General features: G+C 38.6%; 1 protein-coding gene across 1 annotated transcript; it reads left to right on the top strand.

The window, feature by feature from the left end:
- Positions 1 to 14,726: 14,726 nt before the first annotated feature.
- Positions 14,727 to 57,340, top strand: LOC110946928 (tumor necrosis factor receptor superfamily member 14-like). Its single transcript, XM_051949914.1, has 11 exons — positions 14,727 to 15,708; positions 20,295 to 20,381; positions 49,252 to 49,385; positions 52,113 to 52,206; positions 54,712 to 54,837; positions 55,235 to 55,390; positions 55,882 to 55,969; positions 56,076 to 56,256; positions 56,367 to 56,401; positions 56,488 to 56,548; positions 56,632 to 57,340. Exons 1-8 carry the CDS (start codon positions 15,588 to 15,590, stop codon positions 56,194 to 56,196), a joined length of 927 nt encoding a protein of 308 aa, XP_051805874.1. The 5' UTR covers positions 14,727 to 15,587; the 3' UTR covers positions 56,197 to 56,256; positions 56,367 to 56,401; positions 56,488 to 56,548; positions 56,632 to 57,340.
- Positions 57,341 to 72,089: the final 14,749 nt, after the last annotated feature.

Here is a 72,089-nt window from a genome sequence, read left to right as displayed (position 1 = left end):
AATCGGAGGACTGGGAGGGAGACTGAGTTGAGGGAGCCGATGGTGGAGATGTGACAAAGACGGAGGAAGCAGACAGGTAATCCACCTGAGGGACAGAGTCCGGGGAGCAGGGGGACAGACAGTGTAATCCAGAGAGAGAGCGGAAGAGTCCAGGCAACGGCGTGTGTGTGTAGCGCAGAGACCGGGCTGGTCAACGTTACTGCTGGCCGCTGCCTCTGGTCCATCTCCTGCCTGACTCTGTTCTTTGTTATGGAAATAATCATTAAAAAATCTGAAAATCAAAATTCTGAGATAGAATTAGAAAGAGAAGGAGTAAAAAACTGTTGTAAATTTATACCATAGTTAGCCTATTCTTTTCTCTCCTCCCTGACTCTCCTGTTTTAGGACCAAAAGACTTAAATACATGGAGAGCAATTGTGAGCACATCTTCTGCCCAGAAATGAAAGAGGACTGGGTTTATTCCAAGAATAAACTAATTAGCAGTAATGTAACAGAGGCAACCACATTTGAATTATTGTTAACTAGCTTAACATATTGATATATTGCCACGTTTTACCTTGTCATCATTTAGCTAACAAGTCTAACATTGTTTGCATCCAACAAGGTCACACAACTTACACGGTTTGTTTGGAAAAAAAACTGTGTAAAGTTTTTTGCTTCTTGCTGGCTCTGGTTGGTTTGCTAAACATTACTCCAGACGCACGTTCAGCACTGCTCAGCACAGCAGCACGTCTCCTGTGGAACACCTGCGTTAGCATGCGCTCATGGTGCATTCAAAGACGGCTCGGGAAAACACGTTACTGGATGCTAATAACGGGTTTAGCTGTTGTAATGGCTGAAAAAAAGTGCAGGGGGACAGAGGGGACAGATGTGGAAAGTGCGGGGGACATGTCCCACGCGTACCCCGCGTCCGTTACGCCCATGAAGACAGGGACAAAATGCGAATCACACACTTATTGTGGTGTGGCCCCTCTAGTGGATGTGGCTATAATCAATGGCATAGAGTGTTTATGCCAGCGGCCGGTCTTTTGGTCCCAAAAGAGAAGAGTCGGGGAGGAGAAAAAAGAATAGGCTATCTATGGTATAAATTTACAACTATTTTTTACTGCTTCTCTTTCAAATTCTATCTCAGAATTTTGATTTTCAGATTTTTTAATGATTATTTCCATAACAAAGAGCAGAGTCAGGCAGGAGATGGACCAGAGGCAGCGGCCAGCAGTAATGTTGACCATGCAGGGTCTGCAGAGGTGAAAAAAATATGTATCTATGGGTTAAAGTGATTTTGAGGTTAAATTCTACTGCAATTTTTACACTTCCTAATGCTATTTCAGAATTTTTCTTATCACATTTTTTTAATTTTATTGCCATAACAGAAAGAGCAGCGTCAGGGAGGAGATGGATCAGAGGCCAGCAGCAGGGACAAGGATGTAGGGTCTTTACAGGTAAGGAGAGATTATAACTTCCTGAAAATAAGATATCTATTGCAGGGAGAAACCAGGCAGTACTGATCATTTCATGTTCAGTGTTTGGCAGCTTTGGCTACTCGTCCAGTAGATGTTCAAGGGACATTGTTGTCCACTCAACTAGAGTTTGGCCACTAAAACTTTAGATTTTATAGTTTAAAGTTTTATACTTTATAGTTTAAAGAACTAGCCTAGTTGGTCCCCTGGCATTGTACTGTGGCTGTTAGGGATTATGTGGTTCTTTAGCCACTAAGGACGGTGCAATTAAATGTAAGAGAATGATAAATCGCTCTGAAAAATTTGTCCTCCTCACTTTTGAGGTGGTGGTTACGCCCATGCCTGTCTTTATTCCAATAAAACATAAATCATCATGGTAACATATCAATTTAAACTGGCTTATTAGAAAGGTAGTGTCTACAGATACGTACCCGTACCCGTAGCCCACAGGCTACGGATTCGGCACTTTCCATTTGCCAGACAGATACGGACCCGTACGCGAGTCTCGCGAGTCAAGAAGCTGCTAACCACTGCAAACTGTTGAAAGGTAAGCAAAGGTTAGGGTTAGGGTTAGTGTTAGGGTCAGGTTTAGGGTCCGTACCTGTAGTACCGATGCTACGGGTCCGTACCGCTAGCGTCTACTGGGAGTCACGTGACCAGATCTCGCGTATCTGATTGGCAAATGGAAAGTGCCGTATCCGTAGTCCACAGACTACGGGTACGGGTCCGTATCTCTAGCAACAACCTATTAGAAAACTATACGGGAAAAATACAGGAAAGAAAAAATAAACCAGCAGTCAGTTGGTGACTCCATGCTTCGTGCATAAGTTAGGCTACTGTGACACCACGGCACCGTTTCAAACTTGATCGATTACACTGGTCTGGAGAAGCCACAGATGGAAAAGCAGTAGCACTAGAGATGGCATCATGGCTTCAAAAAGGAAGTTCAGGAGTGGGCTGAATATATGCTGTTAATCATGTGCATGTGTGTTTTAACTCAATTACAAGCTGTGCACGTGATTTGGTAGTTGCCCTGTGCATGTTTTGGGGCCACAAAAAAAATCTTGCTTCGGGCCACCAAAGTCCTAGGGCCGGACCTGTATACAGCATTACAGTACAGTGCCTATTGTCAGATTACATACCTGTTCTCTTGATGAAAAGTCTGAATGATTGAAGACACAGTTGTTCTCCCAACATTTGGCTGCACCCTTCGACCAGCCTCGGCCATTGTTAGCCCATGATTGAGAGCGTGATCTACTAGTGTGGCTCTTATCTCATCAGGAACACACAGATGTCCTCATCCTCTTCTGCCTCTTCCTCTGTTTGGCCTCTCAACTCCTCCACCACACAGCCTCACTGCTCTTCCTCTTCTTCTTCTCTCTGGCTGCTGATCCTGTCCAATTCCTCGTCCTTCCATTGTCAGACAGTGTAACATTGTGTTGTGCTCCAGCTATATAGATACTTGCCAGGTGATGATTCATGAGATGTACCTTTGAGCAATTTCAGAAAACCCAAACCCTTCACACATTTTAGAGAAAGTCAAGATTCATCTGGGAGTAATTTACCAATTCAGGACAGATTTAGAAAAATTGTCTAGTCAAAATGTATAGAAACATCCTTGACATATTATGACAACTTGTTCAACCATTTTGCATGTAAAAATTTATGCGATGAATTAATGCCTAAATGTAGTAGAGGGTGAGACTATTCAACAGAGACCCATGATAATACATTTTGATCAACATTACAAAAGCAATTGATAATGTAGGAAACAGCAGAGAATTGTACAGAATCATTTGCAACTTGTTCAAAGAAATGAGAAACTGCCTTTTGATGTGCACAAGTGACACAGTGATGTGAAGATTGAACAAGTAGTTTGGAGAATTTCAGTTCTGATCTGAGAAACGTACCAAAGTGACTGAGTAAAACTAAAACAAAACTGAGTGTTTTGGTGACTGGATGCAACACTGAGTTCAGCCACTAGAGGTCAGTCTTGTACAGTTTTAAAATAAAGGCGACATTTACAGTAAAAGACCATTGTATTCATTTTTTAAAAAGTGTTGGTTTTCATCCCAAAAGACTCTTCTTTGCTACCTTTTACCATCTTTTGTAGACAGTAACATTTATTCTAATATATTTAAGATGCTGTTTAGAGGTATTTAATTTCTTACAGTTGGAATAATCCTATTGTATCCTCCGGCATTGTAGAATGGATTCTATTATATACTTTGGTTTTAGTTGGAAGAAATATTTAATCAAAAGAAAACAAAATTACAACAAGCACTTAAGTTCAGAGGTTTGTCAGTCTTTGTACGTCACTTCTCAGAGCTTTGCACAAAGCTTTGAAAACTAAAAAACATAGAAACTGAAAAAAGTAGAATTATTTTGATCCTGACTTGATCTACATGCTGATAAGATTCTGCAGCCACATCTATTTTTAACCAAGAATCAGAACGATGCATCAGATGACCTGCCTGCCACAAAACAAAACCCTGAGCCCAACCAAAGTGGTCTGGAAGAAATCGGAGCTCAGAGCGAAGAAACAGCAGACAAGTGGCTTTACAGGAAGTTTTTTGTCCTCATTTGTCCTCACCTGCAGTCTGAGTGTGAAGTTCTCTGTTTGGATGATATGATACAATAAGGTCTTTAAGATACGATGGAGCTTGGTCATTAAGAGTTTTTTTATATTAGAAGCAGGATTTAAAATTTTTATTTAAATTATAAATATCCTGGATTTTACAGGGAGCCAATATGAGAGAAATATGATCTGTGTTACTGGTTCCTGTCAGAAGTCTGGCTGCAGCATTTTGTATCAGCTCAAGATTTTTCATAAAGTTATTGGGACATCCTGATAATATGGAGTTACAATATAAGGTTTTGGTGATGTGCAGTACACAAAAGAAGGTTAAACATCAGCTACAGTTTCTATCTGTGATCTCAGTGAGAGTGAATGTTGTCTCTGTTGTTATATCAGTGAATGTGACTGGCTGGCTACTGTTTTCAGCTTTACATTATGACGTGTCAGTGATCCAGATTGTCCATCAGAGCTGCACAGTAAAATGGTGAAAACACCACTAGTGTATCAGCTGCTGCTTGACTATAATAACTTGGGGTTTTGCTTTGACTCCTATTAGCAGACATGCAGTTTTATCTGCTTTTTGATCCTCCAGTCCTCGTCCTGACAGCCAAGGATGTCTTTAACTCATTTATTAATTTATATATTATTTACCAAACACCGTCTATAGAATATGGGATGCACAGTGCAGTAGTGGTTAGCACTTTTGCCTTGCAGCAAGAAGATCCTCGGTTCAAATCCCGGCCTGGGCCTGGGATCTTTCTACATGGAGTTTGCATGTTCTCCCTGTGCATGCGTGGGTATTTTCCGGGTACTCCGGCTTCCTCCCACAATCCAAAAATATGCTGAGGTTAATTTTTATTTTTTTTTAAATTTTTTATTATGAAACCGTGTGACAAACAATAACAACAACAGTGATGTAGACAGTGAAGATACAATGAATGGAAATATTTAAAAAAAAAGAGAGAGAAGTAGACAAATTCAAACAAACAGATCCAGCACAGAAACAAACAAACAGACAAAACAAAACAAAACAAAAACAAAAAACCTGCATTTGTCGATAAGTGGCAATTGTGTTTCAGTGATTTGATGTAAGTTAAATGACCACGAGTAATAATGTAGACTGGCGGGGACTTGATATGTGAGGAGGGAGAAGGGAACAAGAAAAAGCTAAAACAAAAAATAATAATAATTTTTAAAAAATAGAAAAATTAAAAAAACAAATAAAGATAAAGAATAAAAATTGACGAACAGGCAGTGAGGAGTGAGGGGCGATGCACAACCTATAATATAATTTTAAAAATAATGCTATGATATAATACTAAGAAGAATAAAATAATAATAAGATATCAACCATAATAATAGTAATAATGATAACATCAACGGTGAATATAATACAATAAGGTCTAGTGAAGAGATAAACTGATAGTATATAATATAATTTATTTAAATATACTATTAATAATAATATATAACAATAATATATATGTTGTAATAAAAAAACAACGACCGAGCAATGAGTGGTGGGCGAGGGGGTAAATCAGGGAACCAGGGGGCGAGCAAATGACACCGCGCACCAGCCCGCGGTGGCACGCTCGGGCCCCTAACAAGAATAGGTGGGGCAGGGAGGCGAGTGAGAGCCCGCCCCCTCAACGTTTCCCCATTCTGCCAGTTTCACCTCCCTGGGGAGAAAGTTTGTTGTCTGAGAAAGGCTACAATTATTTATTTAATTTTATTATTATTATTATTATTATTATTATTATTATTAATATTTTTTTCAATTATTTATTTATTTATTTATTTATATTTTTTAATAATAACAATTATTATTATTATTTTTTTTTAAATAATTTCATTCCCTTTAGGGATGGGTGGGGGCGTGAGCCACCCCCCCGCCCCCCATCCAACCAGTCCCACCAAGGACACCGACATACCAACCGGGGGGGGGGGGGCCGGGCGCACTGCCACCGCCCGCGAAACCCCAGCCCCCCAGTCCACCCCCCACACACGTACCCCCATGCTCAGGTCATCGTCTCATCACCACAACACATAATCATATCTACTAGTTGTTCTCATAATATTATCATTTATAATAGAACAATAATAGTTAATAAAATAATAATAATCCAGTAAAGAAAATAATAATAATAATAACAAAAGGATGAACTCAAATAGATAGTAAATATTTATACATAAATAATCTATTTAGGTTAAAGAGAGAGTGATAGTGAAAATGGTAGTGGAAAAAAAAAAAAAAAAAAACCCACAAGAGTTCAATATAATAAACATCCCACTAAGAATATAAGCTATGAAGTAATTATAGCCTATAGTGGTATTACTAATCTTAAATTGAAAATAAATAAATGAATAAGTGAATAAACAAAAATAAACAGATACATGAATAATACGTAAATAAATACATAAATAGATACATAAATAAATAAATAACATACCTTATATATTTTACATATATGGTTTGTGATAATTATAACATATGGTAGTATTACCAATCTAAAATATATATATATATATATATATATATATATTAATATTATATCAAACAATGTAAATTATAGAAATTATATATATATACATAAACATACACCGACACACACAAGCATATATGCATACACATAGGAAATAGCAAATTAGTAGTAATAGTGTTAATAATAATAATAACATAAAGAATCCAATTTAAACCAACATAATTAAACACTAAGTGGATTAACTCATATAGTATATGTTATTTATGCATAATATATCCATTGTATATTAATTAAATTAGATGTAAAACATAAATAAAAATCCCTTTACGGTGCATCCCATTAAGAATATAAATTATAAAGTAATAATAACATAGAGTGGCCTTTCTAATTTTTAATGAATACTTGAATAAGTGGATGAGTAGAAGTAAATGAATAATTAAATAAATCGATAATATACCCTATATAGCCTATGTATGTGATAATAATACTAAGTTCATAATAATATTAAGGCAGAAGTGATGAAATGGATGTAAAAGCAACAAAATCAGAGGTTAGAAATGGGGTATGACATTTGGAGGATCAGGGGAATTGGCTCTCAGGTAATTGATATCATAATATTAAACATATGATAGTGAAAATGATGGTAATAGTAAATGATAAGAAAATTCAAGAGTGAAGGTGGTTGAGAAGAGGGGTCCAAACAGAGAGGGGTTCTACGGCTAAGGTATGGGTGTGTATGGGTGAATGTTCCAAGGTGGTGTGGTCTATGAGTAAGTTTTTCCAGTGTGTGGTGTTTGTTTTGCTTCTACTTTTCCAGTTATGCTGAGGTTAATTGATGACTCTAAATTGCCCGTAGGTGTGAATGTGATTGGTTGTCTATATATGTCTTGTTTTGTGGACCTAAACTACATTAAAATGAGTGACTGTTAGGTACTAACTCACAACTATTTATTTGGAAGACTACACATATCAGAAGGCCAACCAATCACAATGTCCCAGGGATGCTGCATTCAAGATCATTAGCACTGGTCGTTAATGTGCAAACTGAATCATCAGTGAATATTACATCCCCCTTTTTCTGAAAAATGCTACAACATCGAGTAAACAGAATCCAACAGTCTAAACCTTTATGTCCTGTAGCCCATTAGGTGGCTAAATACTGCAGCTTGTTAAACTCATCCCAACAGATGCTTTCAAGCTATGATTACGCTGTAGATGCACTTGAACATGACATTCTCAGAATATTCGGTAGCGAATATAACAACCAGGACATTGTAACATTTACCATTATAGTTTCTAAACATTGTTAACATTGCAGTTACAGGTCCATAACTGTTCGGGGTCTGACTTCCCGTCCTGAACGGGTTCTGTATGTGGTTGTATGAGGTCTGTTCTCTGTTGGACTGCCCAGTGTCTGAGTGTGTTGCTGAATGTCGGTGTGTATATTTTGTGTCCCTTCAGTGTCCATCAGGTGTTGTCTGTTGCGGCGATACTCGCAACCATCTTCTGTGCACACGTGGTATGACCTCTCTGTGTCAGCAGGTTTTATGACGACTGCAGGTTTCCAGCGGCCATATTCCTGTATTCTCACATTCTGTCCTGCACGTAGCTGCTTCAGTGGCTTGGATGTTCTGTCGTAGTATCTTTTTTGGGACTGCTGCTGTAGGACTCGGTGTTAGTGTATCATCTTGTGGTTGATAACTTCAGGCTGGAGTTGTTGGTGGGTGTTTGGGAGGATAGATCTTAATCTGCAACTCATTAGAAGCTGTGCTGGTGATCTGAAGCTGTCAACAGGTGTATTCCTGTACTCCAACAAAGACAAATAGAAGTCCTTTTGATCCTTCTTGCTCTTTTCCAGGAGCAGTTTTGCTATTTGCACGTATTTCTCAGCAAGACCATTGCTTCGTGGATAGTATGGGCTTGTAGTGGTGTGGGTGTAATCCCAGGTGCGTGCAAATGCTGAAAACTCTCCGGATGCATATTGAGGTCCATTATCTGAAACGAGAGTCTCTGGTATGCCGTGTCTGGGAAAGTTGCTTTCAGTTTCTGTTTGATGGCATGTGATGTTGTGCTACTGAGTTTGTCAATCTCGACATACCTGCTGTAGTAGTCAACTGTCACCATGTAGTCTTCATGGTTCCAAGTGAATAGATCTGATGCGATGACTTGCCATGGCCTGTCTGGAATAGTGTGGTTTATCATAGGCTCTCTCGTGTTAGCAGGTTGTTGTTCGAGGCAGGTGGAGCATCTGTTTACCATGTCCTTGATTTGTTTGTTCATCCTAGGCCAGAAAAGTATGTCGTGTGTTTGCATTTTTCCATGCTCATGTGTCCTGTATGAATGCGTGATAACATTTCTGTGCGTAGTGAAGCAGGAATGACGATCTTCTCACCTTTGAACACTATGCCATTTATCACAGACAGCTCGTCTCTGTGATTCCAGAAGTCTGTTATGTTGTGAGGACATTTTTTCCTCTCCTCAGGCCATCCGTCTCGTATCACCTGTTGTAATGCTAAAAGCTGTGCATCCTTTCCAGTTTCCTCTTTGATTTCTGTGAGCCTAGTGTCACTGACTGGCAGGCTGCTGTATACAGTATGTACCTGAATGTCCATTCCCTCACTGAGGCTGTTATCCTGGTCTGATAGTGACTTTCTTGATAGTGTGTCTGTGACGGGAACTTCCTTACCAGGTTTGTGGGTGATGGTGAAACTGTATCTTTGGAGTTGCAAGATCATTCATTGGAGCCTTGGGGGCGCTGCTGCAAGCAGTTTTCTTCGTGTCTGGTGCCCTTCCGTTGTGGAGTGACCTGGTGCAATTCCGTTGTGGATTGAATTTGCAGTGTTTTTCTCTTGCGGTTGTTCTGGGGCTTTGTGTATGTTTTTATATATTTGCAGCATTTTTCGTTTGCATCTGTTTTGTGATTTTGTAAGTCTTTGCTTCTGCATCATTTCTGTGATTGCAGCATGTTTCTCTTGCAGCATTTGTTTCTTGCATGTGTTTTATGTGTTTGTGAGTTTTTGGTTTTGGATCATTTCTGTGTTTGCAGCGCTTTTGCCGTTTGCAGCGCATTTGCACCTGTTGGCCAACGTACAGTTCAATGTGGGTGGCGGAACTCTGGTAATGTCCATGCTTTGTGTCGTGTTCGGCAAGGTCCGTTTATTCTGACACCATGTCTTGTTTTGTGGACCTAAACTACATTAAAATGAGTGACCATTAGGTACTAACTCACAACTATTTATTTGGAAGACTGCACATATCAGAAGGCCAACCAATCACAACGTCCCAGGGATGCTGCATTCAAGATCATTAGCACTGGTTGTTAATGTGCAAACTGAATCATCAGTGAATATCAGTCAGCTGGGATAGGCTCCAGCACCCCCCGTGACCCTAGTGAGGATAAAGTGGTGTATAGAGAATGGATGGATGGATGTCTATAAAATATTTTTCTTTTTAATTTTTGTTAAATAGAATTTTAAAACACAAATTCGTAATTGTATATTATATATCATGCCATACACTTTATGTACACTCATTTTGTATTTCATTTTCTAGTAATATAATTTTAATCCAGTTGTACATTATGTACCATAAATTGTCTGTATGATATTTTTAAAGTACTACTTTATAATCATGCATGTGTTCACTTTGTTAGGTATAATTGAATAAATATTATTTATAATGTTTATTAGGCCTTTTTTTAAGTGTACCACAGTAATAAAATATAAGATGCAGGCAAACAAATACAAAACTTGGACAACATTAACAATATAAAAAGCAACATTAGCAAAATAGTTACAAACACAAATGAACCAACTACAGCAGAGCAGCTGTTCCACTGTGAACGTCAGATATTACAGGAGATATTTACATGTTAGAGCAGCTGGACACAAATGAGACAACAAATGCAAATGTACATTAAAGCTAAAAATAAAGATCCTGTACAGGCTGCTTTACTTTCCCATGTCCAGATGTGGCATGACAGATAAGACACTCAGCTGAAGGACACACACAGCCTGAAGATCCACTCTCTAACTTGTAGTTTTCTCGTTTTACTACAGATAAAGTAAAAGGAATGTGAGCATGAACCAGCAAATTCTGAATATTACACTGAAAAATGGTGACTATCTGGATGATTAGATAAAAAGTCATTAACTAATACAGGATTTCTACTCTTTCCCTGAAGTCATTTTCCAAGACTTTTCCAGGACATTTTCAGCCGGTTTAGAGACACATTTTCATGTCATACACTAATACATTCCCGTCCCCCTCATTCTTTGGAAGTGTTCTTTACTACAGTTGTAACGTGCATTTACCCAGATTGTTTCTATATTTATTACTCAGACATTTGATGTGCAGTCTATGGCTGTAATTTATCTATGAAAAATAAATATGACAAATACATAATAGAATAATGCAAGCACACCCACAGATTACAGCGTAGCACTTCACTAGCATGACAAATTGGAGTTACAGGGTTCCATTGGGTAATTCCCAACTCAACTTTCTCTTGTCTCTTACTTTCTCTGGTGCAATTCATTTAAAATATTTGTATATTTTCAATGAATCACTGAAAAATTATTTCCTTTGTTACATGTCAGTTTACTGGACAAATCAGATTTTTTACATATCTGGTAGGCTACTTGCATTTCTTTTTTTTTTCCACAATATTTTGATTTTGATTTTCACAGCAATGGAAACAATTTTTACAATTGTATAAAATAGAATACAAACTGTTCTGCTGCTTTTTTACATGTATATATACAAACAAACCCCCCCAAAAAAATCAAAACAAAAAAACAAAACCAAAATAAAAAACTGAAACAAGATCATAACAGTCAAACACAAACAATCTGCTTCTCTCCTCTATAAACCTTAATGCAAGTCATCTCTTATATGAGAATGTACACACAATAAAAATATAGGTGTTGAAACTGCATGGTCCAATCATTCATCTGTCTGAGGGTCTGCTAAATCTTGGTCTTTGACATAGTTCACAAAGGGTCCCCAAATGTTCTCAAAGACCTGCTGTTTGCCTTTCATGATGTAAGTTATTCTTTCTACTGGGAGATTTGAGAGCATCTGTTTCAACCACTGGCCAATACTTGGTCTATTCATTGATTTCCACATTAATGCAATACACTTCTTGGCAGTGAGCAAACTGAGGTCTATAAAGCTCTTTCATGTTTTTTATACCTGGAATTTTTTGGATATAGTCCCAGGAGGAAAAATTTTGGGTTTATTGGAATTTGCTTTGAAATAATTTTTTCGATTGTCTTCGTCACCTCTTCCCAAAATTGACTTATTTTTCTACATTGCCAGATACAGTGGAAAAAAGATCCCTTCGAATCAGTGCATTTTGTGCAGTTGTCTGGAATGTTTTTGTTGTATTTGTTTAATTCAACTGGAGTGATGTAGTTCCTCATTAACCATTTGTAGTGGATTAATTTATAGCGTGAGTTTATGAGTTTTGTGTGTGCTTCAGCACAAGCTTGACTCCAGTCCTCCTCAGAAATTTCCAGTCGCAAGTTTTCTGACCAAGCCTTACGCTTATAATGTGAATTTTCAGATGATGAAGATGTTAACAAATTGTAAATTTCCGAAATGAGACCTTTTCTCTGACTGTTTATTAACATAATTTTTTCTAATGAAGTTTGTTGGGGTTTTCTATGTTCATTATTCTGACTAGTTCTAATAAAGTTTCTAATCTGGAGGTATTTGAAAAAGTGATTTTTGCTAAGGTTGTAAGTGGCAGTAAGCTCCTCAAAGGTCATCAAAATATCTGAGTCTGGTGGGTAAGTACGCCAGCCCGCGGGCGTTTTGATATCGGTATACGCTTTTTTTTTAAAAATAGAAGGACACTGCAAACACGATTATACAAACACTATACACACATAGAAAGCTGAGATTCTCATGAATCCGCCGGTATAAACCACTTTCAGATGTGATTACCACAGCGGGTAATATAAACACATTTGTCCAACAAACAACAAGTCACATAAACGTGCACAGCTCACCTGTCGACGCAGTTTGGACGCTCGTTTCTGGTCATAAAAGAAGATAATCCACAAAAACCGGCCAGAACCCAAGCTTAGCCATCCAGAGAAAACAATCCAGTATAATACTTTGGCCAAAACATGTCTCGAAATAAGTAAAAAATCCAGAAATCGATCGTCTCCGTGCGCGTGCACGCGGCGCGTGGTGGCGCTGTGCGTTTCATATTCAGTGCATTTTTGTATTATAAGTTTATCAAACATGCTCGTATTTCCTTTGTTCGGGATTCAAAATGGATACTGAAGACTTCTCTTTCGCTTCAAACCGAACTTCAACCAATCAAGTGACTCGGTTCCGCCTTCTACGGCGAAACAGCCAACCGTGGCCGAGTCTGACAGATATGGATTACATCACTTGATTGACTTATTTCTCAGCAAATCACGTCGGAGGAAACGTTAGATTGACAGGCCTGGTAGCCAATGAGCTTGCTGAATGGCTTGAATATAAATCCCGCCTCTGCCAGCGGCTTTATATGATATTTCATTCGTGAGCTCCGGGCTCCACCTGCTGTTTCTCTGTATTCCTCTCAATCTGTGTGTGTGATCGACACTGAAGCCTATCTGAAGTGATTTTTTGAGTTCTTTATGAGTTTTTGGAGTGAAAATAATGTGAAAATGATGTGACAATGAAGTAATACCATTGTGTAGAGGGTGTGTACAGGGTATACAGAGGCTGTCCAACATTGACAGGGGCGGAGCATATCAGTACAAATACATGTGTGAAACACTCATTTCTTGTAGTATTGCTCTGAAATTTTGACCTGAACTATGTAAGACCCCAGGCTTTTGCAATATTGTGTTTTCAAGCTCTTTCAGTGCTGCCACACTGATTTTCAGGTGTTTTATTAGGGAAAAAATGTAGGCGAGAAAAAAATTCATCCTAATTCAGTGTGTGCCAACATGAAATACTCTGTGCCAGTAGCACCTAGAGTAATTCTGACTGCACTGGGTGAAAATTCAGGTTGTCTGCTTTCAAATGAGACCCCAACCATGCATGTACTCCAAACAGTTCAAGAACAGCATTCAATTTACTTTCTGTACATCTCAGTAGAAATTTCGGGCGGAAATTGCCTGGACATTAAAGGGTTAATGCCCTGACAGCTCCATTGCTTGAATCCTGCGTCGGCTCTTCCAGGAGGAAAGAGCTGATTCCCCCATATGGGACTAAACTGAGTTAGTCTTTGTGTTTCTTTTAAATACTTTTTAACATCATACCAGACCTTTATCATATGTTTTAAAATGGGATTTTTGGTTTGTTTTCATAATCTTTTTGCTGTATCTGAATGAATATATAAGGGTAGAGGCAATTGCAGACCATAATTTTCCATTTCTATCCAATGAGGAGTAGTGTTAGTGGAAAAATAAAACATGATAGACCTCAGCTGTGCGGCCCAGTAATATAACATCATGTTTGGACATTTCAGGCCTCCGCGATCATACGGCAGGTACAGTAAAGACATTCGGAGTCTTGCCCTTCTATTATTCCATATAAATCCAATACATAATTTCTTCACTTTTGAAAATAGGTCCTGAGGCGGCGGCAGAGGAATATTTTGAAATAAATACAGTAATTTTGGAAGTACATTCATTTGTAAAATGTTTATTCTCCCAATCATAGAGGTTGGTAATGTCATCCATCTTCCCAGCGAGTCACTGATTTCTGTCATCAAGGGTTCATAATTAGCATCGACCACCTGATTCAATTTTGGCAAAATCTGTACTCCCAAATATCGAAATTGCTCTACTACATTAAAATGGACAACTTCAGGGCTACTTGCATTTCTCAAACATAATTAAAATCAAAATCACTGCCAAAATACTCAAGCAAATCTGTCCATTTTGTTGTTTAATCCACCTGTCAAGCCTGTTGAATTGCATTTGATTTGTTTAAAACTTACAAAATAAAGTCAAATTAACTGATTGATAGCTGTAATGTTAATTTAGCCATGTTAAATCACATTAATTTATGCTAACAACAGTGGAAATAAGAAATGCCAGTGGTCAGGGATGAATTTTAAAACTAAAGGTGTTCTAAGATACCACCCTGCCCACTGTCTGCTGCTGCTACTATTTCCCTATTTATGTATTTTTACTCCATTTGGACTGCATGAAATGCTTCTTTGGCCAAAAATGTGTATATATGTGTAAATTACATTAAGGTCATGTGTTTTTTTTCCTCAACCTCTTAAGCCCATATAGAGCCACTGCTGCAACATCATATGGAGGTGGACAGTCCACTACAGAGACTTTATGTATCTGTGTTGACCCGCGTCACCGACTGAAAGTTTGATTCCAGACATGAAGCGCTCAGTTGCATCTCAACTGCTGTGGGAAGATGTAGTTTATGTGGACGCCACCACATACTCTAGAACTCTCCTCTGCCTGTCACTCCACGGAAGACAGAGAAGAGCTTGCAGTCGCCCACGGGAGAGAAAAGCCTCACGCTCGTGGACCAACGCCTTCCAACTAACAGTCACTAGTTTTGTCTCTAGGTGATAAGTCCTTAACGGGGTCTGAAAAGTCGCTAAATGTAGCGACAAAGTCAATTGGAAGAACTGGGTTGCAGAACTGCTCGAAGAGGGAAAGCAAATTTGATTGGCTGGTAGCATCACGTGAGGCGCTGCGCTGGCTAAAAGCTGAGAAGCGCTGGTGCCAACACCAACAGACATGCATGTCCAATACTTTTAACCCGTTTGCATTGACAGGGGGATGATACATATTTTTCCAGGATAAGTTAACCGTTTCCAGGATATTTGACCTTTTTCTTATTTTCCATATGTTTTCCATGACTGGAAAATTGGTCAATCATTTTCCAGGTTTTCCAGGACGCATGGGAACCCTGCTGTTTACTGAAAGATTGATGCTAGAGAGGCTACACGTACGGGTCCGTATCTGTAGACACTACGTTACTGAAACCCCAAGAAGAAAGAAGACCTCTTAAAGCACTGTTAAGCGGATATTCAAACCAATAAAGCTCACTGAACAGATGACAGCTTGGAATTCTGACAGCACTTGAATGGAGCACGTTTTTTTAAACGGAGACATTTTCTCGAGCTCGAAACAAGACAGAACTGAGGTTTCCTGTGCTTTTTATGACCTATTCGTCTACCAAGAAGCATTCATCAGTAGCCCTACAGGTATGATAAAATCCACTTGGATTGTTTTGAGGTCTTAAATGAATATAAATGCACTGTGACTCGTTCAATATTGTCCTGAGACGGAAGTGATTGGTGTAAAATGTGTCGCTCGTTGTGTGTCGCAGTTCTTGAAGATTGCGGATGTTTACAGGAACATCACAGTGTGTATAGCCGACACAAGCAATGCTATCAAGGTAATGTGTGCTGAAAATGTAGTGGTGGAGCCGTTTTAAGGGTCACCAGAGGGGCGCTGCAGGAAGAGTAGAGTCATAGACTGTATATATAGTGGACGTAGCATCCATAGATATATACAAACCATAGACATAATAAAGAGTAGACGCCGCTCGGGGTGCTGCGCAGCGAGAAATACGGCCACCATCTTGGTCCGGTCACCCGCTCCACTCAGTGCTGTTTGACAGCTCATTTAATCCATCTTAACTCTGAATATTAAACTGATTTTCACGTGTTTTTTATTTTTATTTTTTTGCTGCAAACGTCATACATGTAGCTATGATACAGGACAAATGGCAAATCAGCCCCAATAGGCAGTAGCGGTCGATGCGGCGTCTACTTTTTATTATGTCTATGTATATAAACGCGAGATGGCTCATGAGCGCTGTCAGCCTATGGGGAGCGACGTCGCCACATGGCGGCCATCTTGGGACAGGGCTGCTCGATCACTCATAATATTAAAGTCAATGGAGCATGGATTTTAAAATCACTGTAGATTTCTCAATTTTCAACCGATTTTAGAACAGCTTGGTTTGTTATAAACGTCAGAGATGTACTTCTTTTACTGCTTACATAAGAATAATTAAAACCATTGAATTCATATAATAATGAACACAGATATCATGTTTTTTCAGCATAAATGGATGTAAATGTAATTTTATTATTTAGCATTGCACTTCTTTATTACTATCAGTTTTCTAATGCACAGATAAAAACAAAGCTCAACCAAAATCAATGCACAACAAACAGAGATGTTGTCTTTTCTTTTCATGAACCTGGTGCCTACATTACCCACAATGCATTTCGGCTGCAGGCTAACTAATCCAGGCATAGATGTATACAAACAATAAGTCAAAGGTCTCAATCAAAGTCTCTTAACAAGCAAATAAATACAACCACAACCACAAAGAATGTAATTTCACCTAAAGATTCTGTTCTCAAAAAACGTTGGTCTCAGGAAAACCTAATAATTGAAAATCAGATTGTGAGTAACATCATCCGCTAGGGTTGGCTCCAAAAAGCTTTTTCTCCATAGACCCCAATTCATTTTTGGAAAAAATAAAATTTGATAAACTGATTTTCTACAGCTCAGAATTTTTTCCCCGTTAGTTTTCATGGTCAAACTGAGAGATCAGTTGGCCGATCTTAAAATAAATCAATACTGAATTTTAAATAAATCGTTAAAGTTGGCGGAGGCAGGGGGCGTGGCTATATTTGATAGACAGCAACAGAAGCCTCTGCGGTAAAACGTGGGTGGGATAAGAGAGTCCTCAGCCAATCCTGCCCCTAGTTGCTCTCCGGTCCAGTCTGTTTGATGACGCTTTTTACGTCACTGGCTCCAAAAAATCCAAAACGGCGACCAGGAAGTAGCAAAATCCGGGCTTCATTTTCTCGGCGTTGAAACCAACGGGTGACATCACGGTTAGTTTACGCCTGAGTAGAGTGCACATTTAAGGAGTCAATTATTAGTTCAGATGTGGGACACATCAGGTACATTGTTTTTGATCGCAGGCTGCTGCAGGCAGTTGGAGTTTGGACATTTGATTGTTATTTTTTTAATCAAATAAATGGATTGGCATATCCAACCAAAGTAAGTGGCTTGCTGTATTGTTTGTGGAAGCAAAGAACTGAGAAGCACGCCAATGAAGCCGCGAGTACAAAAACTGGGACAGTGCGTCACCATATAGTTAAGAGTTCCTGACAGACAGGTAGTGAGGAGAAAGGTTCATGTTTTTGCTGCTATGGAAATGCAGGTAATTTGCACTGCCATGTTTGTTTTGATCCGCAGAGTGAGGCCAGTTTGACACTTCAAGATCTTCTTTTATCTATCTATCTATCTATCTATCTATCTATCTATCTATCTATCTATCTATCTATCTACCTACCTACCTACCTACCTATCAAAATGTATTTGTAGAGCATGTTACATTAACATAATAAAATAAAACCAAAGTGCCTTCCATCAGCATGATAAAGCAAAACAATGCAATTTGATTACCATTAAACCATGAAAAACATAAAACCATTTAACCAAAATGCAGCACAGATGAATCAGTAACATTTAAATGAGGCATTTTGGGACGACATGAAAAAGTAAAACAGTCCTAGGAGTCAAAGGCACGTCTGAATTTGTGGGTTTTCAGTCTGGAATTGAAAAGGTCGGCAAAAGAACCATCACCCCACTACTTATACCGGGACCTGGGCACATCTACAGCCATGGCAATAAGTTTGGACACAAGTACCATGACGCTTGTGAATCTTAGAAAACACTACAAAATTGTCACTTACAATACAGTACACAACTCCTGAGAACGATATTAAGTTTCATATTTAAAAAAAAAAAAAACATCAAAAGAGTTTGGTGTCATTTTGTTATTCTTACCAAATTCGGCTGTGAAAGTACTGCATTTTTTTTTGTTATTTTCTTCTAATATTATGTTTTGGGAACAAAGTTGTTCCAATTGTTGGAATTTATTGATAATATTATATCCCTTGTTGATTTGTTGACTAATTAAACTGGTGCTGTCAAAAAATATTAGTTATGTTCTGCAATAGACATCAAAAGAGACATAGTAAGTCATGCTGTGTCCAAACTCATGGCCATGGCTGTAGCACCATCTGAGTGGACAACCAGAGGGCTCTGCTGGGGCGGTGGATGGTTAAAATCTCACATAATTGTAATGGAGCAAGACCATGAAGAGCTTTAAAAACAAATGTTAAAATTTTAAACTCAATGCAATGATGGACCAGGAGCCAGTGGAGGGTGGAGAGGATGGGGGTGATGAGACTGTGTCTAAATGTGCAGGTTAGAAGATGGGCAGCTGCATTCTGAACCAGTTGTAATCGACGGAGCGATGTCTGTGTGATACCAAAATAAAGTGCATTGCAATAGTCGATGTGAGAACTGATAAAAGCATGAATGGCCTTCTCCAGGTTGTGCTGGGAAAGAAAAGGCTTGATTTTAGTGAGATGACGTAGCTGAAAAAAGCTAGCCTTGACAACAAAAGCAATTTGCCTGTCAAATCTCAATTCACTGTCAAAAATGACTCCAAGGTTTTTTACTGTTTGACTGACAGGGATGCTCAGTGATGAACTGGAAAATACAGTGAGGTGCAAAGTTCTGGGCCAGCCAAAGTTTAATGTCTGAATGGCAGCTGTGTAGAGAGTCCAGAGGAGACGCAGCATTGGGGAGCACAGGCAGATAGAGCTGGAGGTCATCAAAATACAGGTGGAAAGACAGGTTATGCTTTGCAATGATTGCTCCAGCAGCATATATAATGAGAACAGAACTGGTCCAAGGATGGACCTTTGTGGTACCCCAGATGACAGCAACACAGATAGAGATGAGTGATCATCAAGCATCGCAGCAAAGGTCCTGTCCGTCAGGTAGGAGCTGAACCACTGGAGAACAGTGCCCTGTAGACCAACATGCTGAGCCAGACGAGAAATGAGTATGGAGGGGTCCACAGTTTCAAAAAGCTGCTGTAAGATGTTGTTTGAGTCGACTGGACAAAAACTAAACCCCAGTCAGAAATGCAGATATCATGAAGGTGGGTTTCAACTTTCTGTTTTATAACTCAGAGTTTCTGCTTCAACCTCTGTGCACATGAAAGGGACATTCAGCAAGTCACATGACTCTTCTTCAGTCATCAGGTTGTATTAATGAAGAACAATGAGGAATACAAACATTTATGATGATAAAAAGCAAGACAGGAATACTGGTAGAAAACTGTTAAACTTGTGTTCATAGACAATATATATTTATACTTTACAATACTCTATTTTATTGTATTCTGCACTCTGATAACACTATATGATTGTAAACACCACAAATTTGCACCTTATTGTAAATAGCAGCATTTTAGAGAGCTTATTGTTATTTCTTTGACCAGCACAATTTGCACATCAATTCCATGTTCCCAATGGAATATCTATCTATCTATCTATCTATCTATCTATCTATCTATCTATCTATCTATCTATCTATCTATCTATCTATCTATCTATCTATATTAGTAATTAGTACAATATTACATGTTTTAGTTGTAGAAAACCTCAGTGGAACCTATAAAAATAATGAAAATGAACTGCCTTAAGTCACATCTGGAGAGAAAAACTGCAAACTTGTACCTAACGAGTGGTGCAGGTTGTGCTATTTTCTATCTGATAGCTGCATGTAGAGCTGTTCAATTTTATATATTTAAACATGATATTGCATTAAAGTGCATGTAGGTCTGACACTATCCCATAATGCAGGAAGTCACTTCAATTTTTGGCCAATTCAAACTAAAATTGAATGTTCTCTGTAATAAATACCAGTAAAACAGTGAATTTTCTAATCTGTGTTCTTTCAGCTTCCGTACCAGCAGTGGAAACGGACTTCAGGACCAAACATAAAAACATATTTATGCATTTTTTTCTGCATCACCGGCTGAGTACAGGTAGGTTTCCGTGGCAATGCGATTCATACAGTGTTTAAATCTGACACTCTGAACATAAATACATAGTTTGTGTATCTCGTGTTTTTTTACTCTGCACTCAGTTATTGTAATGATATAATTAATTAAATCTCTAATGAACTCATAAACGTAAAAAGCATGAGAAGTTCGTTTTTGTTCTTTGTTCTTTCAAGTCCTAAATCTCTATCACAAGACTCGGAGTAGTTCAAGGACCATCAGAAATATGACAGTCGGTTTGAAACGATAGTGAAAATTATGCACTGTTTGTTTAAATTTTCACAAAATATATCCCTTCCTGACCAGCAGACACAATAAGTTTTAATTTCACATCTTTTCCTGGATGACAGTGTCCTTTACTAGCGTGAAAATAGATCTGGAGTCATTTAACTGAACTGAAGAAATCAATGGAAGTGTTTTTCAGAACAAAATCAGTCCTGCGGTTTTTGAATAGAACATACAAATACAAACTATTCTTTACTGCAAACATGAGAGTCATGTGGAGGATTATCCATTAGTTTGAACAAAAAATAACAAAATATTTTTCTGTAATATGTGAAAATGTCAGACAATGATATTTGAGGAAAGACGCCCCCGGTGGACATAAATGATTTTTAAAACTCTAATTGTGCAAATGTTTCTGATAAATAGTAAAATATTAATTAGTTATTTAACTACATTGACTTTGTAATTTCAGTTCTCCAGTTTTGTATCTTGAAAATATAGTATTGTGTTATTTTGTTTAATATTACTGAATTGGTTAAAGTCTGATTTAACAGTTTTCTAAGTTTGCACAGTTTAATTCACTGCCATCGTTTCTTTGTGAAGTATTTTTACTTGCAGTTTTTATAATTGGAGTGAAAATAACTGCATTTATTTATTGTCAGAGGTTTATAATGAATCTAACCTCACAGAGAAAATGAATATTTAACATGCAGTGGTTCTGTTATTTCATTTTCTGCCTCTTCTTCAACAAAAATGTCAGATTTTATTTGGGAAAAAAATCATGTTTGAATCCCAGTTTGACTGAGTCACATGTTCAAATGTCACGTTGTTGAAATTAATGCTCCAGATCCAGAACAAACAGGATTTTGCTGCTCAGCTGTGCCTGAAGGGAAACAGTTTCACACTGAGCATTAAAGTCTGTGTTCAAATCTTCATTTCACGGTTTTGAAGGATTGAAGTGTTTTGACTGAGCTGTAAATAACTGAGGTGTTTGTGTAACTTTAATAATCGCTCAGTTTAAACTGAAACAGAATCATTACTCAGGAATCAGGCTGGAAAATAGAAAATTTCCTGACAAACAGGCAAAAGATCAAAACTGCAGAGGAAGACAGCTGAAATGAAGCAAATGTAAACTGTCAGACAGCCGAGGAACGCCTCGAGATGATTAGGACACAGTTTCTGGAAAAGAAATCAACAAATGTCGGAGTCTATGGGTCCAGGTCAAAGTTCTGCGAATGATATTTACTCCACAGAAGCTGCTCTTACTGATCTTTACCAGCAGGTGTCTCCAGTGAACTCATAAAGTGAAACTCTGATGTCCAGGGTTCAGTGAATGCAGCTGTAGTGTCCACGTGACTGAATCAGTCAGATTCAAAAAATGCATTTAGTTCACAAACACAGACCTAAAAACTATTAACAGGAACTGAAGTCTAGTTTGTTGCTTCCAGCTGTTTGTAGGAGTCCAGTTTTAATCATTTACTAAAATTAAACATCACTGTAACAGCATATGTATTTATTTATTGTTTTATTTACTGCAGGATATTTACAACAGTGACATTAATGTGCATACAGATGCATTAAATACCTAATTATTTAAGTAACTACCAAACTATGGCAATTAAAGCAGCAACGAAGGCACATTTTACTGTCACATTAGTTGCTGCAGTTAGATTTTTTTTCACACATTGACATGACTTAAATGTTTAAACATTAACTATTTTACCTGTAGGTGAACTTTCTCTCCTCAGATTCTCTGCAGTATCTCTTCTGGACTATTTTTTAACTGCTTTCACTCTGATAACCAAAACATTTTGAACTGAACCTCAATTAATCATCATTAGTGACCTTCACTAAACCATATCAGTTTATAAATTTTTAACTCCCATATTGACACAGTTTTCAACATTAGTGTGTTGATAAATCCACACTCTAATTTTTCAATCAGGCGTAAACTAACCGTGACGTCACCCGTTGGTTTCAACGGCGAGAAAATGAAGCCCGGATTTTGCTACTTCCTGGTCGCCGTTTTGGATTTTTTGGAGCAACTGACGTAAAAAGCGTCATCAAACAGACTGGACCGGAGAGCAACTAGGGCCAGGATTGGCTGAGGACTCTCTTATCCCGCCCACATTTTACCGCAGAGGCTTCTGTTGCTGTCTATCAAATATAGCCACGCCCCCTGGCTCCGCCAACTTTAATGATTTATTTAAAATTCAGTATTGATTTATTTTAAGATCGGCCACCTGATCTCTCATTTTGACCATGAAAACTAACGGGAAAAAAATCCTGAGCTGTAGAAAATCAGTCTATCAAATTTTATTTTTTCCAAAAATGAATTGGGGTCTATGGAGAAAAAGCTTTTTGGAGCCAACCCTAGCGGACGGCGTGATATTGCAAGTTTTTGACACTTCCGGGTGGGCTTCAATTCTGGAGCCAGATGCTACTTCCACTATATATACAGTCTATGATTTCAATAAACGTGTTCCCACCACTTAAAGAAATATGTGGCTGCAAGATAAAAAAAAAAATTCAACCTAATGATCTAGATAATTTTTTTTTAAGTTGCAAACATTATTTTGATGGATTGACTTCACATAATAATGTTGCATTCGCTTAGTATTGTTGGTAATTTAAACTCAAATTTCCACATTAGTTGATTATAAACTGTAGCAGCAATTTCAGCAAAACCCTTTAGTCTGCTGCTTGACTACTACTGATGCTTTCACACATACGCCTTTTGGTCCGCTTAAAGCGGACTGGAGTCCGCAACACCAGCAAGTACGGTTCGTTTGGGCTGGTGTGAAAGCAGACCAGATGTTTTTGGTGCGGACTAAAGAACCGGACCGAGACCACCTTCGAGAGGTGGTCTCGGTCCGCTTCTATGTGAACTCCAGCTCGGTTCGCTCCTGGTGACAACACAAACCTGTCTCCATTTGGACCGGCTTGATGGTGCAGCAGACTTTTTAGTCTATGGGAGCTTCCGTAGCAACCTGCACAGGGGATTTTGGGATAACGATAACGTCTTGCAATGCATCTTCTCCGTGCCAAAAACGACTGTGTAATGTTCTCGTACTGAATGCGAGCTTCATGCTGGAACAACAGCAGTATTTGTGCTTGCTGCATAAAGCAATGATACGAATATATGGCGACAAGAACGAACAGGAGAGCATAGTTCATTGTTTACAAATAAACCTCGATCCATGGAATAAACACAGCCTGTTGTTTTCTTCCGGGATTTTTCCCTCTTCACATGCTGCGCCAAACAGCGTTCACCTACGTCATCTAAAACACCTTATTTTTGTGAACAGCGCCGCCAAACGACTGGGGGGAGATATCACATTCATCGTAGTTGGTTCAACTGCGAAAACACTGGTGTGAATGCGAACCGAACCAGTTGAAATTAGCAACATTGTAACAACTTTTGGGTCCAAACGAACCACTCTAACGGACTAACAGGTGTCTTGACACGTGGAGCCATTTCAATTGGGAACCAGCAAGTGGTACTGTGACCTGGATACCTGTGTATTTAAAGGCCACACTAATTGCCACAGGTGTGGCGCAAAACAGGAGCTAAATTGTTTTTGACCATGGCCTGTCATGGTGGATTGTTGGAAAGACTTTGCTCTTTGTTAATTTTGTTGAACTCCTGAAGGTACCGTAAATAAACTGATGATACATCCGTTCAGAATTGTGAGTTTGGACAATTATTTTTTTTGAAATATAGACTATACTGGTGTTATTTTTGGACCATGATGAAGTACAAGAGTACGTCTGAGCAGCCACAAGCCACGCGTTCTTAGCGGAACCAAGTTTGCGTCATCAACATGCAAATAAAGATGAGGAGTGAATCCAGTTGGTCCCACTGACCATTTATTGTTTTATTGTTTTATTGTTGATGAATAAATTGAATGTAAGTTGAAATAAAATAATAAAGTTTTAAACTGAAAAGTTTTTTAAATGAAGGCCTAGTTCCTTGATGCAGCCACATGGTCAAAAAACTGTTTGCCTTCCTCAGCCACACCCAGATGCTGTGGCAGCTGGTTTTTAAGCCTTCCCCTTGAGCTCCACTTACAACATCCTGAGCCAGGTGGAGTTAAACTTTCGGGTCTCCTCTAGATGGGGATTAACCCACCTATGGCCATACATTTTCCCAGAGGCACACATGCACACATACTCTCTCTCTCTCTCCCATTTACATCTAAATACTCATAAAAAGAAAGAATGTATGAAGATCAAATAAATCTCAATTTGGCTCCAACATAAACTAAATTCTGGTTGAAATAACTTAGTGAAATTTGCTTTGAGTTCAGTTTTTCATCATCTCTGAAGTCAAATTACTGAACTAGATCAACTTTTTATTTTTTACTTTTTTATTTTGTAATCTTAAAAACAAGAACAACTTCATTTTTATGAATAATCAACTTAAAAACTTTACATATTTTTGGTACCAATCATTGGAAAAGCCAATTCCTCGAACTCAGTGCAGTTTGTTGGTTGAACATAATTTTATTATAATTCAGTTCAATTCAATTTAATTTAAACACTTTAGTTATCCCTGAGGGGCAATTAAACGGCATAAAGAGCAGCAGCAACAAAAACCAGGACAAGAACAAACAGAACATCAGACAATAAAACCGACACAAAGTTCTATAATTTAAAATTTAAATTTAGAATTTGTAAAAATTGCAGCGATTCTCCATGTCAATAAAGTGCTCTGTGCTTCACTCAAAGGTGCTATGTACACGTAGTTGTGGGGATTGTGTGGTGTCTGGACAGGGAGTGGTCAGAGTTCAGAGGCTGGACTGCTGTGGAGACAAAGGTGGATTTCCTCCTTTGTGTTCTGCAGCGTGGACATCTTAGCCTACGGCCTGATGGGAGCTACTCAAACACTAAGTCTAGTGCGTGTGAGGGGTCATGTAGGATCCTGTGAGCAGTGGAGCAGGTTATTGGCTGGTGACAATATACAGAAAGGGCTCTAACAGTGTGTCCACTGATTTTAGAGCAAACTCTGGTGATTCTGAGTAAGTGTGTGCGGTCCTGCAGATGAAGTGAATTAAACCACGAGATGAAAGTTGTCAGAACTCAAGAAGATGAAAAATGATCTCTTTAGAGTGTACTATAGAGAGTGTACTGATGAGAAGTAAGCGGGGGTGTTTGATGGGAACAGAATGGTGGAAACCAAGGACAAATAGGTGTGGCAGGATGTTAAACAATAGAAGGATTAAAGCACCACCGCAGGGATAAAAGAAATGATTTTCTACAGATAACAAAGATCAACAGACAGAAAATACAAACATCATTGTAATTTTCATGCATGAATGTTTTGTGTAATTACACCTTTTAACACTGATCTTTTCTCTCAGTGACATTTTGACTGCAATAATAGAAATTGCATAATTCTTTCATTATGTCATATATGTACCTATCAGATGTAAATTCATCATGCCTTGTACATTGTCTTTGTTATAACTTTATTTTCAGCCTTAGTGTACTTTTGTTTTCTTATCTCGCTTCTTTCATGCTTCATCTGTATCCAGCTGCTGTAACATGTCCGTTTCCCAGATGAGGGGTCAATGAAGTTTATCTTCTCTTAACTTTTATTGTTCTGTGTGTATGTTATGATAAAAATAATTCCTTCTTATGGAATGAGATCTGTACTCAGTGAAGTGTTCACTATCACAATGTTCTACTTTGGTTCTTGGTACTTTGTTAGTGACACCTATCAACGTGTAGAGACATGTAAGAAAATCAAAGTCATTGAATCACCTCTGAGGCTTCGAGTAGAGCCAAAAACTCCTACAGTATGAAGGGAACAGGAAATGTGTCCGTGTACTGTAAACTCCTCTGTCATATGCTTTTTCCTCATGTGGGTTGATTTTCCACATATCACAGACAGCATGTAGTTTTATTTTCTACCAGTTCATAACATAAGTCATGTCAGGCTTTTCAGATAACAAGATGAAGCTCTTGGAATATTATGTTATGACAAAAACTCAACAAATCCAAATGTTTTTCATGTGAGCATCTCTTTGCAGACACATGGGAGAATAAAAATCTCCCTTTAGCAGGAAGGAGAACCATCTAACTGGCAAGAAACGTTCTCACAACGTTGGATAACATTACCTACAAATTCTGATAATTTTTTTAAAGAAACTGTTCATTTCCGCTAATGCTCCTATAAAGTTAATATGTTTCGGTGACAACATTTAGAGGATGTTGTCAGGAACATGGATGATGTTCCACTATGGGTAGTGAAGAAATGAGAAGTGTAACTATAACTGAGTGTCATTCGTGTCAAAATTAAAGTGTATTTAGTGTTTCCTAATAGTACTGCCTAGGGCTGGGCGATTTGGTCTAAAAAAAAAATCTCCGATTTTTTAACGAAAAATTCGATTTTCGATTCGATTTTCGATTTTTTTCTTTCAATGCACTTAAAAATTACTGCAGACATCAGATATACTGTCAAAAGTAACTTTATTGCTGTAATTGTCCTCAGAATAAAACAACGCATGTAAACAATTTAATGAACAAGTTAATGACGCAAGTTAATGAGGCTCTGTAATTTTGGGTGACCATATTCCGTTTCTCTGAAAAGAGGACACACTTCCAGCTCGCGCTACAAATTTTCAGCCCCCAGTTTTAAACATACTTTGCAGCGAGGCTTTGTCTGTTGTTCGTCTGAAGCATCAAAGCGGAACCAGTTCCAAATGATTGAGTTAGCTGTGCCTTTCTTTTGAATGAGTTCTCTGTTACATGCTGCCGCTGCCACGGGGAAGGGGGCTGTGTCACACCGCGCTATGGAAGCCCACGAGGAATGGGCGGACGGAAAGCGAAAGATGCCGGAAAACTGCGGGGTAAAAACTCGAGTTTGCAAAATAAAAATCTTTTTTAGCAACAAATTCGATAAATCGATTAAATCTATTTTTTGCCCAGCCCTAGTACTGCCTAAGAGGAGCATATACATGCTAACACTTGCACAGCTACTCAACGAATGAACAAACTGGAATGATCAGATAAATATGATGTAAACCAGACTAGTGGGGTTAATATCAATGACATGTTCAGTCAAGCCCCTACTTGTCTTGTTCCAGTAAATACCAGCAGTGTTCAAGTGACTTAATCAGACCTCAGTTTAGCTCTAAGCACTGATACAATAAATAGTCTTTCTGTGAATTTAGATACTTGTATTTTTTCTGTTTCTCAAGAACAGATAAGACATTGTGTGACTGAATCATGTGTTCTACTAATAAAGTCTCATTCTTACCATTTTCTGCAGAAGTTCTCAGCAGATAAAGCATTTGACTCTTTTCACCCTGAACCCAACCTGCTGTCAGTGATGGAATGTAACTGAATACATTTACTCATGACTGGACTTAAGTATAAATTTTCAGTACTTTTCTTTTACTTTTGTATTTCTATTTTATACAACATTGTACTTCTGGTCCACTGCATGAGAAAGGTTTCGTAGTTTTTACACCACTACATTAGTCCAATTGATCGTTACTCCTCACATTACACATTTTACAACCTTCTTAGGTCACCTGGACATTGCAGGAATGTCACAAAGATGAAATCGGGCTGTTTTTCTACACTCATGATAAGTAAACTTAAATTTAATTTTTTTTCAACACAGATGCTACAACGAGCCTTCATTCTAAAAGCATTCTGAGAAATTTCTGTTTTCATGAGCGAGAATTTTTTTAGTTCCTACATTGTTAAAGGTAGAATAACGTCTTTTGAAGACTTTAAAAAATGTTTAGCAATAACGCTGTCAGACCAATATTAACTTTCTTTGTTATCATTCAACATTGTGGGAATGTTTTGTACATATACAGCGGGTATGGAAAGTATTCAGACCCCTTGAAATTTTTCACTCTCTGTGTCATTGCAGCCATTTGCCAAAATCAAAAAAGTTCATTTTATTTCTCATTAATGTACACTCAGCACCCCCATCTTGACAGAAAAAAAACAGAAATGTAGAAATTTTTGCAAATTTATTAAAAAAGAAAAACTGGGGGCGTGGCCATGCCACTGAACTGAGTAGACGTGTCTTTGTGGGCCCCCGGTGAAATTCGGCTAAAATCCTTCATTATTTGGTAAAAAACACGAACTCAACAGTTAACCAACGCCGACAAGCTTGTAAATTATGCCACGTTTATAATGCCGTCGAGAAAAAATAAGAGTAGAAGCGCAGCGGACTTTGCCATGGTCGACAACGACGAGTGGGATGCTAACAACATGACTAGCCCGACAGAAAATGCTAACCCGTCGTCCCAGCCGGCTACAGAACCTGCCGATACGAACGCAAACCTGGATGTGATTCAAAGACTGGACCTGATGAGTAACGACTTTGCCACGAAACTGGACGGTGTCCTAAAAGCAATCCATGATGCTAAGAGGGATGTGAGAGACTTTTCTGGTCGCATGGACGAGGCAGAAGCGCGGATCAGTAAAGTCGAGGACGCCATTTACTCGGGGAAAGGCAAGACCGACGAGCTCATTAAACAAGTGGAGCAACTCACATACAAGGTGGACGATCTTGAAAACCACTCGAGGAGATCAAACCTCAGGTTGGTTTAACCTACCCGAAAAAGCTGAAAATCCTGATGCAATCGCTTTTCTCGAGAGATGGCTACCTGAAGTTCTGGGTCCGGCGGCGTTTCCCTTGCCTCCTGTCATTGAGAGAGCTCACGGGATTCCTTCGGGAACACAAGGCGCCGGACCCCCCTGACCGAGAGTCCTCATCTTTAAATTCCTAAACTTCCAGGACAAAATCAGAGCAATGCGTGCTGTCAGGTCCAAACGAAAGGTACTCTACGGCGAGCAAGAGGTCATGTTTTTTCCGGACCTATCTGCAGAGTTACTGCGGCGGAGGAGACGCTTTGACGGGGTGAAACAGCAGCTGAGATCCCTGGATGTCCGCTACGAGATGGCGTACCCAGCCAAGCTTCGGGTGACGGTAGACGGACAGACACGCGAGTTCAACTCCCCAACAGACACTGAAAAATTCATCGAGGATCTGAAACGTACAGGCGGTGTTCAAGATTAACTGGTGATCCAATCAACTGGTGATTTTCAGTTAGCGAGACAGACGTTACACCGGCAATACATAGAATGATGTCTCCATGTAAAACTTTGCGTGGAATGATTATTTTTTTGGAATGCATATATCCATTTAGCTACATGTTTGCAGTTGGCTTGAATGTTTAAGGGAAAGATAATTCTTAAGCTTCGATTTCTATTTTCTTCACCTATGGGTGACTGTGTTGATGCCTGTTCAAAACACACAGATGTCAATAAACTGTTCCGAAATGCTCTTGTTGTCAGCTTTAACATTGGCTCCAAAAATCGTTATTGTTCTTTTTTGACTCACGGCTGTTCAGTCTACCAATAAAATACGCGGTTTTATGAGGACTTCCACCTAACGGAGTGGAAATATCGCTTCGCTGCGGCAGAGTGTGACGATCTACACCAGATTAACTGGTGACAGTCTGAGGCTTCAGTCCGACGGTCAGACAGAAACAACACGTGAAATACTGTTACTGTTTTCAAAGATTACTGCAATTAAGCTGGTGGATCTGCGTTGTTTTACTTTTATACACCTTTGAAGTAAAACAACGAAATTATATAAACCACCTGACCCACATTTTAACCAACGATTTCTCATTCCTGCCTTCAGAAGCTGCTGTTTCAAACAAGCAACACAATCTCGTAATTCAAGACATGCAAACAATAAAATGAGAAATAATAAAAACAGACCAAATAAGATTATCTCACCGCATTGTTTGACAGTAAGTTTCATCTGCAGAATCTCTCCCAGTCCTAAAAAAAGACTAAAAACCACTTCTTCACCGAATACCTTTGTACTTCACTTGCTGAAAAAAAAAGAAGTAACAATCCTGTTACCTTCTGCACCTTCTGCAGACACCAAGGTCCTATTTAAACACTTTAACTTTTTAATGGCATTTATCCAGGTTGTTTTCTCCTGACTAGATCCTTGCTTGTGTTGTATGTATTCTCAGATGCATGTCACTTTGGATAAAAGCGTCTGCTAAATGAAATTGTACAACTGTAGAAATATACAAAGCAGAAGTCCAGACATTAAAAAAATACAAACAAAATTAACAATTGTATCACACATAAAAGCAAAACGTATCTCTCACAGGTACATATTCTTATGTAGCTACATGTATGGAACCCTACAGAGGTAAATACTGATCACAACAAAATTTGACACTATCAAAAAATTCAAATGATTTAATTAGACAGGTGCTCAAGTAGCACTTGCACACAGTTAACCAATTTGCTCAAACTGGGCACACAGGTGGGCACACCTCAAACTGGGCACAGGCACACCTGTGTGGCCAAATTTGGCTACACAGGTGGAGAGATTTGGGGAGTACATCTCTCTCTGTATAAGGTTGTTAACCCATTACAACCTTGTGGGTTTAGTGAGGAGAAAGTTTAGACAAGGCAGGCATTTCATCAAGCGAGTTATAGTAGTTGTAGAGTGGCTGATAGTGTGATTGCAGTTTGATTGTGACAGAGTGAGTGGCTGTTTGAAAGTGAGAGTGTCTGAGGTAAGGTGTGTTGAGAGTCTGGTGTTATTGTCTTTTTGTGATTGTAACTGTTTTGTATGTCTGTTCTGTAATTTGTCTGTCTGTGTATCTGTTAAGCGTTTGTGGCATCTATAGGTAAGTGTGAAGGTAGTTTTATAGTTAAGTGTGAAGGTAGATAAGTTAGTAGATAGGATAGCATAGGATTTAGGTTAGTTTACGTTAGTTAGGTGTTAGTGTAGCTAATAGTAAGAAAGGGCAATACAGGGAAATCTCTCTTAAAAAATGGACCCCAAAATGGCACAAGAGGTCCTTGACCTGAAAATGAACAACCGTTACCCTGAAGGCATCACTGCAAAACAAATACGTGATCAGAAGAAGAGCTGAAACCTTCATGGTAAAGGGTAAGGTGTATAATAGGGATTTGTAGTTTGTCAACTACACTTTCTAAACTCTGTAATTTCATGTTAAAAGTGCTTCACATTCACACACTAGATGGTGAACTGTACTACATACGTAGGCGGAAAAAAACTCAGCCTGATCACCTGGCAAAAGTTGTTTGCTCTGCCAAAGAGGCAGATGACATCGTTTATGAATTTCATGAAAGCCATTTTGGGGGTCACTGTGGCTGGGAGAAAACACACAGCGCTATAATCAGCCGCTGTTACTGGCCTGGCATGGAGAGTGACATTAAGAAGTGGGTATGTTGATATCTTCATAATGACTTTTAAAATGCACATGTAAGTTCATTGTTAGTGTACATTTGTATCTAGATAGAATGCCAATCTAAGGTTTAAATACTAACTAATGCTCTGCAGGTGTAAGCACTTATTTTACTTCTCTGTCTTGGTGATTCTCAAAATTGTACTTTTAATTTTCAACATTTCTCATAATTTTGTGCTCTTTGTGTGACATTTTGGTCGTTATACATCATTTGTCTTTATGAGTTATTTTTTATCTTATTTTGCTTATTTTATGTCCTTTAGTGGTAGTTTAGCGTCTCATTTTGGCATTTTGGCTAAACTACCACTAAAGAATATAAAACAACCAGAATGAGACGCTAAACTACCACTAAAGGATATAAAACAGCCAACATGTGATGCTGAACTACCACTAAAGGATATTTTACCACACGGTTTGAACTTATTAAAAGACGTGCACACCGTGTCCTTGTCTCCTGTCTGCTGCTTTAACGGGTTTTGACAGTAAACAGTGATCACAGCTGCACTAGTTCCAACCGCGGTTACGTAGTTTCCTTTCTTGTTGCCTGACAGCGCATGACTCCTACGATGAGAACGCAACTTATTTCCAGATATTTTTGTCAGGACCAAAATGAATAAAACAGCAGAAATCTCATTTTTAGAAGCGAAGTTGTTCCATTGTTTATTTCCTGGTTAGTCGGTAAGGGGTCCTGAAAAGCCACGCCTACGAAACATCTGTCTCAGAAACGCTAGAGTCACCAGTTGATCGGATCACCAGTTAATCTAGAACAGTGGCGTTGATGAGCCCTGAGCTGGACTCTTAACGTACACCAATCTTTGAGGCCATGTGAGTAACGACACGGGTTAGACATTGAACTATTAAAAGAAACCGCACTTGCAGAGTGTAATTTACCCGCCTCGCAATCTTACGTTATTACTATTACTTTTGGTTGCAAGGTTAAATAGAATAAGAGGAATGTGTTCACATCCATACAAAATGTGAGAGGTGGGTGCTTTTTATTGTTTATTTTATTTTTTTATCTTTTCTTTAATATTTTCACCCATGTTGCCACTCCTGTCTACCCCTTTGTTGGTTATCTATAAACTACTGTCTTTTAAAGGACCCGTGTTTTTGAACTGGCCCAACAACTGTAAGAGAGGCTTAGATGTTTCAACATTTCATTCTTATGTTCGTGAAACTACCGAATTATTGCCGGGAGACTCATAAGTTTCACACTTATTTTATTTTGTTTTGTCTTCTTCCATTTGCGCCTTAGTTTGTAAAGGTGTGCGGAGATCGTAGTTCAGGTGACGGCTCCCTTGATTTGCACTGGATCTGTCTATGCATATGGTCATTCCCATGGATGTAGGGGAGGGGGGAGGGTCGTTAGTAGCTGTAATGTCCGGGAATACAGTGAAGGGGTTTTGTGTCTTGGGATTTGGGATTTGGCAGCATTTTGTTATTTGTTGTGTTCTTTTTGTGCCTTCTTGTAACACTCACGGTATAGGGTTGCTTTATCGCACTTATGGTGCTTCACTGCAAAGCTACAGGTATATCTATGTACCAAGGAACCAATTTTAAGGTACATTCTAATATCTAAAATTTATTCAAGATGATCCCAAGTAAAGATTTAAAATTTACTTCTTGGAACATGACGGGGCTGGCTAAATTAATTAAATTGAAGCAGGTTATCACAAGGATTAAACAGCTAGACTCCTCGATTGTCTTTATTCAAGAGTCCCATTTACTCAAAGATGAACTAGTGAAAGTACATAGGAGATGGCCAGGTCAGGTGTTCTCCTCCTGCTTCTCATCACACTTGAGAGGGGTCCTGACACTGATACACAAATCTGTACCATTCCAAGTAAATAATACTATTTCAGATACTGCTGGTAGATATTTGGTGGTACAAGGTACACTTTTACAGGAAAATATTAACTTAATTAATGTATATGCCCCAATGATGACAACCCTGCATTTTTTGAAAACCTATTTCTATTAATTGCCTCCCTCCCGGGCATGGCTATGATAGCAGGGGATTTTAATTGCACTCTTGACCCAAAACTTGATCGGTCCTCGGGGGTGGATACTTCACACTCCCACAGCAGGAAAAAGATACTACATTTCATAGATGAACTGAATCTCTGTGATCCTTGGAGAGTGCAAAACCCAGCGAAAAAAGAATTTTCATGCTTCTCATCATCTTTTAAAACTCAATCTCGTATAGACTATTTTTTAATTTCTAGATCCCTACTGCCCAGTATAACAGGATGTCAGTATGATAGCACTGCTCTGTCAGACCATTCTCCCACTTCATTACTCTGCAGCGGTTCCCAATTATACAGAAGGGCCAATAGATGGCGATTGCACCCTAGGTGGTTAAAGAACTCTGAGTTTATCAAATATATGGGTGAACATATTGATCTATATTTTACTGTCAACACAGATCCAGACGTCTGCGACCACTAGATGGGTGGCCTTTAAAGCGTATATCAAATGTCAGATGATTAGTTTCACTGGCTCTAAATTTAATAAATTCAAACAAAAAATGAACGAATTGGACTTGGAAATTAGAGACTTGGAGAGAGCGGTGAGCCTTGATAATTCGGCAGCAACTAAACAAAAAATGCTGGCCCTTAAGGCCAAATATGAAGTACTCTCCATACAGAAAGCTGAAGATAGCCTTTTAAGACTCAAACAATCTTTCTATGAACAAGGGGAAAAACCTACTAGATTGCTCGCCTGGCAAATAAAAAAACTAAATTCAGAAAAGGCTATAAATGCAATTAGAAATGAAAAAGGTGTTATTACAACTGACCCGTTGGAAATAAATCAAACATTTGTGTCATTTTACAATACGCTTTACCAATCAAATTATCCAACAGAATCCACTGATCAGAACACTTTCCTAAATGGGTTAGAATTCCCCACCATTTCAGAAGAGTCAAAGCTTTGGCTGGATGAACAGATAGATGCTACAGTTATCAGTAATGCCATTTACAGTTTGAAAAGTGGAAAAGCCGCAGGTCCAGACGGCCTGCCAATTGACATATATAAATTATTTAAAGACAAACTAATAGGCCCTTCATTAGAAATGTATGCAGAAGCCTTTGAGTGCGGACACCTCCCTTCGTCACTACAAAGCGCTCTAATTACTCTCATTTTGAAGACAGGGAAGCCGCAAAATGAATGTAGCTCTTATAGACCAATTTCACTAATGAATGCCGATGCAAAAATTATAGCGAAAGCCCTATCTATGAGACTTGAGAGAATCCTGCCATCCATTATACATGCCGACCAAAATGGTTTTGTAAAGAACCAACAAGGGTTTCATAATGTGAGGAGAGTGTTAAATATAATTCATGCTAATGAAGGGTCCTCAGACATCGCTATTCTGTCACTTGACGCAGAAAAGGCTTTCGACAGAATCGAATGGCCATATTTGATAGATGTGCTTTGACGTTTTGGATTTGGGGACTACTTCTGTAAATGGGTTGACATTTTGTTTGCTGATTCTACTGCAGAAGTTTGTAAAAATTATGTGACATCTCATCCATTCAAACTTTCCCGGCACGAGACAGGGCTCACCGCTCTCACCCTTACTTTTTGTATTAGCAATGGAGCCACTGGCATTAGCTATAAGAACGCATCCTACTATATGTGGCATTAAGGCAGGGGGCTTGGAACATCGAGTTGCGCTATTTGCAGATGACACTATAGTGTTTCTTTCTGATTTGAGAAAATCAATACCATCCCTTTTAGGATTGTTAAGTGAATTTGGTAGCTTCTCCGGGTTTAAAGTGAATAAAGAGAAATCTTCAATTATGCTCCTAAATGAGAGTGAGAGAAGAAAACCAATAATGCCCCACCCCTTCATAAATGCGATCAGCGGTTTTAAATATCTGGGTATTAACATAACTCCAAGGATAAGAGACAGTTTAACAAACTATGAACCCATCATGAGGTTGTCTCCAGCTGTAGGTACCTGGGAGTGCAGCTGGGTGATAAGATGGACTGGTCCAGATACATGGAGGCAGTGTACAAGAAGGACCAAAGCAGACTTTACTTCCTGCTAAGGTTAAGGTCTTTTAACATCAGTAAGTCTCTTCTATTCACCCATGTGTCTCATTTTACCAGACTGTGGTGGCAGGTGCTTAGTTCTTTTGGGTTATGTGTTGGGGGGAGGAGCTCGCTCCAGGGACAGAAACTGACTGAATAAGCTGATCAAGAAGGTGAACTCCTCAACTGGTATTGAGCTGGAATTAGCCCAACAGGTGGCTGTGGTGAGAATGCTCAGGAAACTGAACTCTGTCAGGAACAATGCTTCTCACCCACGACACAGTCTGGAAGTACAGCCATGGCAATAAGTTTGGACACAAGTACCATGACGCTTGTGAATCTTAGAAAATACCACAAAATTGTCACTTACAATACAGTACACAACTCCTGAGAACTATATTAAGTTTCATATTTTAAAAAAAACATCAAAAGAGTTTGGTGTCATTTTGTTATTCTTACCAAATTCGGTTGTGAAAGTACTGCATTTTTTTGTTATTTTCTTCTAATATTATGTTTTGGGAACAAAGTTGTTCCAATTGTTGGAATTTATTGATAATATTATATCCCTTGTTGATTTGTTGACTAATTAAACTGGTGCTGTCAAAAAATATTAGTTATGTTCTGTAATAGACATCAAAACAGACATAGTAAGTCATGCTGTGTCCAAACTTATGGCCATGGCTGTATTTGGGGAGAGCGCCTTCATCCTCAGACAAATTCCCCTTTGGTGTCGATATGACCGCAGCAGGAAGTCTTTCCTACCAGCTGTGATCAGGCTTTCAATTCTCAGTAATTCTTATTAATTAACATTTTAACTTATGAGGTTTATGTTGTGCAAATATTTTTAATGTTTCGTATATTTCTCTAACTTATTTAGATGAATGACTATTAGTTAGATCATTATTAGACTATTAATGTGTTGTTGTTGTTGTTGTTGTTGTGTGTTGTCTGTGTGTCAAATACTGCTGTTACAAATAATTTCCTAGTAAGGATCAATGAAGTATATATTCTATTCTGAAACATTTATACATATTTGGGACATTACAAAGAAATTTATAGGAAATGTTTTCTTTATTTTTTTACATCACATGTGAGACACACTGGACACCTTAACAGCAAACCGTGAAATTCTGAATTCAGCATCATCAATGTGCACAAATGTGTTCTATAATTGACAGCAGACACTTTGAGCTGTTAGTCAGAGAAGACTGAATTTCACTGAAGACAGAAGCTGCTTTTATAATGAGTAAGAATTAGCGTGACAGTAAAATACCTTTAAACTCAGATCCAAAGTCTGTTGGTGTGTGGTTTATGCAGTCTGTAACAGTAATAAATGTATCTCTTCCTGCAATCTACTTAAATACATGGTGGGGAGATCAACAAAAGTAATTCACAGATTTCAACAAACCCTTCTAGGCTGTAAACATTATTTTTGATGAGCTGAATTCACACAGTAAAGTTGGTGATTGCATCAACTTAATATTTAAATTAAAACTGCTGTGATTTCAAACCTAATTCAAATTGTAGTAACTTAATAAACTGTCTCCAAAACTTCATTTCTCTTTGACTTCAGGATTTCAAGTCTCCTCCTTTGTCTGAACAAACCTGGACACTTTCAGATGGTTTAGAGAAGAAACAGAAAATAAATTTGATTGTAGATAAAAAGTTAATTCCTGTAACGTCATGTAGTTTATTGGTTGAACACAGGGCGAGAGTGGGACTCATTTTCATCCCTGGAGCTTCATGCCTCAGACTGACCCACTTTAGATCAATACCTATTATTAAAATCGTAATAATAAGCTCACATGTTAAGTCTACAATAGTGCACTGTTCTGTAAAGCCTTGTAATTCAGTGTATTTTTCTAAAATACTTCCAGTTCAGTGCAAGTAATGGTTGCTTCAAAATGTGGATTTATTTCTACATGAGTGCACATCTCCAACATTATTCTTTAAACACATCCTTTTCAACAATATCAGAATCTGTATTCTGTTCAAATAAGTGTTCAGATATTCAAACCTTAAAAATGAAATAAGAAAATACCAATATTAAATTTAAAAGATGACATAAAATGTGCACTTTCTAATAACTTTTCAATAACACTATCATGTCTTTTTCCTCTGCAAGGAAACAGTTCCATCACAACTTAGATTTCCTAAATATGAGAACATCAGTTAAAGGGTAAATCTGCAGAACTATTCTTTACAACATCAGAATGTAATTTTTCCCACTATCAAATAATATTAATGTTCACAAGACAGAGTTTCCCAGTTATGTGGCGTCACATCATACTATTATTTAAAAGATAAAATGTTATGTTACAATGCCACACAATTCATAGATTTGACAATTAATGTAACCGTTTCATCGTTCTCATTTGTTGGTAAAAAAATAAATAAATAAAAATAAAAAGAAGAGCTGCCAGTGGAGGCAGAGGCGGTCCAGGGACAGTGGTAGCAGCTTAACACCGTAGAGTAAACACGTTCCCAAAAAAAAAGAAAGAAAAGATAAATAGTGAACACTGAACCTCGCCTCCATTGCCCCAGTCCTCCTGATTAGCCACCCTGGGCCTGGTTGACCATAACTTCATTAGAAGTTGTCAACCCTCAAAGACACTGATGCAAACTGTTGTAATTTTGAATGCAATTGTCAAAGGTCTTTTTTTAAAAGTCTCAGCAAATATATATGAAGAGTATGATGCTTTCTTTTTCTTTACATAACGTTGAGACAGTCCTCTTGTGGTGGTTTCACAATGAGTGGTAGGAATGTAGACAGGGCGGGGATTTCCAGCCTTTCAGTTCAACCATTGCTCCTGTTTGAATATGTTGTCTAACTGTCATAGAGGCTATTTTCTTATTTCAAATTTAATGTAAGAATTCCCGATGGCCCTTGAACTACTCACAGCCACATGACGATGTTTTGTTTCATCGACGGTAAGAGTCCTGAATTTGTCCGAATGTTCTTTGTTAACGCATCTATAATCAGTATTTTGTATGTTGTTATAATGTCGGTAGAACTTCTCGGTGTTTCCGTTTGTGCAGAAAACTGCAGCAGAATGTGGTTTTACTTATTTTCTGTGTTCAGACTTTAGTGTAGAAATTATTTCCTGAAACGCAGCAGCTGTTCACATGTTTCTGTAGAAAAACTTAAGAAAACTGCAGCATCTGACTGTTTTACTCTGTAATCTGCATAGTGGAGCTGATTTTAAGACAGCAAAGAACCAAGAAAAGAATCTTTAAACAGAAATAAACAGTGAACGACGGTAGACAGAGAAACTCCACCCTGATCTGAGACTCCAACTGTTAGGCTCCAGTTGAGATGTCTGTTGTGTTATTATATATATATACCATACTAGTTTGATTAACCCCTCAAGTGTAAGGTTAGTTTAGAACGTGAAAAAGATCAGATTCAGTGAGCAACAGCTGCACAACTGTGAAAAATGTGATCCAATAGCCTACCTCTTGTGTCTGTGATACCTATAAATGTATTGTCACAATTACGTAAGTATTTTATGAATCTTACTGCCATAGCTTGTCCTTGTAATCAGAGACCCCCACTTCCCCTTTTTCCCTGAGAAAGGGTACATTTTAAAATGACGTTGCCACAGTTTACCAGTCACTAAGGCACAATTTCCTAGTTTCACCACAAGGGGAGAGTACTGAGGCGAGCAGGGGTTGTATTAAAGTGATAGACTGTATATTAAGTCATATAAGGTCATATATTACACAGTCTATGGTTATGGTAGCAATACTATGTGTCTGCAGACCAGGAGGCTGTGCCCTGCTGAGTAATCACACGTGACGTCTCCTGTCTCCCAGGACACGTCGACATGTGACTCAGCTGAGGCCTGTAACTTGAAAACTGAACAACTTTATAGATCAGAGACATCAGAGAGAATTTATAATATTTCTGTGTCTCCATCAGCAGAACAGACTGAGGTCTAAAGAGAGTCCAGGACTGCAGAACAGTACTGAGATTATTCTAGTGACAGCAGGGACTCAGTGAATGTATCACACTGGTAACCTTGAACACTGGCACCAGTTGTTTCAGAGTTTTCTAAATAATAGACTGTTATTGCTGTAAAACAGGTTTGTTCAGTTGAGGAGGAAGACGGGAAAGAAGTTCACATTCTGTTAAACTGTAATCAGATTAACTTCTCTTGTGACCTCTGATCCTTCAGAGTTGTAAAACCTGCCATCATAAGATCAGAAGTCTGAGCTGATAAAAACAGTTTGTGTCCAGAGATCAGTCTAATAATCACACGCTGCTCTGTGACCAGAAACATTCAGATTTATTCCTGAATCAGGCTCATCTGAACATTGATCAGTGTTAGAAAAGGAACTTTGAGAGGAAACAAACAGATGAAGTTAAAATAAAGTGAACTTTGAGCAGCTCATCATGATTCAATGATCTGTTATTTCCTCACTAAAGAGAAGTGAACATTAAGCTGCTTCTTAACAGCTCTGCAGCTGCATGTTGACACTTTAAACTGTCTTTTTCTGCACAAATCTGATACTATGCAGCTTGTCAGAGTGTAGCTCCGCTGAGAGCTCCCACATATCATATGAAGATATTCACCGAACCAGAAAGACACGGAGACTGTAACTTTTTACTTGCAAGGGTAACAGCACAGTGTAACAAGACACATTAGTGCGAGCTACAAAGACTGCTCCCATACGAAGTTTATTTTATACACAAGCAGAAACGAAAACATAGCATAAGATAAGAAATAGCTCGAGTTACACAAGGGGGTGTGCTAAGCTGTAAGAGTGGAAATATACTGACTAGAAGAGCAAGATGTGTGTGTGTGGGTATGTAATGAAAATTATTATATAAAGACACTATATACAATCAATTAATGCCCTCGGGCTTGATTATGATAAATGTATTTACAAATTCAACTCTAACATTCCCTCCTGTTTATCATGATCAAGAAGTGTGAAGCTCAGTTAACAACATCTTGTAAAAACATTTTCTGCTGTCACATCATTAAACTACACTTCAACATCATCATTCTCATCATTAGAGTCACATTGTGGTTCTTCCATTTCAAGTGCAGCATAAGCAATAATAGAAGTAGTTATCATTTTAGAAATCATGGATCTCAAACATGGTAAAATGCAGGTAGCAAAAATGCAAAATAGTAACAAAATGCATATACTTATAACTACAAATCTTTTAATAGTCTGAAAAATACCACCAGATGTAAACCAAGAGGTAAAATCCCAGCCTGGAAAAATACCTTTGTCTTGGTTTCTTAAAATGTCTATTTTAATCTCATCCAATTTCTGTCTGATTAAAGTGTAATTGCCTTTGTGATCAGGGATGTATGTACAACAATGGTCATTAACAACTTCACAAACTCCTCCTTGTGCTGCTAAAAGAAGGTCTAAAGCTATTCTGTTTTGGAGTGTCATTTGTTTGATAGCCTTAAGTTCGGGATCGTTTTCTAGCTGATCAGTTATGTCAATTAGTGCGTTAGTGAGATTATTAAGAGAAAACCAAAGTTTATTTACACTTGCGGATAATCTTGATGTACCATATGAAGGAACTAAAGACATGAGAAAACGTTTTGGTTTACTGAAAGCAGGTTGTTGTTCTTCTTTAGTTTCACGGCTTTGGATTCGGTGTGTGTGTATATATGTCCTGTTCTCCAATTGTTGGTCAGTAATGACAATTACAGCAGGTTGCAAATGAACTAAGGTACAAGTACCGCACCAATCAAATGGCAAATACCAATAAAGAAGTCCTCCACATTGCCACATCATTTCGGGTGGAGTGGAGATTTTTGGTCCGAGATTAAAGGTTGTTATGTTTCTTCCAGTCCTATATTTATCTTCAGAAAACCACCAAGATGTGTTAAATCCTGCAACAAAGGGAACTGATGATAAGATAGCAGACGAGTTACTGGAAAGTGATATTATATGGATGTAATTAGGTGTTCCTGGTAAGTGATGCCTGTACATATCGCCACAGGTGCGTTGGAGACACAATGGGAAAGGAATGTTAGTTCGTAATGGTGCAATTCCTACACCTAATGTGGTGTTCGTAGCCTGTGAAAAATTAGTGGGATCCAGCCATTTTTCCTCATGAATAGTACAATTTGGAAACCAGTATGACATGTTACCAGTGAAATTTTTAGCATTCTGAGTGTACTTTCACCAAATATACACATTGTTTCTGATTTATTAAGTCCTATAGGAGTGAAAATGGTCTGATGTGTAACATGATGAGGTAATTGTGAGCACACATAGCAATTGGTGACATTATTCTGTCGTGCTGTAAAATTCATAGCTTTATACCAGAAGTTCTGTTCCCAAGTCGCTGCCATGGAGTGTTCATGGGTCCTTTTAGTCCTGTGAGTTCCTGTAGAGGAGAGAGAGAGGAAGAGGAGCCACAGGAGTGACAAAGTCACCCCTGCGACTAGCAGAAGTCGCCAGAGAGCCATTCTAAAGTTGGGCGCGGATTAGTCGGGTTCTTCACCGGATTGAGACGTCAGCACCCTATTGTGCTACTGACCCCTTTGTATCGGACTTCCACCGCTACCCCGTCGGTTGATCTGGCTCGGCTTCCAGTCGTATCAGCTTACAGTGCGATTGGTGGATCCACGAGGGCCGTTCAGCAATTTTTATTGCCGTGGGTGTCGTCAGCAGTATTTGATACGGCCCTTCCCACCGAGGCGACTTCCAATTCTTTCTCCTCAGGACTCTGATCAGGACCCAGTCTCCAGGCTGGAGCTTCTGTGTAGACAAAGGAGAAGAACACTCTGGCAGATTATTGGAACTCTGAACTTCTCTCGTTTTTAACATATGCATCATCCAATCTGCTAAAGTTACTTCTCTCTCACTATGATTCAGTGGATTATTGTTTTGTGGAAGTGGAAAAGGTCTCCCATGCACTATCTCAAAAGGTGTTATTGTTGTGTCTCCTGTAGGCGTAATTCTCATCCACAATTTAACCAAGGATAAACAATCTGGCCAAGGCCTCTTGGTTTCTTCCATAGTTTTGGCTAGCCTGTTCTTTATTGTCTGATTCGTACGTTCTACAAGGCCGGCGGATTGTGGATGATATGCGCAGTGATTTTTTAGTGAAAAACCCAATGCCTGTGAGCAATGTGTCATGATTGCATTTACAAAATGTGTACCATTATCTGATCTAATTATGGCGGGAATACCATACGTTGGAAAGTAATGGTTGCAGAGTGCTTTTGCTACAGTTATGGCTGTGTTATCTTTGGTTGGGTATATTTCAACCCATTTTGAAAACACATCTACAACCACTAAACAATACTTTAGTCCTTTTGATGCTGTTAGCTCAATAAAGTCCATATGAATTGTGTGGAAGGGGTGTTGTGCTGGAGGAAACTGCCCTCTCTTTGGTCTCATATTCCCTTGCGGATTGTTCTTACAACAAATTAAACATTTCCTACAGTATTCCTTGGCAAAGACAGAAAAGTTCACAGCGAAAAACTGTCTCTGTACCATGTATACCATCCCTCCTGTTGAGACATGGGTTAGACCATGGCTCACGAGGGCGGCTGTGGGGAACAGAGAACGCGGAAGAACGGGCTTATTATGAATATGATAAAGGCCATTTTGCAAAACAGCTCCACGTCTGAGCCAAGAAGCTTGTTCAGCCGTGGGAGCAGTGTTTTGCGCGTCCGCCAAGATGTTTAGGTCTACTGAGAGGAAAAGGTCATTCCCAGAACATTGCGTGCCAAATGAAGCTTGTTTTGCAGCAACATCTGCAAGGTTATTACCCCGTGTTATGGCGGAGTCGTCCTTTTGGTGAGACTTACATTTACACAGCGCTAATTTAGCAGGACACTGAATTGCTAAGAGAAGATTTTTTAACAGAGAGGCATGTGTAAGAGGTTTCCCACCAGAGGTTTTCATGCCCCTGTTATTCCAAATTCGAGCGAAATGGTGGACAGAAGAATACACATATTGACTGTCTGTGTAAATGTTAAGCGATTTCCCTTCAAACATCTTACAAGCGTTAATGACTGCTAGAAGTTCAGCCGTCTGTGCAGAATACGTGTGTGGTAGGCGTTCTGCTCTTAGGACTGTAGTTACTGTTGTTATTGCATAACCTACACAATTATTTCCTCGAATGTCTCTAGAAGCAGAACCATCCACAAAAATATCAGTAAAACCAGATTGTGGGAGATCAAAAATGTCAGGTCGTGGCTTTGTTTCTTCATTTGTCGTAGTCACACAGCAGTGTGGATCTCCATCGCCTTCAGTGGGCAAAAGCGTACTTGGATTTAAGGAGCTACATCTATGCACAGTTATATGTGGCTGTGACAACAATGTAGAAGTATAGGCAATGTGACGGGCATGAGTCAGAAACGGAAGATTTGCATGCAGCAGGACTGCAGCCACAGAGTGTGGAACATGGACGGAAAGTGGGTGACATAAAATAATATCTGCAGAGGCAGAAATCGCAAGAGCAGCTGCTGCACAACTTTGTACACACTGTGGGAGACCTGCTGCGATATTATCTAAGCGTTTAGAATAATATGCTACAGGCTTAGGTGTATCACCATGTTTTTGTGTAAGAATAGAAGTCATGTGCCCATTTTTGCAGTTAACAAACAGGTCAAACGGTTTGTTGTAGTCAGGTAGAGCCAAAACAACATCAGTTTGCAGGGCTAATTTCAGATTTTTAAAAGCTTCCTCAGCCTGTACAGTCCAAATAATCTCATCTGTTAACGACATGTTCTTGCCATATATTAAATCTTGCAGTGGCTGTGAGAACACTGCGTAATCTGGAACCCAGGATCTGCAAAAGTTACAAAGTCCTAAAAATGACATCATTTGTTGTTTTGTTCGCGGCTTTGGAGCATTTTGGATTGCAGTTTTTCTGTCAGTGAGTAAAGCTTTCCCATGTTTTGAAAGATTATGGCCCAAATACACCACCTGCGGAGCCCACAACTGAAGTTTGTGTAATGAAACCTTATGACCTGTTTCATGTAAGTGTCGTAACACTGCCATCGTTGTCTGTTTACAGTGTTCCTGCGTGTCTGCAGCCACAAGAATATCATCAACATACAACAGAATTTGGCTGTGTTCTGGAATTTGAAATGTTGACATGGAGCACCTGAGAGCCTGAGTGTATATGTGGGGGCTTTCTGTAAAGCCTTGTGGTAATCGTGTATAGGTGTACTGTGTACCTTCAAATGTAAATCCGAACCAGTGTTGCGAGTTTAAATGTAGTGGTACAGAGAAAAAAGCATTACTTAAATCTATAACTGAAAACCACTTTTTATCTGAAGTTACTTCATTTAATAATGTATTTGGGTTTGGAACATCAGGTGTAGTTTTCTGTACAGCATCATTCACCGCTCTCAAGTCTTGAACCATCCTCCATTGTCCTGTATGTGCTTTTTGAACAGGGAAAATGGGTGTATTGCAAACATGCTTTTTTGTTTTCACAATAATCCCTGATTTTTCCATGTCTGCAATAACAGGTCTTATACCTTCTATTGCTGCTTGTTTCAGCGGATATTGAGGAATTTGTGGTCTATAAGAGGTGGCTGCTTTTACTTCAACAGGTGGAAAATCTCTTATCAGTCCAACATCTGTAGGGCTGTTAGACCAGAGATCTTCGGGCAGATTTTTTAATTCTGGGTAATCCTCTAAAGACAGACAAATTAAGGATCAGGTTTCTTTTTCATCCAAATGTGTGGATGGTGTGGTTTTCACACGCCACCCAAGAGGTTGTCTCATGAACCCATAACGTTGACCTTTTTGCCAGTCAAAATTTGGAATGGGTTCATAGGTGTCGGCTTGTGCTTTCCGCAACAAACCCTCAAGTTGATGCCACTCCATTGTTGGAGCTTTGGACAGAGAGACATGTGGAGTATGGGGAATTTGTCCCCTAAAGAATTTCAGTTGTTCGGGTGAAAGCAGAACAGAAGCTACCCCATTTCCTCTTTTATCTAGATAAACGTGTTGAAGGGTGATTATTTGAGGGGTGGTTTGTGCGGAGAACCATTTGTCAAAACTATGATCGGGTCCTGGTGTTGTTTTGTATCTAATGGTGACATGTAGCCCATCAGGACCACGCATTTGTGTCTGTGCAGGCGGATGTGCATTTTGGATTTTTTTTAATAGTGTTTGTGCTGGTTGTCCTTCAGCATGCTTAGAAATGTCATAAGTCCAATAATAATGTAGGGGTTTTTTGCCCTGCATTATATTGAGTCCGCAAGAGACGACAGCTGAAGTCATTCCTTTTTTTGTAGGAATAACACAAATTTTTAATGCTGTCATTACATCTCTGCCCAATAGATTAACTAGGCAATTGCGATCCACCAGAATTGCTGAGGTGGTATACACTCCCGTTTGTTTATCCCGTATTTTGACCGGGTTAGAGAGTGGATGATGACCTAATTGACCATTCGCTGTTTTGACTAGGATTGTGTTAGTTGAGAATTTTACTCCAGGAGGTGGTGCTTTTAAAACTGTTCTACAGGCTCCTGTGTCACACAAACAGTCAAATTCTTGGCCATTTATAAATAATTTTCTATAGGGCAAATCTTCATTTACAGCTAATGCTTGTAGTGCTGCGAAAACATCTACGTCTGGGGTGTCTGTGGCGGTCTGCATCATAGTTTGATTTTTATTTTCTACATGATGGGGTTGGCTTAGGGAGGTGTTAACCCCCTCCTCCAAGGAGCTTGTAAGTAGTTGTCAATTTTGTGTGCTATTTGGATTATATACACGCTTTCCTGTATGGCAATTGCGTGCAAAGTGGCCTGTTTTGCCACATAGATAGCATACATCATCTGAGGTGGCGGGTCTACCTCCTCTACCCCTGCCTCTACCACGGAACTTCCCTCTGCCTCTGAAACCTCCTCTGCCTCTGTACGCTCCAGAGTAGAGTACTGTGGAGGTTGGCGTTTCATCAGAAAAATACGCAGCCGCGGGTTTAGTTAGTTTTTTCTGAATGACAGCAGTGGCATGTACTGCCCAATTTACAGCTTCTTCAACTGCGCCTGTATTTTGTCCAACCCAGTGTTTCTCTACAAAATTCTTCACTGAAGGTTGGAGCCCAGAGATAAATGCCCTTTTTAGCTGTTGTTGATAGGGTCCAGTTCTATCATTAGAAGGGTCCATGCCACAGTGAGCCTTGTAAACCTTTTCCAATCTATGCCTATAGTCAACAGGCTCTTCTCCTTCCTTTTGTTTACAGTGTGCTATTTGTGTAAAATCGGCTTTTCGCATGAATTCTGTTTTTATTCTGTCCATTAGCGCATCAAATGCAGTTTTTAAGTCTCCACTATCATGTTTCAAAGGATCATGGTTAGTACCATATCCTGTGAAGTTCCCTTCAACACGACAGAACTTAGAGCCCAAATAGGTTCTAACCAGTTGATGGCATTCAGGACCGTTTAAATGGTGGCTTTTTCTTAGACCTTCTAAGGACTCTACTGCACCTGCAGGATCTTCCTCTGGTTTTGGTATTCCTGCTAGTGCTCGGTCAATGTCTCTGCCTGTCCATGGTCTGTAAACTAAAATAGTCTCGTGGGTGTCCTGAACACCTTCAACAACTGTACCAAAACGTGGATTTGCTACCTCCACCATAGGACACAACTCTCCGTCACTTTTTGGGGTTCTGTCTTCAAAGTCATCATCTGTGCCATTGCCATAATCAGCTGGTTTATATGGGGCCAAGTTTGGGTATAGTTCAGGTTTTTTGTCAGGTTCTTCCCTAATCTGGCTTCTAAGTTCATAAGTTTTTGTCAAACCACGTCTTTGTTTGAGGAAATCGTCTCTTTTTTCTGCAGAGGTCTTTTTCTTTGGTTTAACGACTATTGGTTCCTCTGGCGGTGTCGGCGCGCTGGAGAGCCCTCCCTGCGCGCTAGGGAGCCCCCCCCGCGCGTCCCCACCACCAGTGGTTTGTTGCCTTGAATGAACCTGTGTCTCCTCATCTGGATTAACCAGTGCTAGAACCTTTTTCTGTTTCTTCTCATTTTTATCTTTCCTTTTTTCTGCTCTGAGTCTGCTCTGTTCTAGCCATTTATCTGAGAGTCTGTATTCATCCTTTCTGCGCTTCTTCTTTTTATCATTTTTTGTCTGGAGGATTTCAGTTTTTAGTTTAGTTTGGAGTTCTAGGATTTCTCTCTCATCTAGTTTGCCCGAGAAATTATGTTTTTTCCTCCATCTTTTTTGACTCACTTCTCCTGATCCTTCCGCATATTTTTCCATAAACTTCTCATCGCCTTCTAATTCACTGTGTTTTTGTCCCATAGCTACTTGTTGTCGAGTTCTCTGGCATGAGACAACGGGAGGACACTAACACATCCTTCTACTGCAGATAAGCTGCAGCGGTGTTAGTTTTTATGAGTCCAGCTCGCCCTTAATCCCTTTGTCACCAGTACGTCGTCAACAACAAGGAAAATAATAAATCAGAAATTCAGCAAGGTACCCTAGACCTTATAATGTGCTTGAATTTCTCAATCACTCTTCACATTCACACCGTGTACACCTTGCCGACGGAATCTCTTTCGTCATGTCGGCGGAATCTATTTTATCATGCCTTACGGCGGAATCTTCACACTCACACCTGTGTACACCTTGCCGGCGGAATCTCTTTTATCATGCTAGCGGAATCTCTTTCTCACCCGTGGTTCTGATCGGTGTCACTTCCTGGATCGGATCCTTGGATTCACACCCAGCGCCGAGGGACCGCTTTTCCTTTCACCGACCTGGCCACGAATTCACGTCCCAGGATTTTCAGATCTCGCTGCTTGGCGACGATCGCTGTCGACAGACTTCGGTGTCGGCTCTCCTCGACGTCGGGAAGGAATCCTCGGATCCGGCTCGAAGGACCAAGTTATATGTCAGAGTGTAGCTCCGCTGAGAGCTCCCACATATCATATGAAGATATTCACCGAACCAGAAAGACACGGAGACTGTAACTTTTTACTTGCAAGGGTAACAGCACAGTGTAACAAGACACATTAGTGCGAGCTACAAAGACTGCTCCCATACGAAGTTTATTTTATACACAAGCAGAAACGAAAACATAGCATAAGATAAGAAATAGCTCGAGTTACACAAGGGGGTGTGCTAAGCTGTAAGAGTGGAAATATACTGACTAGAAGAGCAAGATGTGTGTGTGTGGGTATGTAATGAAAATTATTATATAAAGACACTATATACAATCAATTAATGCCCTCGGGCTTGATTATGATAAATGTATTTACAAATTCAACTCTAACACAGCTTAAGAATGATTCTGTTCCCCACAGTAAACAGGTTTCACTGCTGGTTAGAAAAGTTTTGATCTCTTTTTTTTCTGCTTCCAGATGTTTTCCTGCAGCTACAGCTCAACAAATCCCGATTCTCAGTGAGGTGGTGTCTTCAGATCAAGAAAAACTACAACTTTCAGCCTGACAAAATGATTTGGAGAAGAAAACTTTTGACGCCTGCAACGTTTTTGGTAAAACAAGTTTGTATTCGACAATCAGTCATTTATTCATCAGGTTTCATCTCCTCTCCAATGTTTCTGTAAACTTACTTTATTTTCTGACTTTTTCTTTCTGATTCTGTCACTTTGATGCAGTAGCTTCATTTTCCACATACATGAATCAAATCAGAAACTGAAGCTGCTGTTGTGTTCATCATGTGAGGTGGGAGGAGACAGTTTGGTGAAGGTGATGTTAGACTGAGGTCCAGAAATATCTCTGGCAGTGCAGTAAAGTAGGAGGACGTCTGACTTTAACCTGTTTGACCTTTGAGGTTCAGATCAGTTCAGTGTATTGTGAACTTTGGCATCACTCCACCCTAACAGAGCCGCACCGACAACTGTCACACAAATGTCACCTCAACAACACTCGTGTGACTGAATGAATCAGACTGTGTGTGACTTGTTGCTGGTGCTTCTATAAGTCATCATTAAATGTGGTCTGAATGTGGTATTGGTTCATGCTATATACTTTGTAGTAAACGCCTTTAAACATTCTAGAAATAGTTCCTGAATCTCAACAGTGTCATTGCAAACAATTAAATGTACGTATTGATTTATACATTTTCATTCTGTAACTCCTCCTATGAAGTATAACTTACAGCCATGGCCATAAATTTGGACACAGCATGACTTACTATGTCTGTTTTGATGTCTATTACAGAACATAACTAATATTTTTTGACAGCACCAGTTTAATTAGTCAACAAATCAACAAGGGATATAATATTATCAATAAATTCCAACAATTGGAACAACTTTGTTCCCAAAACATAGTATTAGAAGAAAATAACAAAAAAATGCAGTACTTTCACAACCGAATTTGGTAAGAATAACAAAATGACACCAAACTCTTTTGATGTTTTTTTAAATATGAAACTTAATATAGTTCTCAGGAGTTGTGTACTGTATTGTAAGTGACAATTTTGTGGTATTTTCTAAGATTCACAAGCGTCATGGTACTTGTGTCCAAACTTATGGCCATGGCTGTATGTGTGAGCAGTTGTTGCATATTTAGATCCTGCATAATTCAGCTGTAGTTAGAGATCATCATCATGTATCTTAGATTTAAACACAAACAGGAAGACAGCAGTACAGATGTGTTGCAGACACTCTTCATACTTCAGGCGGTTTATGTTTGTTCTATATTGTTCTCTCTCTCTCTCTCTCTCTCTCTCTCTCTCTCTCTCCATATATATATATATATATATATATATATATATATATATATATATGTATACTGTATACTGTATACTATATATACTGTATATATATATATATACCTTTTTAAACAAACATGTATCTATAATATGGTAGACTTGTTGCACTGTGGATTTGCTGCTGGTTTATGCACGACTTACAACTTTGCTGTATAGTAGAGTAGAGCTGGTGTTAGACAGAGCAAATATTTAACTTATAACTTGTAAAATGAAAAAGAAACATTTATTTATTTTGTTACCTTTGGGTTCATCCACTTGATTGAGTTGTTTTGTCTCTAATCATGACGATAAACAGCAGTTTCTCAATAAAACAAAAAGCTCCAATTAGTGCTGCAAGACGAATACAGTTTATTTAATCAGAACCATTGGTGGGTTAATGATGATGTCAAGCTGTTGTGATTGAACCAAGGAGGAGTTTTCAGGGTCCAGACAGCTGAATCCAGCAGACTGACTGAAGACAACATGTATTCTAAATATCAATTGATTTCACCTCAGTAAATCCACTATGTTGGCCTCGCTGTGTGTCTGTGTTGACTTAAAGGATAACACCAGTGTTTCTTAACATGTCCTCTATTGGATCATGTTTTTAGGTGTAAATAATTCATGGAGGTAGAAATAAATGGACAGATAAATGCCAAACACTTGCAATCCAGTCTGGGACACTTTTAAACATTACTGGTTCACTGAGTGATTGTTTCTGCTGTTATCCTGTCATGCTTTCATGCTTTCATGTGCACTGATACCAGAACAACTTTCTGACATCATTACAGTCATTCTCTCTGCAAACATGATGGTCTCTGTGGACAGAAGAGTTTTCATGTGTTTGTAGCACAACTAACCACAGTTTCAGTGTCCCACCCCTGAAGTAGTCTGTGAAAGCTTCCCAAAGTCATTTTATTGCCCCAATGTTAAAAGGGTATAAACAGTTCATTGATATTTTTCATCTTTTAACAGACATCATGCTGCACTTTCTGCACTCTGGATGAATCAACTCTCTCTTTGCACAAAATTTTAGAACGAGACTTCTGTCACATATTAGACACACATTTGTCTGTGTAGAAAACCAAATCTGTAATATTTTTATAATCTCAATCTAAGCCTGTTGATGGCAAAAACAAGCACTTCAACTTTGACACAAACATAATAACCCATGAGATTGCATTGTGGCTGTTTGGCAGCTGCCAGACAAAATGACTGATCCCAAACATTTTTTCCCCTTTAATCATTTTACACTTGGGAAGGTTGAGAAATGAGGCCAAGGTTTAAAAAATACTGGATTTATCCTTTAAATATTGCTTAATTCAGGTAGATCAGTTGATCAGTTAAAGTGAGGAAAAATGGAAAAAGACTGTAATAAGTTGGCATTTCTGTCTGATATCACGTACCTTCCTGTACCATCATCACCTCACCTCAGGTCTTCTTCTTTGTCTCATTTTTAACTGAGGCTTCACTGACATAGAAAAACCTTTTCTTATCTCCACAGATCATCGTGATGAAAGTCTTCACTGGTCACACTCTAACATGTCATCCAGCAGAATATCAGATAGGGAATGAATGCTGTCCAATGTGTCCTCCAGGTAAGATCCAACTGGATGTTTTGGTCATCACATGTGATGTCCTGTCCTAGAACATGCATCTGACAAATAAAAAAATGATTTAACAAAAGTAAACAGACTGTATATTTATTAATGTTTATTTTGTGAACTTTGCATTGTAAAAAACACACATTAAAATAGTCAAATGACAGTTAACAAAACAGTAAAATATATTAAATTAAGTGCAAAACACTATTATTTTACAGCCTTTTCCCTCAAATATTACAATCAAACACTTCCAAAAAATGTAATTAAAATCTACAGTCAAACAATTTTAATTTCTGTTTTGACCTAAATTATCACGATCAAACATAACAGAAGCTCAAAACTGTCTTATTTTGAAAGACAAAGAAAGTAAAACACTTTATTTCAGTTTATTCAGATTAAATGTACAATATCAACCAATGCATTCAATATACACACGTGGACAAAATTGTTGGTACCCCTCAGTTAAAGAAGGAAAAACCCACAATTCTCACTGAAATCACTTGAAACTCACAAAAGTAACAATAAATAAAAATTTATTGAAAATTAAATAATCAAAATCAGCCATCACTTTTGAATTGTTGATTAACATAATTATTTAAAAAAACAAACTAATGAAATAGGGCTGGACAAAAATGATGGTACCCATAACTTAATATTTTGTTGCACAACCTTTTGAGGCAATCACTGCAATTAAACGATTTCTGTATTTGTCAATGAGCGTTCTGCAGCTGTCAACAGGTATTTTGGCCCACTCCTCATGAGCAAACAGCTCCAGTTGTCTCAGGTTTGATGGGTGTCTTCTCCAAATGGCATGTTTCAGCTCCTTCCACATATGTTCAATGGGATTCAGATCTGGGCTCATAGAAGGCCACTTTAGAATAGTCCAACGCTTTTCTCTCAGCCATTCTTGGGTGTTTTTGGCTGTGTGTTTTGGATCGTTGTCCTGTTGGAAGACCCATGACCTGCGACTGAGACCAAGCTTTCTGACACGAGGCAGCACATTTCTCTCCAGAATGCCTTGATAGTCTTCAGATTTCATCGTACCTTGCACACTTTCAAGACACCCTGTGCCAGATGCAGCAAAGCAGCCCCAAAACATTACTGAGCCTCCTCCATGTTTCACCGTAGGGACAGTGTTCTTTTCTTCGTATGCTTGGTTTTTCAGTCTATGAACATAGAGTTGATGTGCCTTACCAAAAAACTCCAGTTTGGTCTCATCTGTCCAAAGGACATTCTCCCAGAAGCTTAGTGGCTTGTCAACATGCATTTTTGCAAATTCCAGTCTGGCTTTTTTATGAGTTTTTTTCAGCAGTGGTGTCCTCCTTGGTCGTCTCCCATGAAGTCCACTTTGGCTCAAACAACGACGAATGGTGCGATCTGACACTGATGTACCTTGGCCTTGGAGTTCACCTTTAATTTCTTTGGAGGTTGCTCTGGGCTCTTTGGATACAATTCCAACGATCCGTCTCTTCAATTTGTCATCAATTTTCCTCTTGCGGCCACGTCCAGGGAGGTTGGCTACTGTCCCGTGGGTCTTGAACTTCTGAATAATATGAGCCACTGTTGTCACAGGAACTTCAAGCTGTTTAGAGATGGTCTTATAGCCTTTACCTTTAAGATGTTTGTCTATCATTTTTTTTCGGATGTCCTGGGACAATTCTCTCCTTCGCTTTCTGTTGTCCATGTTCAGTGTGGTACACACCTTTTCACCAAACAGCAGGGTGACTACTTGTCTCCCTTTAAATAGGCAGACTGACTGATCATGAGTTTGGAAACACCTGTGATGTCAATTAAATGACACACCTGAGTTAATCATGTCACTCTGGTCAAATAGTTTTCAATCTTTTATAGAGGTACCATCATTTTTGTCCAGGCCTGTTTCATTAGTTTGTTTTTTTAAATAATTATGTTAATCAACAATTCAAAAGTAATGGCTGATTTTGATTATTTAATTTTCAATAAATTTTTATTTATTGTTACTTTTGTGAGTTTCAAGTGATTTCAGTGAGAATTGTGGGTTTTTCCTTCTTTAACTGAGGGGTACCAACAATTTTGTCCACGTGTGTAATAAAAACAAAGTTTGTTTATTTTGAAAATACAAGAGAGTTTAAATATGAAAGTACAGAAAATTATAAAACTAATACAATTTAGCTTAAAGTGATCAGGAAAAGCATTAAATTAATAGAATGAGCATGAACCTTTATAGCAAGAGCTGCATTTAAGTTAATTACAGATTTACTGTCATTTAATAGCTGTTTTATTCTTAATTTACAGATAATGTCTAATTTTACAGACCTGGCTATACAATTAAAACAAAGAAAACTGCTGCAAGTGTCAGTAAAGAGAGTTATTTTCATAAAATTAGGATTTTTTTTTTTTTTACAGTATGGCTTCATCTATTTGGGATAACAGTGAGACAGGCAACATGAACTGTATGAGAGTTTAGTTAAAAGGAAGCAGGACTGTGTTAAACTAACTTGTTCATTTTATTTTAACCAGGAAGTCGAGTTGAAACTGATTGTACAGAGTTCAGATCCACATCATGTCTGCCCTGCCTTGAAGGAACGTACGTGGATAAACCCACTGGGCAGAAAAAGTGTTTTGACTGCACTAACTGTGATGAAGGTTTGTTGATTTGTTGGAGATGTTCTGGTTTAAACTTGTCTGGTTACTGCTTGTTCCTCTGTTATTGCTCTATAATAACTGAGGCAGCTGCTGAATATTGATGTAACAGAGTCATCACAGAGGTGCAGAGACTCAGTTTGATGAGTTTATTACACATGATTGATAAAAAAAATTATAGACTGTGCAGAAACAAAGTCATGAAAAGACTTGTGGACCAGATTCAGATTCTTTAAGTATTTCTATGAAACAATGATGAGCTGCTGTGTTAGTTGCTGTAATGACAGACCAAACTCCCAAAAATCAAATGTCTACTTGTTGATATGTAAAGTTACTTTAAATCAAATCCAAATGATCCATTTTCTCAAGTTCTCTGTGCATCTTCAATCTTTCCTGACAGGTTTGGGTCTGAAGGTAAAGACATCATGTACAACAACATCAAATACAGTTTGTGAACCACTGGAGGGATTCTACTGTATTGATCCAAGAGGGAACAACTGTGTAGCAGCACGTAAACACAGAATCTGTCATCCAGGACAATACATCAACCAAGCAGGTTGGTATTTCTGATAAAATGTTAAATAAGAACAGCAAAAATTCAGGGAGTCTGACCTTATTATAGTTTCATTTAGTTGTGATTTAGGTAAAGAAGCACCAGAATTAGACAAAAGGAAGATAAAATAATGATCTGATCTGACCAACAGCTGGTAAAACTACATCATCTACACATTTGATCTTTTCTTTCTCTTTTTGTCTTGAACCAGCCTCAACCATGTCTTCACATTAACCACAAAACACAGTTTTACCAAAGATTCTTTGTGGTTCTTGCAGCTAAAACTAGACTTTATTAATGAATGTTTGCTGATTTGTCCTTTAATATTTTCTTCTGCTGATTCCAGTCTGATCTTCTCCTCAGCAGAATGATTAACTGATTAAATCTGTTGGATTGTTGTTCTGTCTGCTCATCATTCATCATGTAACACTTTGAGTCCTTCATAATGTGATTCTGAAGTGGTTTCTACACATCTATGATTTGTGTTTGTGCAGGAACAGCCTTCACAGACACTGTGTGCTCTGACTGCAGCGCTGGAACATTTTCAGATGGAACATCTACATCTTGTCGGCCACATTTTCAGTAAGTGAAGCTTTAAATCACACATGGAGACTCCTGACTTCTAACAACAGCAGAGAATCTGTTGGATCTGAACATTTTCCTGTAAAATGTCCTTCTGTCTTTACAGATGTGAATCAAACCTTGAACTGATAAAACCAGGAACTGCTTCTACTGATGCTGAATGCAGAGAAAAAAGTTCAAATGTTGCAGTAGCTGTGACCATCCCCTGTGTTTTACTTTTTTATTAATATCTGCTGGATTAATTTATTGGTTTCACTTCAGAAAGAAGAAAATGTCTTTCAGAGAAGGTGAGGATGACAGAACAATGAAAATGTTTACATGGTTTTGCTGGATGAGAATATTTCTGCCAAGTCATGACTCTGATGATTGAGATGTTTTTCTTGATTTTGTTTCATAGCAGAAAAAAACACAAATCCAGTCATTTTCAGTCAAGTAAGTTTATTTCTGTCTTGTGTGTTCACTGTTTACAACACTTGGTTTGTCAATGAAATTGAATTATGTCCTTATTGTTTTTTCAGCCTTTGTTAGAAAATGGAGAACTATCACCGTCAGAGATGGTTCCTATGAGAACATCACCAGGTAGGACAGCAGTGTGTTGTTCTCTGAAATGTTCATGAGGTCAATGAAGTTTCTGCTCTAAATGAAAGTTTTTCTCTCCTCAGACGAAAACCATCTGCAGGACAACAAGTAGGACTCAGTGTCCTGCAGAGTAAATGTGCTTCAGAGTCCAGTTTTAATCCATCTGGATGCTGACACATCGTCTTTGCAGTGTACTGAAGTAAAACAACAGTGAGCTGAGTTTCCTGGTTCCTGCTGGATCGTTGTCTGAGTACAGAAAAGTTTCTCTGGAAAAGAACAGATGGAAGATAAATTTATCGACTCACTGACTCCATTGATCTTCTGCTCACAGTTGCAGCAACTTCAGACTGAAACTGGACTTTAAATGAGGACAAACTGCTGGAACAGAAGATAATGGGTCCTTTTCTGCAGCAGGATGGACTAATGGCTGCCATGAAGGGGAAGATTTTCTGAACAACTGACTGTTTTATGAAGCTGCACAGGTTGTAAATTTAAACCAGTTTGTGGTCAACAGCACTGCAGTTGCAATCTTTTTTTTTTCATGTTTTTTCAGTTTCTGTTCCTCAGTTTCATGCTGTCAGTTTCTCTTTCCAATTGAGTATACATTCAGTTTGCTTTTTTCTGTAAATATTGTACAGATTTCCATCTGCAGATGGAAATTAGCTTAAAGCTAACTGTGGTGCAATGCATCAAATGGAAACATTTATGTTTAATATTGTACATGGTCCCTTTTTAAATAAACTGATAATAATAAAAAGATTTACATGAGCCAATCTGCTTTTATACACCTTTTTTTTTTTTTTTTAAATATTTAAGGCAGAAACATTTTGAGTCAGAGGCCACAGAGAGTCAGAGCAGATAATAAAGCTGAAATGTGTCTTAATATTTACAGATTTGATGTTGACACTGTCCCTAAAGGATAATTCTAGTTTATTTCCACCTGTTGTGTTTCCCATTAATGTTCCTATTGTGGCTCTATGAATCATACTAACTCTGTTCTCTCCACCTCTAATGTAGCAGGAAAACGAGGATTCACACAAAACCTGGTTTTTATATGAATCATTTTATGTTTAATTTCATTTTATTTTTTGTCAGATTAAAATGAAACATAAATTTGCTGCTTGGAGCTACATTTTTAAAACTCCAGTAAGGATCTCCTCCTCCTTGGATTCTTGCATTTTCATCCATGAATGTCAGTTTGTTTACATATGTGAGGATGATCTTCTGGAAGCTCTGCAGCTAAATGCAGTGATGGATCAACTGTGGACCATTATGAGGAAAGTCATGGATCATTTTAGTTTATTGCAAGAGGAGTTCACAAATAAGACACTAAAGCAAAATTGAAGACGCCACTTAAAGGATGGAGGCAGAAAGATGTCAGGAAACTGGTGTTGTCCTGCATTTACGCCAGATTTGGAAAATCTCTATATGACAGCTGGTAGCCTAGTATTAGTTAATAACCTTTTCTCTAATCATCCAGACAGTCACCATTTTTCAGTGTAATATTCAGAGTTTACTGGTTCATGCTCACATTCCTTTTACTTTATCTGTAAAACTAGAAAACTACAAGTTAGAGAGTGGATCTTCAACCTGTGTGTGTCCTTCAGCTGAGTGTCTTATCTATCATGCCACATCTGTACATGTGAAAGTGAAAGCAGCCTGTACAGGATCTTTATTTTTAGCTTTAATATACTTTTGCATTTCTTGCCTCATTTGTTTCCAGCTGCTCTAATATGTAAATATCTCCTGTAATATCTGACGTTCACAGTGAACTTCACAGCTCAGATGCAGTTTCAAATAAAAGTAGAAACATGAGTGAAACGCTTTATTTGGTTTGGAGCCTCTGCAGTCAGTGTAGCTTTAACAGTATTCAGCCCACATTCAGACAGACCGTGGGAGGTTTACATTCCTGTGATTCTCAGTTCTGCTGCAGTGAACTTTGTGGTTTGTTTTTTACTTTCTAGTATGCTTGTTGGTTTTCTGCTGTTGTTGCTTTCGTTTTAGTGTCACAGGCGGCTGAAGGCCTAAAATGGAACTTGAACCTTGTGAGTCACACCTATGGTAACTAGACCAGAGGAAACCAACAGTGATGAGGACTCCTCCCTAACATGCTCTAATGTTTGGATCACATTGCAGGCGGTGGTTGTTTTTACTAAAACTGGAACATCCAGTTCTACTCACTGCACCAACAACTAGAATAAGATGGAAAGCAACCAAAAGCTTCTGCAGCATCATTGTCATGGTTACAGCCAGTCAGAGTTTTAATTTTATTTCTTGTTTTGCTGCTCTGGTTTAGTTGGTTCATTTGTTTTTGTAACTATTTTACTAACTTTGCCTTTTATATTGTTAATGTTGTCCAATTTTTGCATTTGTTTGTCTGCATCTTGTATGTAAAAAAAAGGCCTAATAAACATTTAAAATAATATTTATTCAATTATACCTTACAAAATGAACATACACACACACACACACACACACACACACGATTATGAATTAGTATTTTAATGGCATCTAACTGAAAATAAAATAGAAAAACATTATGTATGGTATATAATGTACAATTGACAGGGGGTGTATATATTTGTAGATTTAAATTACAGTGTATATTATAATATGTAATATATGATGAGGAATTTGTGTTTTAAAATTGCATTTAACAGAAAAAATAAAAAAATGTTCTACAGACAGTGCATGGTATATAATATATAAATATAACTTAGTATTTTAAAATGGTATAAATAGAAAATCAAATACAAAATTGTTTTATAGACAGTGTAACATACAATTGAAAATGTGTACTTTAAAATTGAAAACAATATAAAAATATTTTACTGACAGTGAATGTATATAATACATAATGATAAATTTGTATTTTAAAATTGTATTTATTGGAAAACAAAAAAATTATTTTATATACAGTACATGGTGTTTAATATACGTTATGAAAATGTATTTATAGTGGATTTGATGGAAAATGAGATAAAATTATTTCATTGACAGTGTAATGTACAATTATATATGTATATTTTAAAATTGAAAATAAAGTATAAAATGATTTAATATGCAGTGTATGGTGTATCATATACATTATGAATATGTAATTTAAAATAGTATTTAATAGAAAAAAAATTATAGACAGTGTATAATATGCGATTATGAATTTATATGTTAAATTAGTATTTATTCTCCAACATAAAGTTTTTTTTCTAGACTGTGTATGGTATTGTTGTTGTGTTGTGAACAAGTATTGTACCACACCTGACGGACAACGCTCCTCGATGTGTCCTGAAGGTATGAACAAAACTGAACAGAGCAAAAAAAAAAAAAAGTACGGCTCCGCCCCCATTTTGTCACCAAACATCTTCTTGTTTTCTGACAAGCCATTCCCTTCATGTTTGAAAGGAAAGCCGGTATGAAACACAAACATGCCTGCTGGAAACAAACTACGTCTGCAGACAGACAGTTCTGGTAATGAATGCTTCTTGGTAGATGAATATGTCATAAACCACACACAAAAGCTGTGGGTGAACACATTCAAAGACACACCTTGTAGTTCCTTACCTTACTGTACAGCATCCACTTCGAGTTAAAACCACATTGAAACCACGGTTAAACCATATTAAATATTAAACAAGCGTTTTGTTGCTAAGTAGTCATCTAGCACGTGTGGCATGAGCATGCGGTCCGAGCACTAATAGTTCATGGCGGAAGTGGCGTCAAACTAAGCGGACATGACAAGCAAATATATATATATATGAAAAAAATAAAAGAGGAGCACGTTGAATTTACATCATCATAATATCAGTCAAACATCCTCACTGAACTGATGTGAAACTCTTTCTTTTGTAATAGATTGAGAAATTTCCTCTGCATTTCACTTCAAAACTCATCACAGATCGCTAGAATTACCTTTGCATCTGCCGATTCATTCATTTGTATGAATTCAGTGACTCGGCAAACGTGAAGTTGTGGGTTTTTCATATTAAACATGTGTCAGACTGACGCTGCAGCAGTGGTTATCTCTGCTGACACAGATACTCTGCAGATTAACATCACTGGAACGCATAAAGTGCCGTTTGAGTACAGATGTAGCAATAAATAAGAAGACTGATGCTGTAATTCAGTGTTAAAAAGTAAACATACGTCTGTTTATTTTCCCTGCCAATAAAGTCTGCCACTTTATTGACAGACTTTATTTATCTTCTGGTATCCCAGAGACACGGGTCTACATGGTGAAAATCTATTTCAAATTAGAAGAAATCTAAGAAGAAAAATTCAGCACTTACCTTTCCTCTGCTTTGTGAAACATAAGCTAACTCATCATGCCATCTGCCCCCTGTGGGACCAAGAACAAAAGACTCATTATTGGCTATTACAGACCACAAACCACAGGATGATTCAATGTTGACTGAAACTGCATTCAGGTTATTTGGAAGTAGGTCAGACAGAACATTTGAAAATGTCACCTCAGCGTTTGAGAACTTATACCAGATATTTTTCACAATATATTGTTATTTTAGACAAAATGATCTTCAGTTACCCCTTCTGAACCTCAAGCAGTTTCTCAGATTTGTTTTTTTGTACTGTCACATTTTTAGTCACCATGGGCTCATTTTTCACTATAATCTAAAGTCCTGTAACTCTATGGAAACAGAACAACCATGGCTAGAAGGAGAGAGAACTCAGAAATGCCCCGTGTGTAGTATGGCATAGGTATAAAAAAACAATTTCATAAAAAAACAAACGTGCAACATCATCAACGTGTGCAACATTTTCTCAAATACCCACAGGTGCCACCAATACTGGCAAAAAATGAAGCCTTGAGTGGATGTTTTATGTTTTAACTTGTTTCCATACTTGTCTCTGTTCTGTATAAAAACAGCTTACAGTTCCGCTCAAAAATCCCAAATTTGTTGTCATGTGACTTTTGGCCACAGCTGAGTTACCAATGACTTCACGGTTGTTCTGCAGAACATCACATTTTTAGTTTTTTACAGAGTATAATGAGTTCAAACTGTTTGTATTTGAAGACTGGCGACCTGTCCAGGGTGTCCCCTGCCTTCACCCAAGTCAGCTGAGATAGGCTACAGCCTGTAATTTGGGTAATTATTTTAAAACCATAAAACATGCCTTTCAAACCCGCCAGTCAGCAGGTGTTGGAGTCAAAAGGGTTCATTAAAATCTTCAGATTAATTAAGAAAAAAAGAAAATCATTAATGCTACAGTGCTAACAAAGTCACGCTAATCTGAACTGGTATAGGCCTGCCCAGTTATTATCACCATGGGGCAATAACTGGTAGTTAGCAATAGAGGTACTTATTGTTGATGCTAAATGTCACTTAATGTATTTTTGCCATGTGCAGAGCTCATTTCAGCCTGTTGCTCCTGAACCAAAAGCATTTTTTTACTGGCACTTTGGAAACAGTAAGTGAGTGTTTTACTCATGTTTTAGATGCTGCTGGCTCGTATTAGTTTTCAGTGCACTGTTTTCATACTGTGGATACTGTTACATGTGATGTGGAAAGCAAACCAGGTTGACTATAGATGCTATTTCATGTGTTACAGTAGTCAGTTCTGAACAAATAAAGATTTACAGTGGTTTTACTGTTAACATGTGTGATTGTTTTTGTATATTATTTGGTGTCATTCAAGTAAAGAGTAAATACAGTTAAATAGTTAATATAGTATATATGAAATATAGAAATTCATTTAAGACTTTCAGTACATGGATCACATTAGTTTTGTGAAATAAAAACCTAATTTTCAGTCATATTGACTGAGCATTCCAATTGTATTTACTCAGTCTTTTCAGTGGTTTTGACTTAGGGTTGCTGTTACATTAACTTAGGCTTTTAATTTATCAACTTAATTTTTTATGTAATGCTACTAAATAGTTGCACAGAGCTACTTGAATTTTTAATCATATTTACTCAAATTCCTAAATTATATGTAATCAATTTCACAGCTTCAAAATTTGCTCAATTTTTTTTAAGTGTAAAAATGTTTCACCAAATAAATTGAGTTTATTGCTGTTTTAGTTTTGTCAGTAGTCGCTAAAGTATTCCCTGAGAGAGTTTGCAACCGCTTCCGTTTGTGGATACTTCCTGTTGTAGTTTTCCGCCTGAGAATTGTAGTTCAATTTGAGTTTTGGTGGAGTAAAAGCATTGCTTTTACAGATCTGATTGTTCATTTCCCGCACTTGAGCCTTTTGACCCAGCGTGAGACCCAAAACGCAAATTGGTGCACAAAGTGTCCATAAAGAGATGTAAAGTGACCAAGATGTAGCACAAACTTGTAACAACAATAAAGAAATGCAAAATGAGACAGGAGTGGCAAAAATCTGACACAAAAATGTCCAAAAATTGAACAAAAACAACCCTAAACAGGTGCAACATTAAGAAAATGAGACAGAAAATGAGCAAAAGGAACTAACAAGATGAACAATTTGAAACAAAAACACACTTAAAAACACACAAAATGACCATCATTTGTTGTATGCTGTTCCTTTGCTCTCAAAATAATTCTATTTTTTTCCGACTTCCTTGTTCTGTTGTTTTCAAAACTGTGTGCAAAGCTCTGAGAGTTGGCGTATGAAGGCTGACAACTCCCTGAATTTAAATGCTTAATGTAATTGTGTTATCTTTTTATCAATTCTTCCAACTAAAACTAAAGTATAGAATAGAATCCATTCTACAATCCAGGAGGATACAAGAGGATTATTCTAATTGTAAGAAATTAAATACCTCTAAACGGCATATTTAATATTATACTACAATAACTGTTACTGTCTACAAACGACAGTAAAACATAGCAAAGAAGAGTATTTCTGTATGAAAACCAACACTTTAAAAAATTTTAATACAATGATCTTGTACCAGGGCTACACATCTGGCATTTGTAACCAGCAAAGCAGCTAAAACATCTGTGAAAAATTAAAGCAGAAGTGTACAGACCTCCTGCTTCTCCTGTTTTAATATGGCGGGTATATTTTAAAACTGTACAAGGCTGACCTCTAGTGGCTGAACTCAGTATCCAGTCACAAAAGTACTCATCATTTATGACATTAATTTCAATTTATGAATCCCCCTGTCAACAAAATGATCAGAGGAGAAAAAAATGTACACAGATCATACCGTTCGTATAGAATATGATTAAGAATCAGATTAAACATCTGGGGCTTTAAAGCCCATAGAATATCAAAAACTCACTTATACAAACCTAAAGAGATGGGAGGATTAGGGCTACCTTGTTTCCAACATTATTACTGGGCTGCAAATCTAAGGGCTCTTGTTTACTGGCAGGAAGATTATAACCTGGAAGTTTCAGCAGATATTCCAGCTTGGGTTGTAATTGAAAAGAAATGCATTATTAATAGTTCACCGCGTCCACTCCTTTTCTAAACATCCAGTTTGCCCACAGGCACAAAGGTGAACAACCAGATAATTTCAAATTGTTTCAGAATCTGGTCACAAATTAAAAAGTATTGTAAGTTGTCTGGCACCTCCATTCACCACAATCATGCATTCCCTCCATCACTTTCAGATGCAGCTTTTGACAGCTGGAGGTTAAAAGGCATAGTCACTTTAAAAGACCTGTACATTAATAAAAAATTTGCCTCCTTTGCCCAGCTAAAAGACAAGTTCTCTCTCCCATCAACATACTTTTTTAGATATTTAAAAATCAGAAACTATGCCCGCTAATGTTTGCCTAATTTTGAAAACCCCCCTGAGGAAAAAAGGGTTTACTCTTTCTTACTGGGACCGCCTGACTCCAAAGGTTTGGTCTAAAACTTTGTCAAAATATTTCATGAACATGTTAACTTTAGTACACCATCTTTGAGGTTGGCCTGGAAGAAAGAGTTAGGGTTGCTGATTGATGATAAGGATGTCTGGGAGGAGAGCCTCAGCAGAATACGCTCCTGTTCCATTAATGCTAGGCACCAGTTGATTCAATTTAAGGTGATGCACAGACTATATTACTCAAAAGTTAAATTAAATAGAATTTATCCTACGATCTCCTCTCTGTGTGACCGGTGCAGATCTGCTGATGGTTCTCTAACCCACCTTTTTTGGACTTGCCCAAAACTGCATAACTTTTGGTGCGAAATATTCAAGTGGTTTTCTGAAATCTATGACTGTGTGTTTAACCCTGACCCACAGGTAGCATTATTTGGATATTCTCTGTCCTTACAAAAGCACAGCCTCTCAGTGCAGAGCACTATTATGTATGGAATGATAATTGCTAAGAGACTGATTTTAAGACTCTGGAAATCGGACACTGTGCCTCAGTTTAAGGCATGGCTGATGGAGCTAACTAGCTTACTACACATGGAGAAAATCAGATACAGTGTCATGGACAATCTTAATAGATTTTACACCATATGGCAACCATTCTTGGATCGTCTTGCCCGGCATGGTGGACACTCCAACATACCCCCAGTGGCCCACTCAGTTTGACCTTGAAAACCTGTTGATCTGTGATGCTTTAGTGATGCAACATTGTATTTTGCTGCCCTCTGTATGCCCAGTTCTGTTTTTGTTTTTGTTAGTCTTTGTCCAGTTTTGTTTTGTTTTGTTTTGTTTTGTTTTTTAAGATAAAAAAACCTTAATAAAAATACTGTTACAAAAGAATCAGATTAAACATGTGACTAACAAAAGAAAATGCTGAATATATCTACTGTAAATAAAGATATCCACAGATAAACTGTAAATTATATATATATATATATATATATATATATATATATATATATATATATATATATATATATATATATACACACACGCTTATATAGTAGTTATGTGTTTTAATCTACAGAAATTGCATTACGCTTATTGAGTCTGGTCTCCACACCCCCAGAAGCAGCAGCAGCAACAGCTGTAGCAGCAGCTGTATTGGGCGTCATCTCTGGGTATTTGCTGCGTAGGTGTGGCAGCAGTGACGACATGTTATTGCTGAAAGTCAGTTCCTGAGCATAGATGAGACACTTGACCTTCTTGTGATTAATAAAATCAAAGTGCTTCCAAGCATAAGAGCGTGCTCTTTTGGGCACTGGCTGTTCCTCCATATCCCTCCCTCACTACTTCACTCATTCCTCACAAACACACCTTGCACTCTCACAACTCACTCACAAAACACTCTTTCAACCAGTCAAACTCTTTATGTACCTATCTGTAACCTAATCTATTATATGTTTAGTGTGTTTCTATGAATGAATGTGTGTTGTGTATGTGTGAATCTATGTGTGTGTACGAGTGAATCTATGCATATGTATCTATGTGTGTTATTGAATGTATGAAATGCAACTAAATACATCTAAACAAAATTCTAACTTAATGTAACTTCTCAAAATGCGCTAGTGTAATCTCCTTCTCAAAAAACCCACAGTTTGAGGAGTTAATCAGACACCTTTTAAGACCTGGACAGATTGAAATGTCCAACCCCTTCGAAGTTCGCGTGAAGTAGCGCAACACGCAATGTCACGTAACGAGGCCTCACTCTCGATAGTGACATGATTGTGGGCGTGCTGAGGCAGGGATCGAAACACCCCTCGGAACACTTTCGCTTCAAAAGCTCGGCACTGTGTCAAGCAAACTGGCTCAAAAACTGCAAGGACAAGAGGTGGTGTACTAGGTGTGGGGAAGATCATGAGTATGGAGAGTGTGGGACAGGGGTGCAGCCAAAATGCTGTAATTGTGGAGGTGCACATAAACGTGGCATATGGAGGATGTGAGGCTATGAAATGGGAAAATAATATTCAAAGAGTGAGAGTGGAGAAGAAGATTTCGTATGCTGAAGCTGTGAAAGTGGCTAGGGGGCAGAGTAGCCGAACTATCGTTCAAGGAGAATTAGGGAGTCACGTAGGGCGGCAAAGAATGAGTGACAGAATGTATGTGGACAAAAGAGACCTGGTAACATTTATTGCAGGGGTGGTCAACAAGCACAGCAGAGGTAAAGTCAAAAAGTGAAAAAATTCAACTGATTGTTAAAGCGGCAGTGCATCACTTGGGCTTAGTGGGACTGACATGGGAAGAAGTGAGGGACAATCTCACTAATCAGTCAAGTCAGGAAACACCATGGGTTGGCTAATTCTAGTTATGGTATTAATCCTTCAATGGAATGCTAGGAGTTTGCTGGCTAATGGTCAAGAATTCAAACATTTCATTAAAGAGATGAATAGAAAACCAGATGTAATGTGTGTGCAGGAAACATGGTTAAAACCAAATTTGCATTTCGTGGTACATGGGTATACAGTAATAAGAAGTGACAGAAGTCAAGGGGGAGGTGGGGGTTGTGCAACATTTATTAAGCAAGAAATTCCTTATAGGTTACTGGAAAAGGGAGTGGACAGGAGTTTGTTGTGATGGAAATATGGGAAAGGGGGGAGAAAGTAGTCATAATTAATTACTACAACCCATGTAAGAGGCTTAGTTTGGAAAAGCTATTAGGGATTAAAGGGCAAGACAGTAACAAGGTCATATGGTGTGCAGACTTCAATGCTCACAATACATTGTGGGGAGGGGCGCAGACAGATGTGAATGGTCAGGTAATTGAAGATTTGATGGATGAAAGGGATTTGGTGTGTGTAAATGATGGAAGAGGGACAAGAGTAAACATAACAGCAGGTACCGAGTCAGCATTGGATATAACTTAGTATCTAACACAATGGCAGGGGTCAGTAACTGGGGGATGTGGACAGCTTCAACAATAGGAAGTGATCATTACCCAATCCTGTGCTCTGTAGGGGAGAGATTAGAAGTGAGAGCAAAGGTGGGAATCAGAAAGTGGGTGTTTCAAAAAGCAGACTGGGACCGGTTTCAAAGGTTATGTGAGGAATCAATGAGCAAGACAGAAATATTTGGAGACATTGATGAAATAAATAAACGGGTGACATCAGCGATTGTAAGGGCAGCAGAGGGCGCTATACCCAAAAGTAAGGGCAAAAGGAGTAGGAAGTTGGTACCATGGTGGACAGAAGAGTGTCATCTGGCTGTAAGAAACAGGAATAAGCATTCAGACAAGTTAAAAGGACTCATAACTTGCAGGACTTAGTTCGGTACAAAAAGGCTCAGGCAGTGGTGAGAAAAACAATACGGCAAGCTAAGAGGGCATCATGGAGAAACTTTTGCGATAGAATAGGGAGAACAACACCAGTGGGGGAAGTGTGGGGAATGATTAAGAAGATGGGAGGTGAAAGAAGGGAATGGGATTATCCTGTCATAACATCTGGAGAGGAGTCAGCAGTGTCCAACAGAGAAAAGGCAGAAGTCATGGCTAAGGCATTTGTAAAGGTACATAGCTCAGATAATTTGTCAGAGGAGGGGAGACAGGGGAGGGAGAGAACTATGGCTCAGTATCCAGGGTTATTAAACAAGAGGGCAAGGACAGACGATGTGATCGATGAGCCATTTACATTGGCTGAAATGGTGAGGGCCATCAGAAGGTCACGACCAACTTCTCCAGGGAAGGATCAGGTGTGTTACAGCATGTTAAAACATTTGGGGCAAGGAGGATTAGTGAAGTTGCTGCAGCTGTATAACAGAGTGTGGGAGGAGGGGAGGTACCAGAAGCCTGGAAAGAAGCAGTAGTGGTTCCAATAAGAAAACCTGGCAAGGATCCATCCAAACCTACTAGTTACAGACCAATATCACTGACATCAACTGTCTGCAAGGTAATGGAAAGGATGATAACGGAAAGGTTGTCATATCAACTTGAAAAGAGGGAACATTTGGCAGGGTGTCAGAGTGGTTTCAGGAAAGGCAGGAGCACTATGGACGCAGTGGTTAGATTAGAGTCGGAAATAAGGATGGCCCAGGTAAATAAAGAATCGGTAATAGCAGTGTTTTTTGACATTGAGAAAGCTTATGACATGATGTGGAAGGAGGGGTTGCTGATAAAGATACACAACATGGGGATTGGTGGGAGAGTTTTCAATTGGGTGAAGGATTTTCTGTTTGGACGAAAAATACAGGTACGCATAGGGTCAGATCTGTCAAACCAGTACGCAGTGGGAAACGGTACACCACAAGGGAGTGTGATAAGTCCACTGCTCTTTATTATCATGATAAATGATGTATTTTTAAAAGTTCCAGTGATATAGGGAGATCGCTCTTTGCGGATGATGGGGCATTATGGAAAAGAGGAAAGAACATGGAGCACGCAATAAAGAAAGTCCAAGGTGCAATTGACAAAGTGGTAGAGTGGGGGAATGAATGGGGGTGCAGGTTCTCAGTAGAGAAAACACAGACACTATTTTTCACTAGGAAAAGGATTGAGGAAGGGATGAAGTTGAGGATGTATGGGCACATGTTAGAAAGGGTTAAATCATTTAAATTTCTGGGTGTTTTGTTTGATGCACGGCTGACATGGGCAGAGCACATCAGGAGAATTGAAGGAAAGTGTAAGCAAGTAATTAATGTAATGAGGTGTTTGACTGGTAGAGAATGGGGAGCAAGCTGCTCAGCATTGAAGCGGTTATATGTAGCGCTGATAAGACCAGTGATTGATTATGGCAGTGTGGCATATGGTTCTGCATCCAAGTCCTTATTATGTAAACTGGATGTGATTCAAGGCAGGCTCTGAGGGTTTGTAGTGGGGCAGTCAAAACATCACCGGTTCCTGCTCTACAGGTGGAAGTGGGAGAGATGCCTCTGAAATTAGGAGAAGGCAGATAATAGCTAACTACTGGGCTAACTTGCAAGGACACAATCAGTCTCATCTGACAAAGGGAGTTTTGCAGGGGTTCTGGGAGGGTGAAAGGAGCCGGAGGCAAAACTTTGCAAAAGAAGCAAATAACATTGCAAAAGAATTTGGAATACTTAACCTCAAAGTTAGTCCTACGGTAGTCTATCCAGGTGTGGCCCCATGGATGCTAGTGTGGCCTGAGGTTGATTGGGGTTTATTAGAGGCTAAGAGGAGGGGAAAGGCATGGTTGATTTGGTTGGTGAGTTTAAGTGTCACATATTAACAAAGTACAGCAATTTTACTTGCATATACACAGATGGGGCAAAGCAACCTGAGACAGGGGTGACAGGATTCGGGGTAACAGTCCGGAAAGAGGAATTGGGATCAACAGAAGAACATCTAATAATCTTTCAGTATACACAGTGGAAATGGTGGCGGTTTTGGTTGCACTACAGTGGGTGGAGAAGACTGGTCTAGGAAAGGCATTAGTGTGTTCAGACTCATCATCAGTGCTAGCAAGCCTCAGGTCTTTTCATTCAAACAGCCGTCAGGACATCCTATATTCAGCTCTTGAGTCACTAACAAGAATTGTTCACCAGGGGGGTCAGGTAAAGTTTCTGTGGGTACCAGCACATGTAGGGGTGAGGGGGAATGAGAGGGCTGATGATCTGGCCAAGAGAGCTTTACTGAAAAGGAAAATAGAAATGCATCTGAGGATCAGCAAGAAAGAAATCAAAAGTATTATCTGGGAAAAAAGCAACTCAGTGTGGCAAGAAAGGTGGGATGGAGAGAAGAAAGGGAGGCACCTGTATCAGGTACAAAAGAGCGTCAGAGGTGGGAGGGTGAGTAGTGGACACAGGAGGGAGGAGAGTGTGATGACCAGGTTAAGGTTGGGGCATAGTGCACTAAATAAAACACTGAAACTGATTGGGAAGCACCAGACTGGTTTATGTGAGGGTTGTCAGGAGGAGGAAGAGTCGTGGAACATGTAGTTCTGAGGTGTAGAAGATATGAGGTGCAGAGAGGGGAGCTGATGGATAGGATAAAGGAGTTAGGGGTGCAGGAATTTACACTGAAAGAGTTGCTAAGTATGGAAGAGAGGGCACAGGTTAGGGCACTGATGGATTTTTTAAAGGGGACCGGGGTTTATAATAGAATATGATGGTTAGGTAGGGATAATGATAGGAATAAGGGGTGGTAGTTGGCTTTGGTGTGGAGAGTGCAAGTTAGAGTTTTTTTTTGTTTGTTTTTTTTATTTGTTTGTTTGGGTTTTTGTTTGGTCTTTGTAGTGTGTGTTTGTAGATTTGATAGTTTGAACTAGGTCGGGTAAAGTCTGTAAGTCTACTGTCTGGTCCACACTCCGGAACAGAAGGTGGCGGTAATGCACCAAGAAGCTGGATGCCAACCGCCGTAAAACAAGAAGAAGAAGAAGAAGAAGAAGAAGAAGAAGAAGAAGAAGAAGAAGAAGAAGAAGAAGAAGAAGAAGAAGAAAAGTTAGATCAGGTGTGGTCCATGTTTAGGAAAATGAATGGTAACAGGAACTCAGGTAAATCCCCAGTACTGATTAATGAAGATGAGGTGATTACTTCAGATAAAGGAAAAGCAGAATTACTTGGGAAAACCTTTGCTGCCATTCATAGTGGTGATCATCTAGATGATTTACACATGGAAAGGAGAGAATTGGTTCTTAGGGAACATGGAAACATCTGGGAAGTAAAAGAGAATTGCAGCTCACCATTGATATGGAGTTCACAATGAAAGAGCTAAAAACAGCTTTGCAAGGCACAGGTAACACGGCTCCAGGACAAGATCAACTATGTTATGCAATGTTCCATCAGCTTCCTGAAGTAACAATGCAAATAATATTGAATCTTTTCAATAAAATATGGAGAGAGGGACAGATACCTAGGAGTTGGAAGGAGGCAGTTATTCTGCCTTTTAGCAAGCCAGGAAAAGATCCTGGAAATCCAATCAATTACAGACCTATTGCATTAACATCACATATTTGCAAATGGATGGAGAGAATCATAGTAAATAGATTAGCTTTTTATTTAGAGCAGAAAGGATTGTTGAATGTTAGGCAGTATGGGTTCAGGAAAGGGCGATCAACAGTGGATGCCTTAGTTAGAGTGAGTAATGAGATTGAAAAGACTTTAAAAATGAAAGAGGTTATGATTATTGTTTTTTTTGATATTGAGAAGGCATATGATTCAGTGTGGAGAGATGGTCTGCTCATTAAACTTAACCAATTGGGTATTGGTGGAAGAGTTTATAACTGGATAATAAATTTCTTAACGGATAGAAAAATTAAGGTAAAAGTAGGAACAACGTTGTCTCAGGATTTTGAGGTAGAAAATGGTATTCCTCAGGGAAGTGCCATTAGTCCAATATTGTTTAATATCATGATTAATGATATTTTTTCAAATCTAAATTGGAATATTAATTCAGCCCTCTATGCAGATGATGGTGCTATATGGATGAGAAGCAGAAATGTGACTCATGTAATCAAAAATGTGATGAATGCGATTCAGGAGGTAGAGAGGTGGTCATATGAATGGGGGTTCAAACTTTCAGTCAGTAAATCTTGTTACATGATAATAACAAATAAAAGGGAGATTAATAATATAAATCTAACGTTGTATGGGCAACCTTTGCAGAAAGTATCTTGAGTTTAAGTACCTAGGTCTATGGCTGGACAATAAATATACATGGAAAACTCATATTCAACATTTAGAAGCAAAATGTAAAAAATCAATAAACCTTTTACGAGCTGTTGCTGGGTGTAATTGGGGAGCAGACAAACAAGCATTACTGGACATATATAAAGCACTGATTGAGGTCGGGCCATAGATTATGG

Source organism: Acanthochromis polyacanthus, chromosome 6 (assembly GCF_021347895.1).
Source record: "Acanthochromis polyacanthus isolate Apoly-LR-REF ecotype Palm Island chromosome 6, KAUST_Apoly_ChrSc, whole genome shotgun sequence".
Taxonomy (NCBI): Eukaryota; Metazoa; Chordata; class Actinopteri; family Pomacentridae; genus Acanthochromis; species Acanthochromis polyacanthus.
The sequence above is the reverse complement of the archived record's forward strand: the minus strand, read 5'-3'. Positions and strand labels throughout refer to the sequence as shown.

Coding starts and splice junctions, on each gene's coding strand:
- LOC110946928 (XM_051949914.1), top strand. CDS start 15,588: ATGGAGCACGTTTTTTTAAACGGAGACATTTTCTCGAGCTCGAAACAA. Junction 52,207..54,711: donor CTGTCCAATGTGTCCTCCAG/GTAAGATCCAAC, acceptor TATTTTAACCAG/GAAGTCGAGTTGAAACTGAT. Junction 55,391..55,881: donor ACAATACATCAACCAAGCAG/GTTGGTATTTCT, acceptor GTGTTTGTGCAG/GAACAGCCTTCACAGACACT.